Source organism: Mustelus asterias, chromosome 20, assembly GCF_964213995.1.
Source record: "Mustelus asterias chromosome 20, sMusAst1.hap1.1, whole genome shotgun sequence".
NCBI lineage: Eukaryota > Metazoa > Chordata > Chondrichthyes > Carcharhiniformes > Triakidae > Mustelus > Mustelus asterias.
The window spans coordinates 3,922,010-3,994,098 of record NC_135820.1 but is presented as its reverse complement, the minus strand read 5'-3'; the positions used below and the strand labels follow the sequence as shown (position 1 = coordinate 3,994,098).

At 46.0% G+C, this 72,089-nt stretch overlaps 1 protein-coding gene across 1 annotated transcript; it reads left to right on the top strand.

Annotated features, from left to right (window-relative positions):
- Window positions 1–15,605: 15,605 nt before the first annotated feature.
- On the top strand, window positions 15,606–47,149 carry LOC144508209 (nectin-3-like). Its single transcript, XM_078236025.1, has 8 exons — window positions 15,606–15,784; window positions 21,825–22,163; window positions 29,648–29,750; window positions 32,274–32,410; window positions 37,025–37,138; window positions 43,854–43,900; window positions 45,150–45,179; window positions 46,094–47,149. The coding sequence occupies exons 1-8, from the start codon at window positions 15,736–15,738 to the stop codon at window positions 46,100–46,102; spliced, it is 828 nt and encodes a 275-aa protein (XP_078092151.1). The 5' UTR covers window positions 15,606–15,735; the 3' UTR covers window positions 46,103–47,149.
- The last annotated feature ends 24,940 nt before the right edge of the window (window positions 47,150–72,089 follow it).

The following is a 72,089-nucleotide window of genomic DNA, read 5'->3' as shown; positions in this document are numbered from 1 at the left end:
AAAACTGTAGGCTGTTTAGTTGAGAGGATTCTTTTCATTTTCATTTTGGCTGCAGTGTTAGAGGCAGCCTTAGAAGCAAGCTGGAAAATAAATCTCTTTATCTCTCTGTTTGCTTTGAAGCTTTTACCAGTTCACTGAAAGAAAAGCTTGTTACAATGGTGCAGTAAAGAATCTGTGTTTTTTGTATTTTGGGGAGTTGATATGATTGCAGGCTGCTTTGAGTTTTCAAGATCATTTGAAATCAACATTCCATCCAGGAAACTGGTTCCCAGTATCATGTGAGCTTTAGCCTGTGCTGTGTTAAACCTGTGAAAACGGGTTTTGTTGTCTGCGGGGTTTTGGTTTCAATTGGAACGCATTACAGTTCTTCATTAAGAGTTACACAGTATAGCGGTTGTTTTGTTTTTTGTTTGTAATTGATAAAAGTTCTTGCTCATTTTCTTAGTATACATGTTGATTATATTCTTCAATAAACTTTGTTTGATAAAAGCTCCCTCGTGGGTCACTTGAATCATACCTGAAATGGAACAATCTCATGGGGTTATCCTGGTCAAATTCAAAATGCAATAATTATGATTCGAGCGGGCTTCATGAAACACATTGGAGTTTCCGACCTGAACCATAACAAGACCATGTTATTGTTTTCCCTTTAGTCCAGTGAGCTGCTGCAATTACATTTATTGGCACTGTTCCTGTACCTATTATTCTGCCTTTCCTTCATCTACCCCATATAATGAAATCTGGGATGTCTCAATGGGCGTTACCTCAGTACGATAATTCGGCATGTGAGTTCCAACACCTCAGAACTTTCTCGGAAAAGGCAGCTCACCTGCTTTCTGTTCTCGGCCTCTTGAATATAGTCTGGGACCTGTGACCCTACATTCTGCCCATGGCGTCATCTTGGATATTGAGTAGTGGGATGAGTAATGATAGACTCTTACCACAAATAAAGGGGTCGGGTGGAGAATCTTCCATAGAGCTTTCTGATTCTCTTGGTAAGGATCACAGCACACATCAACTTTAGATTTTATTTATTCATTCGAAGGACATGAACGTCAATGGCTGGCCGACATTTATTAATACGACAACATTTATTTACACGATAACACGACAGCGCAGAGTCGCTGAGCAGAAACTGATAGCCAAGTTCCGCACACACGCGGACGGCCTCAACCGGGATATTGGGTTCATGTCACACTATTTGTAACGCCCACAGTTGCGTGGACCTGCAGAGTTTCACTGGCTGTCTTGTCTGGAGACAATACACATCTTTTTAGCCTGTCTTGATCCTCTCTCCACTCCCATTGTTTTGTTTCTTAAATACTTGATTAGTTGTAAGTATTCGCATTCCAACCATTATTCATGTAAATTGAGTCTGTGTCTTTATAAACTCTGTTTGTGAACAGAATTCCCACTCACCTGAAGAAGGGGCTTAGAGCTTCGAAAGCTTGTGTGGCTTTTGCTACCAAATAAACCTGTTGGACTTTAACCTGGTGTTGTTAAACTTCTTACTGTGTTTACCCCAGTCCAACGCCGGCATCTCCACGTCACGACATTTATTGCCCATCCCTAGTTGCCTGAAGTTGATTGAGACTCACCACATTGCTGTGGCTCTGGAGTCACTTGGAGGCCAGACTAGATAAGGATGGCAGATTTCCTTCCCTAAAGGGACATTAGTGAAGCAGATGGGTTTTTCTGACAATCAAAAATGGCGTTCTGGTCACCAATAGACTTATAATTCCAGATATATATTGAATTTAAATTTCAGCATCTGCCATGGTGGGATTTGAACCCGGGTCCCCAAAGCATTGCCCTGGGTCTCTGGATTACTGTTCCAGTGATAATGCCATTGCACCACCTTTCATTGATATAAAATATAAATGAGCATTGTAAGTATTACATGTAATGACTGACGTAGTGAGACATCTCATGAAGGAAGCTGATTGGTGTTCATAGAATCATAGAATCTACAGCACGGAGACAGGCCCTCCGGCGCAAACTGGTCCATGCCGACCAAAATGCCCATCTAAGATCATCCCATTTGCCTGCATTTGGCCCATATCCCTCGAAACCTTTCCTGTCCATGTATCTGTCCAAATGCCTTTTAAATGTAGTCAATGTCCCTGCCTCAATCACTTCCTCTGGCAGCTCATTCCACACACATATCACCCTCTGTGTAAAAAAGTTGCTCCTCAGGTTCCCATTAATTCTTTCCCCTCCTAACTGAAACCTATGCCCTCTAGTTCTCAATTCCCCATCCCTGGGAAAAAGACAGTGCATTCACCCTATCCATGCCTCTCATGATCTTATACACCTCGATAAGATCACCCCTCAGTGTCCTACGCTCCAAAGAAAAAAGTCCTAGCCTCTCCAATCTCTCCCTGTAACTCAGTCCCTTGAGTCCTAGCAACATCCGTGTAAATTTCTTCTTCACTCTCTCCGGTTTAATAACATCTTTCCTATAGCAAGGTGACCAAATCTGAACACAGTACTCCAGGTGTGGCCTCACCAACATCCTGTACAACTGCAACATAACTTCCCAACTTCAATACTCAGTGTCCTGACTAATCAAGGCCAGCATGCCAAAAGCCTTCTTCATTACCCGACCTACCTATGATTCCACTTTTAGAGAACCGTGCACCTGAACTCTAAGGTCCCTCTGTTCCATAATACTCCCTAAGCTCCTACCATTCACCCTGAAAGTCCTAGCTTGATTTGACTTTCCAAAATGCAACAACTTACACTTATCTGTATTGAATTTCATTTGCCATTTCACGGCCCCTTTACCCAGCTGATCAAGATCCTGCAGCAATTTCTGATAATCTTCCTCATTGTCTACAATACCACCGATTCTAGTGTCATCTGTCATAGTGTCAGTATACATGCTGTACATCTACAAATGTTGTCAATCAAGTGCATTCAACGGGGAAGGGAACTAGGCCAGACCAGGTAAGGACATCAGATTTCCTTCCCGAAAGGACATTAGTGAACCAGATGGGTCTTCCAAGCAGCCGACAATAGCTTCAGGGTCATCAGTAGATTCGTAATTTGAGGTTTTTCTTATTGAATTCAAATTCCACCATCTGACGTGGTGGGATTCGAACGAGGGTCCCCCAAAACATTCACTGAGTTTCTGGATTAATAGTCTAGCGATAATAAGACCTGGCCATCACCTCCCCCTTTCGACAACTTAGCAGCACTGACGAGCTGTGGCTAACTGGGCTGCACACAGGCATCTGACTCACAAGTTTCTCAGTTCAAGTCCTACTTCAGGCCTTGGATACTAATCTGGAAGCTAATGTCCCAGTGCAGTAATGAGAGCGCCCTGCTCTGTTGGCAGTGCTATTAATAGCATGAGATGTCATATCAATTACCCATCTCCGCTTATTTGCGGCAATTAGCCTGACAAGTCTTCTACACATTAATTAGCATCAGGGAAACAGACAGCTGGGTTTCGTTGCATTGCTGTTCGTGGGAGTGTGTGTGGGAACATCGGTTGTGTAAGTTGGGCAGCATGATGGTTAGCACTGCCACCTCACAGCACCAGGAATCTGGGTTCAATTCCCAGCTTGGGTCACTGTCTGTGTTGGGTTTGCACGTTCTCCCAGTGTCTGCATATGCTCTCCGGCGCCCCAGTTTCTTCCTACAGTCTGAAAGACGTGTCGGTTAGGTGCATTGGCCATTCACAATTCTCCCTCAGTGTACCCGAACAGGCAACTGAATGCGGCGACTGAGGAATTTTCACAGTAACTTCATTGTAGTGTTAATGTAAGCCTAGGTGTGACAATAATAAATAAACTTTAAAGTTTAAATGAAGAATATGTTTCATCACAACAACTTATTCGGGCAGAGAGCAAATACTGTTTGAAAAGGGACCTTCAAAGGATTAAATGATTGCATCCAAAAAGACTCGGCAATTTGTGTAACTTATCAAAGGGACCTCCTGGTGGATTTGCAAACCGTCTTGTTGTGTTGGGAAAGTTTTGTAACATTCCACACTCTCCACCATTCCAACAGGGAAGCATAGACCAGAGGGAGGAAGGTGGCTCCACTTCCTTCTGACCTAAGGAAGAGATAGAAACACTTGAAGATGTATGAAGGTGCCTCCAGCAATGAACCAGTTGACTCAGGGCTTGGACAGGCAAAGTATGACTCAACTCTTCCAACTGGCCCAATCAGATGGTCTCAGCACTGCCAGATGGAAGCGCTGGCCACTGCCGGGACTGCAAACAGATCTCAAAGGAAATCATCGATATTATCTTTTAATTTATTAGTCATAAGATGGCTTATATTAACACCGCAATGAAGTTACTGCGAAAATCCGCGAGTCGCCACACTCCGGTGCCTGTTCGGGTACACTGAGGGAGAATTTAGTATGGCCTTAAGTGGTCCAACCGGGACAGCACAGTGGCACAGTGCTTGGCACTGCTGCCACACAGCGCCAGGGACCCGGGTTCAATTCTCAGCTTGAGTCACTTTCTGTGTGGAGTTTGCACGTTCTCCCCATGTCAGCGTGAGGTTCCACTCAGTGCTCCGGTTTCCTCCCACGGTCCAAAAGACATGCATTGGCCACACTAAATACTCTCTCAGTGAACTCAAACAAGTGCCTGAGTGTGGCGACAAGGGGATATTCACAGTAGCTTCATTGCAGTGTTAATGTAAGCTACTTGTGACATTAAGAAATAAACTTAAACTTTAAACTACACGTGACTCCGATGCCACAGCAATGTGGTTGACACTCAACTGCCCTCCGAACAAGGGCGACTAGGGATGGGCAATAAATGCTGGCCCAGCCAGCGACACCCATATCCCACGAATGAACAAAATAAAAAAAAGCCAATTCTCCTGCAGTTTCTTGGCTGAATTTGTATCTTTTTTGTGTTTTCTTATGAAAGGTAAGTGAGGTCGGAACTTGTATCTTTAAAATTATTGAGGAACTGATTGTTTGAGGCATATCTCTATATTTGATAAAAGAAGAATCTCACGATAGATATTTCCCCTGATAGCCACAACCCTGCTTGAATCACACCAACCTTTCAATCTATCTTCCAGCTGATTTGGTGAGAATCATAATCCTGTCTCGGGAAATGTGCAGCCTGGGTAAAGGTGTGTCTCTCTACCTGGTCTCCATGGCAACAGTGGATCGAGTGGTCATTTTCTTCAATGTCGTACTCACTACAATGTTTTATGATTATTTCCCAGCCTCATACCTGTTCTACACCGTGATGTGCAGCACTGTCAGGGTGCTGGGCTATGCTGCTATAGACTGTATTGTACCCAGAAAACAGATAACCACCATCTCCCTGGTGAACATTTTGAGGAATGTTCCTTTTCATTTCAGGTTCCAATCTTCCGGCATGTTCTACGGTGTGCCTTGGGGCTGTGCCACCAGACTAGAGTTCTTCACCTTGCCAGGGTGGGTGGCGTTTTTCTCGCTCCACCACTTTCTGACCCCATTGATCCCCTACCTGCTGATCCTGTTGTTCAACTCTCTGACTGTCAGACACATTGTGCTGGCCAATCGAGCCCGCAGGGATCTCCGGGCTCCCAGTAAGGGGAAGCAGAGAGAAGACACAGAGGTGGTCAACAGGCGGAGATCCATCATGCTGTTGTTTGTTGTGTCGGGCAGTTTTATATTGCTGTGGGTGGCCAAGATCGTTATTTTCTTACTGATGGAGATTTCCAACAGCATTCTTACCCAAATTATAACCATCCGGTAATGGTCACTGATATATCTGGGAATATGCTGTTCTACCTGAGCTGTTGCACTAACACAGCCATACATGCGCTGTCCCAGAGTAAGGTCAGAGAGAAACTGAAGAGTGTGGTGAAATATCTCTTCACCCTCATTGCTGAATTCTTTCCCTCATTAAAGTAGTTGAGAATGCAACATTCCAGGGGTTGCCGATCACTTCATGTTCTGTCCCGGTCTCCTAAATTCACAATCCCCTGTTTTACCTGGTTGAGATAATGAATGAATTAGGAGGGTGGATTTTCATTTTTATCATCAGATAGCCTTCTCCAGTGATGGGATTATTTGGAATCCATTTGTCCCCTTTCCGTTGGATATCTTACTAATGCTGTTCATTAGTTGCTGGCCAGAGTGAACATTTAACCCCATGCTCCTTGATAAACCAACTGGCAAACAGGCTCAGACTGAATTTTACTCCAAATATTAATGAGGTGCCAATTCAGGTGACATCATAGAATCAGAGAATCCCTCCAGTGCATGAGGAGCCCATTTAGCCCAACATGTCTGCGCCGATAACTGTCCACCCAGGGCCTATTCCCAGAACCCCACCTATTTACTCCACTAATCCATCTAACATACAAATCCCAAGACACTAAGGGGCCAATTAACCTAACCTGTTCATCTTTGGACTGTGGGAGGAAAACGGAGAACCCGGAGGAAACCCATGCAGACATGATGGAATGTGCAAACTCCACTCAGTGACCCAAGCCTGGAATTGAACCCGGGTCCCCGGCTCTGTGAGGCAACAGTGTGAACCACTGTGCCATCGTGCCACTCACACACTCACTCCTTCTCTGATGCTATGGACTGTTCCTTCAATCTGCGCCACTCTGTCGGAATGGGAAGCTAGTGGGGAACCTGCCCAATCTGCGCCCCTGCCCCATTTTAATCCTCAGACACCCCAATGTTTATTTAAGTTGATTTATTGTCCCAAGTAGGCTTACATTAACACAGCAATGAAGTTACTGTGAAGATCCCCTCATTGCCACACTCCGGTGCCTGTTCGGGTCCACTGAGGGAGAATGTAGCATGGCCAATGCACTTGTCTGTTGTTAGGGAGCAAATCGGAATGCCTAAGGTATATTTTGAAGTTAGACTAGACACCAATTGTGTTTTTTGTTATTTGAGGACATGCGCTGGCGTTGGACTGGGGAAGGCACTGTAAGATGGTACAGACTCGATGTGCCAAATAGGCTATTTTCACAATAGGAGGGATTCTATGGCTCATACCTGCTCTGGTCGAGAAGGTGACTCCAGACACACAGCAATGCGGTTGACTCTCAACTGCCCCTCTGAAATGGCCGTTCATTTCCGGGGTAATTAGGGATAGAAAATAAGCGTCGGCCGAGGGAGGGCCGCCCGCACTGAGTTAACAAACAAAACAAGTCAGCTAAATTGCAGAATGTTTTCGCTGGTTAAAGCTGCGGCTGAGCTTTGTCCTTCCTCATTCCTCTGTGGGGAGATTTGGATTTCTTCACCAACGCTCTTGCAACACCTGTTTCCTTTTTGACCACAAAACAAGTAACTGCGCTGACAAGTCTTCCCCGGGGGAGGGGAAAATGGACCCACTATTTCAGGAGCTCGTGGTTGGTGGCAGGGGTCACCCGAATCAATTCCGTCTTGTCCATTGTCCCTGTACTTTTCATTGCGTCCAATCTCCACAGTGTAGCAGACAGGGGGTCATTTTTATCAGTGAGGGTGGTGTTAGGGCACATCTGACCTGCAACTGTGACCAAACATTCAGAATATCGAATAGAATCATAGAATCCCTGCAGTGCAGAAGGAGGCCATTTGGCCCATCGAGTCTGCACTGACCACACTCCCACCCAGCCGCCCCCCCCATAACCCCATGCATTTACCCTAGCTTATCCCCCTGAAACTGAGGGCCAATTTAGCATGGCCAATCCATCGAACCCATACATGTTTGGACTGTGGGAGAAAACCCACGCAGACACGGGGAGAAGGTGCAAACTCCACACAGGCAGTCATCATAGAAATCATAGAAATCATAGAAACCCTACAATACAGAAAGAGGCCATTCGGCCCATCGAGACTGCACCGACCACAATCCCACCCAGGCCCTACCCCCTTACCCCTACATATTTTACCTGCCAATCCCTCTAATCTATGCATCCCAGGACACTAAGGGGCAATTTTAGCATGGCCAATCAACCTAACCCGCACATCTTTGGACTGTGGGAGGAAACCGGAGCACCCGGAGGAAATCCACGCAGACATGAGGAGAATGTGCAAACTCCACACAGACAGTCACCCAAGCTGGGAATTGAACCCTGGTCCCTGGCGCTATGTGTGGGCAGTGCTAACCACTGTGATACTGTGTTGTCCAGAGGGAGAGGTACATTCTTTCCTATGGAAGTTAACAATGTTTATTTATTATTGTCACGTTTAGGCTTACATTTTTACTGCAATGAAGTTTACTGAAAATTCCCTGGTCGCCTCACTCTGGCACCTGTTTGGGTACACTGAGGGAGAATTTAGCACGGCCAATGCACCTGACCAGCACGTTTTTCAGACTGTGGGAGAAAACCAAAGCACCCGGAGGAACACACACAGCCATGGGAAGAACGTGCATTGACCCAATCCGGGAATTGAACCCGCGTTCCTGGCACTGTGAGGCAACAGTGCTAACCACTGTACCGCTGGGCCGCCCCAGATTCTGGTGTTGAGAATGAACGTTGAAAGGAATGGCAATTTTTTTCATTGCTTCACTGAAAAATTTCTCTTTTGTTTTTCAATAGCAGCTGATAATATTTCCCTCTCCCCCTACCCAGAAAATACTTTAGCAATGTAGTTTCTGTAAATAAATTACGTAACAGTTCCATGGAGGATATCTATGGACTGGTCAGGTGGGCAGAATATTGGAAATAGGGTTGAAATTGGAGAATTGTGAGGTCACACATTTGGGGAGATTGCACAATGCAAGGGATTACACAATAAATGGGAGTTTTTAAAAAGTTTCTTTATTAGTGTCACGAGTAGCTTATATGAACACTGCAATGAAGTTCCTAAGGGAGGTGATGGTATTATCACTAGACTATTAATCCAGCATCTCAGCTAATGTTCTGGGGACCAGGGTGCAAATCCCACCACGGCAGGTGGTAGAATTTGAATTCAATTTAAAAAATCTGAAATTAAGAATCTACTGATGACCATGGTGGCACAGTGGTTAGCACTGCTGCTTCACAGCGCCAGGGACCTGGGTTCAATTCCGGGCTTGGTTCACTGTCTGTGTGGAGTTTGCACGTTCTCCCCATGTCTGCGTGGGTTTCCTCCGGGTACTCCGGTATCCTCCCACAGACCAAAGATGTGCAGATTCGGTGGATTGGCCCTGCTAAATTGCCCCTTAGTGTCAGCGGGACTAGCTGGGGTAAATGCATGGGGCTATGGGGCTAGGGCCTGGGTGGGATTGTGGTCGGTGCAGACTCGATGGGCCGAAAGGCCTCCTTCTGCACTCCAGGGATTCTAAACATTCTAAACACGAAATCATTGTTGATTGTCAGAAAAACACATCTGGTTCACTAATGTCCCTTTAGGGAAGGAAACCTGCTGTTCTTACCTGGTCTGGCCTACATCTGACTCCAGAGCCACAGCAATGTAGTGACTCTCAATTGCCCTTTGAACAAGGGCAAGTAGGGATGGGCAATAAATGCTGGCCAGCCAGCGATGCCCAGGTCCCACAGATGAATAAAAAACAAACTGTGAAAATCCCCTCGTGGCCACACTCTGGCACCTGTTCGGGTACACTGAGGGAGAATTTAACACGGCCAATGCACATAACCAGCACGTCTTTCAGACTGTGGGAGGAAACCGGAGCACCCAAAGGAAACCCACACAGACACAGGCAGAACGTGCAGACTCTGCACCGACAGTGACCCAAGGCCAGGAATCGAAATGGGGTCTCTGGCGCTGTGAGGCAGCAGTGCTCACCACTGTGTCGCTGGAATGACACAGAATGGGGTGGAGGGAGTGAGGGACTTGGACTGCATGCCCCCAGATCCCGGATTGCATCAGGACAGGTTGATGAGGTGTTTGGGGAACATGGTATCCTTTCATTTATTAGCAGTGATACAGAAGGCGGAGGCGATGGCCTAGGGGTATCATCGTGAGATTATTAATCCAGAAACGCAGCTAATGTATTGGGGGCCCAGGTTCAAATCCCGCCACGACAGATGGTAGAATTTGAATTCAATAAAATGTATCTGGAATTAAGAATTTACTGATGACCCTGAAATCATTGTCGATTGTCTGAAAAACCCATCTGGTTCACTCATGTCCTTTAGGGAAGGAAACCTGCCATCTTTACCCAGTCTGGCCTACATGTGACACCAGAGCCACAGCAATGTGGTTGACTCTCAACTACCCTCCAAGGGCAACTAGGGATGGGCAATAAATGCTGGCCAGCCAGCCATGCCCATGTCCCACAATGAATATTTTAAAAAATATATAAAAGCAGGAAGGCAATGCTGGAATTGCACGAAATGTTAGTTAGGCCACAACTTGAACTCTCTGTGCAGTTCTATCACCTCATTACAGAAAGGGTATAATTTCATTAGAGAGGGTACAGAGGAGATTCACAAGGATGTTGCCATTCAGGATTGGGAAATTGCAGCTGGATGGAAGATCAGATAGGCTGGGGGTCTTCTCCTTGGAGGGTGAGGGGATATTGGATTGAGGTGCCCAAAATTGTGAGGGGAGTCTGGGTAGAATGGATGGTAAGTGCTTACTTACTTCAGGCAAGAGGTCAGTGGCTGGGGGAGCAATGATTCAAAGTGATTGGTAGAAAGATTGGGGGGGAGATGAGGAAGTATTTTTCACCCAGGAGGATGTGAGAGTCTGGAACGCAACTACCTGAAAGAGACAGAAACCTCTAAACCTTATTGCAAATGTGTCCGGATTTGTATCTAACCTGCAGGGCTATGGACCAAATGTGGGAAAGTGGGGCTTGGCTGGGGAGCTCATATCTCAGTCAGTGCACAGACGGTGGGCTGAGCGGCTTTTCTGTGCTGTAAAAGGCAGCCAATGATTCAAAGTTGATGGAATTAAAGTGCAAAATGTATATATATATATTTTTTTTCAACTGCAGTGATGTGTCTACCAGCATTGCTAATAGCAGCTTGCAAAATGACAATGATTTGGCACTTTTTAAAGTTGGCATGATTAGCTTATCTCCGGCCCACTAACTGCTCTTCATCTACTTGGTCTCATACTTTAGATTGTGGGGAGCAGATTAGATTTGCAGTTTGAATGCACACTGTTCCTTCCGTCACAACTCTACACAGCCTTGGAAACAATACACTTGTTTCGTGCACTTTATTTCATCACCTCTCTCTTTGCCTCTTGTGTGACCAAATTTGGAAGTAAAGATAGTGGTCTTATCATTTCTCAAGTGGATGAAGGTTTGGGCAGATTTATATCCAGCCTACGCCCTCTTCCTGGATGCCCAATGCCCCTGATTGTCAGCACTTCAATGTGGTTGTTGTGGGAAATTCACCTCTTCGGAGTCAGACTTGGAGGTTCAACAAAACAGTTATATTTCGTACAACGCTTTGGGAGAAAGCACTGGTACTCCACAGTGCTGGCAGCTACCTTCTCAACTACACAATGGTAGTTGACCATCTTTATTCCTTTTAGACAATAGGCAGTACGGACGTTCGCCGTTAACACAAGTTGAGTGGACAGATACGGACATCGACAGTTAACACATCGTTACAAGCAAACAGGTACGGACATGGACAGTTAACATATCATTGTACATTGATGTATCCATTGATGTATCAATGGATACATTGATGCAGTTATGTCCTCTATCAATGATATATGCATTCAGTGGCTGATCTTGTTACATTTATGCATTCATGTCCCCATCAGTGGCTGACCTTATTATCAAACTCATTGTTCTATGTCTGCTCTTATCTAAAGTGCCTCAAGCTCTGACCAGTTTCCTGCAGAAATTCAGATACTGCAGGTTTTAACTTTTTGTGTAACTGTCTGTGCCCAAAGCCAGTGCCTTTTAATGTCCCTTCCCAGAGTCCATTTTGTGTGCCAGTTAACCATTTTGTGTCCATCACTTTAATTTCACCATAACACGGTGGCACAGTGGTGACACGGTGGCAGAGTGGTTAGCATTGCTACCACACAGCCCCAGGGACCTGGGTTCGATTCCCAATTTGGGTGACTGTCTGTGTGGAGTTTGCACATTCTCCCTGTGTCTGTGTGGGTTTCCTCCGGGTGCTCCGGTTTCCGCCCACAATCCAAAGATGTGCGGGTTAGGTTGATTGGCTATGCTATATTGCCCATTAGTGTCCCAGGATGTGTAGGCTAGGAGGGGGTAGCAGGGTAAATATGTGGAGTTATGGGGATAGGGTTCGTGGTTGGTGCAGACCTGATGGGCCGAATGGCCTCTTTCTGCACTGTAGGGTTTCTATGACTATGACTCCACGACACTGATTGCATGCTCCTGCCAGGAACTATTTCAGAGAGGTTGACTATTTAATCCCAGCTTAAAAGTTTTGGAAAAAGCTTTATTTACTAATGTCACAAGGAGGCTGACATTAACACTGCAATGAAGTTACTGTGAAAATCCCCGAGTCTCCACCTGTTCGTGTTGACTGAGGGAGAATTTAGCATGGCCAATGCACCGAACTGGCATGTCTTTCGGACTGTGGGGAGAAACCGGAGCACCCAGAGGAAACCCACGCAGACACAGGGAGAAGTTCAGACTCCGCACAGTCAGTGACCCAAGCCGGGAATCGAACCCAGGTCCTTGGTGCTATAAGTAGCAGTGCTAACCACTGTGCCACTGTGTCACCCAAGCTCTCAAAGGGGCGTTTGCGTGTGGGTGGTATTACTACTGGGGATGTGAGGCTGGGGCTGGTGATGGGGGCCGGGTCCCAATTCTTAGACTCCCCTTAACTGTTGCCTCCAGATGGTCTCCATAGAACCTCTCAAAATTACTCAGCACCCTTGTCAGAGAGGTTTTAGCGACATTGACAGCATTTTATAGCCCATTTCTCGGTCCTCCTCAATCCATGTGGCATCAGGTTTTACAGGTGGTTAGGACTTCATCCACTAAATTTAAAAGAAAATTCCTGTGTCCAATTTTTGGTTTGATTTATTATTGTCACATGTATTAGTATACACTGAAAAGTATTTTTTGTTGCGCGGTATACAGACAAAGCATAACATTCATCGAATACATAGGGGAGAAGGAAACGAGCGGGTGCAGAATGTGGTGTTACAGACATAGCAAGGGTGTAGAGAAAGATCAACTTAATATATGGCTGGTCCATTCAGAATTCTGACGGCAGCAGGGAAGAAACAGTTTTTGAGTCGGTTGGTACGTGATCTCAGGCTTTTGTATCTTTTTCCCGACAGAAGAAGGCGGAAGAGGGTATGTCCAGGGTGCGTGGGGTCCTTGATAATACTGACCCATTTTCCGAGGCAGTGTGATGTGTAGATGGAGTCAATAGATGGGAGGCTGGTTTGCGTGATGGACTGGGCTACTTTCATAACCCTTTGTAGTTATTTGCGGTCTTGGGCAGAGCAGGAGCCATACCAAGCTATGATACAACCGGAAAGCATGCTTTTTATGATGCATCTGTAAAAATGTGTGAGAGTCGTGGCGGACATGCAAAATTTTCTTTGTCTCCTGAGAATGTAGAGGCGTTGGTGGGTTTTCTTAACAAAGCGTTGACGTGGAGGGACAGGTTGTGGGTGATTTGGACACCAAGAAACTTGAAGCTCTTGACCATTTCCACTTCATCCCCATTGATGTAGACAGGGGCATGTTCTCCACTGCGCTTCCTGAAGTCAATGACTATCTCCTTCGTTTTAATTTCAGCTTCATTGGTGATTTGCAGACAGACCCTACTGAGGGGGAAGCTACTTGATCTCTGTATGAAGAGGCACAATTGAACGGTAAGCTTTCTGAAGGTTGATTTACCCCAAACTCCAATACATATGGCGTGAATACCAGTGAGTAACGTTATATGGAGAGACTGCAGAAGCTGGGTTGGCTCTCCCTACCATCAGGGAAATTAGAGATGCTGAAACTCTTTCTGGGTCCTCGTGGTGTTGTGGGTTGGATGGTGACACAATGGTATTGTCACTGGGGGGGCAACAATGTGGATTTTCTATGTAACTTTTCCATGGTTCTATGGTCAGAGCTCAAGTCAACTGGAAATATGATGAGTTTTTAACTGTTGTGGGGGAGTGGGGGAGGTGGAGCTGGAAAAGAGGGGCTGGGTAGAGGGCCAGTGATAAGTGGTGGCAAGGGAGCGACTGATGCCGTGGTAACTGGGGAGCTGGAGTGCTTGCAATGGATAATGGTGGACAGTCTATCATCAAGACAAAGGGCTGCAAATGGTCGCAGTCATGGCTTGGAAGGGTGCTGACAATCTCACAGTGCCAGGGTTGCAGGTTCAAGACCGGCCTCGGGTCACTGTCTGTGCGGAGTCTGCATGTTCTCCACGTGTCTGCGTGGGTTTCCTCTGGACACTCCAGTTTCCTCCCACACTCCAAAGATGTGTAGGTTAGGTGGATTGGCCATGCTAAATTGCCACTTTGCGTCCAAAAATGTCTAGTTTCGGTGGATTGGCCATGCTGAATTGCCCCTCAGTGTCCAAAGATGCGCAGATTAGGGGGATTAGCCATGTTAAATTATTCTGTAGTGTCCAGATATGTACAGGTTATGTGGTTTGGCCATGCTACATTGCCTCTTAGTATTCAAAGATGTGTAGGTTAGGGGGATTAACCATGTTAAATTGTTCCTTAGTTTCCAGAGATGTGCAGGTTAGGTGGATTGGCCATGCCAGCTTGCCCCTTAGTGTCCAAAGATGTGCAGGGTAGGTGGATTGGCCATGCTAAATTGTTCCTTAGTGTCCAAAGATGTGCAGGGTAGGTGGATTGGCCATGCTAAATTGCCCCTTAGTGTCCAAAGATGTGCAGGGTAGGTGGATTGGCCATGCTAAATTGCCCCTTAGTGTCCAAAGATGTGCAGGTTAGGTGGATTGGCCATGGTGAATGCTTAGGATTATGGTGATAGAGCGGGGTGTGGACCTGTATAAGATGCTCTTTCTGAGAGGCAGGGCCGAATGGCCTTCTGCACTGCAGGCATTCAATGGTTCTATGATACTTCCCTGAGCCAGGGAATCCAGGTCTGTCCCACTCTCTGGCAAAACCCTGGATCACGGAAACAAGGCGATTGACATAATTCACAACAGGGAGGGGAAGGGGTGGGGGCTGAAGTGTGGGAGATGGGTCGGACATAGTTGAGAGCCCTGTCAACCACAGTGGGTGGGAAGCCATTTTGGAAAGTGGCATCATTGGAACAGATGCGGCAGAGCTGAGGAACTGAGAGAATGGGATGGAGCCTTACAAGCATGGGGTGTGAAGAGCTGTAGTCATGGTAACTGGGGAGCTGGAGTGCTTGCAATGGATAATGGTGGACAGTCTATCATCAGAAATGGAGACAGAGAGGTCAAGGAAGGGAAAGGAAGCATCACAGATGGACCCTGTGGAGATGAGAGAGGGGTAGAAATTAATAATTTTTTCCGGGTCCAGACGAGAGCATGAAGCAGCACGGATACAGTGATCGATGTTCCAGCATTTTTTGTTTCTGTCACTCTGGTTAGTTTTATTGTCTAACATGTTGTAGTTGTGTACCAGTCACAACACATAGCAAGAGGAGAAAATTGCAAGCCTGTCTCTTACTGTCAGTGCCTCGGTGACAACTCTCCTGTGAAGTTGGGTTGTCAGCAGAAATTAAGCTGCAGGATGTGTGAATAAAGAGGAAACGCTTATCGTGGTGCATCAGTATTTGAACATTCTGACCAAACAGCAATGGGGAAGAAAGCAGTTGGCTGATGAGGTTTGTTGGAATAACTTTGTGAGGTCTCATTCTCCCCGAAAGGTCTCTTGTTTCCATTTCTTGCAGAAACACAGGCGGATGGTCCCATCGCAAAATGGCATCAATGGTTTGGAATTCAGTTACAATTCTCGCACTCCTCTGTGGTGAGTTTCCAGTATTTGGGGTGGTTTTTGTTTTTTGAAAGTCAGTATTTCTACTCATTAAATTCTGCTTGAAAACATCGGAAACTGTTCATTTTAGTTCCTTCATGTCACGTTGGCTGGCAACTTCAGCGTCTATTTCCCATCTCTAATTTTTCCTGAACCGCTGCAGTCCCTGAGGTGTAGGTACACCCACAGCGCTGTTAGGGAGGGAGTTCCCGGATTTTGAGCCAATCACAGTGAAGGAATGGCCAATAAAATTTGATAGAATTTTTTGAGGAGGTAACTAAGTTTGTTGATGAAGGTAGGGCAGTTGATGTCATATACATGGAATTTAGTAAGGCGTTTGATAAGGTCCCCCATGGTCGACTTATGATGAAAGTAAGGAGGTGTGGGATAGAGGGAAAGTTGGCCGATTGGATAGGTAAGTGGCTATCTGATCGAAGGCAGAGGGTGGTGGTGGATGGAAAATTTTTGGACTGGAGGCAGGTTGCTAGCGGAGTGCCACAGGGATCAGTGCTTGGTCCTCTGCTATTTGTGATTTTTGTTAGTGACTTAGAGGAGGGGGCTGAAGGGTGGATCAGTAAATTTGCTGATGACACCAAGATTGGTGGAGTAGTGGATGAGGTGGAGGGCTGTTGTAGACTGCAAAGAGACATAGATAGGATGCAAAGCTGGGCTGAAAAATGGCAGATGGAGTTTAACCCTGATAAATGTGAGGTGATTCATTTTGGGGGGACAAATTTAAATGTGGATTACAGGGTCAAAGGTAGGGTTCTGAAGACTGTGGAGGAACAGAGAGATCTTGGGGTCCATATCCACAGATCTCTAAAGGTTGCCACTCAAGTGGATAGAGCTGTGAAGAAGGCCTATAGTGTGTTAGCTTTTATTAACAGGGGGTTGGAGTTTAAGAGCTGTGGGGTTATGCTGCAACTGTACAGGACCTTGGTGAGACCACATTTGGAATATTGTGTGCAGTTCTGGTCACCTCACTACAAGAAGGATGTGGAAGCGCTGGAAAGAGTGCAGAGGAGATTTACCAGGATGCTGCCTGGTTTGGAGGGTAGGTCTTATGAGGAAAAGTTGAGGGAGCTAGGGCTGTTCTCTCTGGAGCGGAGGAGGTTGAGGGGAGGTTTAATAGAGGTTTATAAAATGATGAAGGGGATAGAGAGAGTGAACGTTCAAAAACTATTTGCTCGGGTGAATGGAGCTATTACAGGGGGGTATAACTATAAGGTTCATGGTGAGAGATATAGGAAGGATGTCCGAGGTAGGTTCTTTACTCAGAGAGTGGTTGGGGTGTGGAATGGACTGCCTGCAGTGATATTGGAGTCAGACACTTTGGGAACATTTAAGCGGTTATTGGATAGGCACATGGAGCACACCAGGATGATCGGGAATGGGAAGGCTTGATCTTGGTTTCAGATAAAGCTCGGCACAACATCGTGGGCCGAAGGGCCTGTTCTGTGCTGTACTGTTCTATGTTCTATGTTCTATATATTTCCAAGTTAGGATGGTGAGTGACTCGGAGGGGAGCCTCCAGGTGGTGGCGTTCACAAGAATCTGCTGCCCTTGTCCTTCTAGATGGTCGCAGTCGTAGGTTTGCAAGATGCTGCCTAAGGAGCATCGGTGAGTTGCTGCAGCGCATCTTGTAGATAGTACACACGGCTGCCACTGAGCATCGGTGGTGGAGAGAGTGAACGTTTGTGGATGGGATGCCTATCAAGCGAGCTGTTTTGTCCTGGCTGGTGTCGAGCTTTTAGTGTGTTGTTGGAGCCGCACTCATTCAGGCAAGTGGACAGAATTTCACTGGTGCTTTGTAGATAGAGGGCAGGTTCGGAAGAGTCAGGAGGTGAGTTTGTCCCCCAGAATTACCAGCCTTTAACCCCCTCTTGTCGCCCATGTATTTTAAAGACTGGTTAAGTTCAGTTTCTGGTCAACAACAACTCCCAGGATGTCAACAGTTCAGGATCCAGCAATACGGTTGGATTGAATTTCAAGGGGAAATAGTTAGAATCTCTCTTGGTGGGGATGTCCAGTGTCTGGATCTTGTGTGATGCCAATCTTACTTTTCTCTTGTCGGCCAAAATATGAATGTTGTTCAGGTCTTACTGCAGCCAGGTACAGAGTGTTTCAATCCCTGAGCAGTGACGAATGGTACTGAATATTGTGCAATTATCACTGAACATCACTATTGATAACATTTATGTATGCATAATTAAATATGTATATACATATATATTGTGTCTGTGAGTGTCCGTGAGTGTGTGTGTCTGTGTGTTTGTGTGCTTTATTATGTGGGTGTACATGAGAAAGAGTGGCCCGATTTTATCATCAAGTTGCGCCTGTTTTCGGGCACGGAAACCTTGTAAAGGCGGGCGTGAGGTGAATAGCGCAATCCACGCCCGCCTCCACGCCCGATCCCCCTTTACCAATGGCTGAAAATGGCCACCGTCGGGACTGCACCCGAGGTGGGTCAGAAGGCTCTCTGGTGGTCGGTGGGAGAGGGAGGTGGGCCAAATGGCTCTTTGGTGGGGGGGACAGAGGCGGGTCATAAGGCTCTCTGGTGGGGGTGAAGGAGGGGGGTCAGGTGGCTTTCTGGTCGGGGGAGGGAGGCGGGTCAGAAGGCTCTCTGGTCGGGGGAGGGAGGCGGGTCAAATGGCTTTCTGGTGGGGGGGTGGTGGCGGGTCAGAAGGCTCTCTGGTCGGGGGAGGGAGGCGGGTCAGAAGGCTCTCTGGTGAAGGGAGCAGTGGGAGGTGGGTGAGAGATGGCTCTCTGGTGGTGGACGGAGGGGGGGGGGGGCAGGGGCAGGGTGGGTCCACTGCCACTCAGTTGTGATCGGTGTGGGGGGAGAGGGGGCGGGGAAGGGGGGCAGGGGGCCACGATCGGCTTGGGTTGCAGGGGAGTGGGGGGATAAGGGGGACAGTTATGTTGTGGGGGCGGAACAATGTCTGTGGGGGTCAGGGGGAGGCATTATCCGGCCCGGGAGCGATTTGGCAGGAGAACGTTTTTCTATTTTTTACTGCGCATGTGCAGTTGAAGGCTCTGATCGGAGCTGCAGCATTTCGGGCGCGATAAGCCCCACCCACCGGCTTCTGCAGCACGATACAGAATCGCTGCTATTTTTGCAGGCAGGGTGCGTATGGGGACGCCTGAGAATGGGCCTAAACGATGGATCTGAAACATTCCCAGTTCCAAGTCCACCCAGCACTCAGGATCAACATGGTAAAATAGGGCCCAGTATGTCAGTGTGCATGAGTGTGCATGTGAGAGACAGCGTGCTTGAGTGTGTGTGAGTGTTTGTGTATCTGTGTGTGTGAGTGTCTGTGTGTGTGTGTGTCAGTGAGTGTGTGTGTGAGCCTGTATGTGATTGTGTGTGTGAGTGTGTGTGTGTGATTGTGTGTGAGCTTGTGTGTGAGTGTGTGTGTGTATATGAGTTTGTGTGTGTGGGTGTTTGTGTATGTGTGTGTGGGTGTGGATGTGTGTACGTGTGTGTGTGAGTGCGTGTGTGTGTACGTGTGTGAGTGTGGGTGTGTGTGTGAATGCGGGTGAGTGTGTGTGTGTAAGTTTGTGTGTGTAAATGTATGTGTGAGTGTGCGTGAGTGTGTGTTTGTAAGTATGTGTGAGCGTGTGAGTATGTGTGTGTGTGTGAGTGCTTGTGAGTGTGTGTCACTGTGTGTCAGTGTGTGAGTGCATGTGAGTGTGTGAGTATGTGAGCGCGTGTCTGTGTGATTGTGTGTGTGAGTGTGTATGAGTGTGTGTGAGTGTGAGTGTTTGTGTGTGTGCGCGTGTGTGAGTGTGTGTGTGAATGTGGGTGTGTGTGAGAATGTGAGTGTGCGTGAGTGTGTATGTGTGAGTATGTGAGCGTGGGTGTGTGTGTGTGTATGAGTGTGTGTGTATGTGAGTGTGTGTATGTGTGAGTGTGTGTGTGTGTGTGTGTTTGAGTGCGTGTGAGTGCGAGTGTGTGAGTGTGTGTGTGTGAGTGAATGTGTGTGAGTGAGTGTGTGTGAGCGTGTGCATGTGTGTGTGATTGTATGTGTGAGTGTGTGTGAGTGTGTGTGAGTGTGAGTGTGTGAGTGTGTGTGTATTTGAGTGTGCGAGTGTGTGTGTGTATGTATATGTATGTGTGAGTGTATGTGTAAGTTTGTGAGGGTGTGTGAGTGCATGTGTGTGTTTGCATGAGTTTGTGTGAGCGTGTGTGTGTGAGTATTTGTGAGCATGTGTGTGAGTGTGTGTGTGTGAGTATGTCTCTGAGTGTGTGTGTCAGAGAGTGTGGGTGTGTGAGAGTCTATATAAAATGAAGATTAACAAATATGACAGTAACAGTCCATTTGGTCCCTTGTGTTTGCTTGACGTTCATTTACCGATCTTTGAGCACAAAACTTAAACCCTTTAATGACATGAATCTTGGAGATTTCATTATTCACTGGGTCCACCACGTTCTAGATGGTAGTGGCTGTGGGTTTGGAAGGTGCTGCCTGAGGAGCCTTGGTGAGTTCCTGCAGTGCATCATGTAGATGGTACACATGGCTGCCACTGTGTGTCGGAGTGAATGTTTGTGGATGGGGTGCCAATCAAGCGGGGTTGCTTTGTCCTGGATGGTGTCTAGTCTTGAGTGTTGTGGAAAATTGTGCTATTGTGTGAAAATTCTGACCCGCAGTTGCAGTGGCAAAAATAAATTTGAAATGAAGTTCATATGCCCTTAATCGCAGAATTGTTACGGTGCAGAAGGAGGCCATTCGGCCCATCGTCCTGCAGCAGCTCACCAAATGAGCATTGTGACTTAGTGCCATCCCCCTGCCTTTCCCCATATCCCTGCACGTTGCTTCTATTCAAATAATCATCTAATACTCTCTCAAATGCCTCGACAGAACCTGCCTCCACCACACTTCGAGGCAGAACATTCCAGAACCCAGCCGCTTGCTGTGTGAAAAAAATAATGACTCACATCACATTTGCTTCTTTTGCCAATAGCTTTAGCATTGTGATGTGACTGTTCCTCGAGTTATCCTGGAAGAGTCAAGGAGGCAGCAGTTCACTGCAGAAATATTTGGCCCCTTTCACGTCCTCGGTCAGGGGAGAGTGTTTGAAGTCTCGTCACTTTGGCTAAATAGGAGTAGCAGAACTCCATTTTTTGGGCGTTTGCTGCTTTCCCACGTCCCGACAGTTTTCCCCCCGAAATTCCATTCTTTGCCCCATTGGGGTGGCAGGGTGGCACAGTGCTTAGCACTGCTGCCTCACAGTGCCAGGGACTTGGGTTCAATTCCGACCTCGGGTTACTATCTGTGCGGAGTTTTCCCCGTGTCTGGGTGGGTTTCCTTCGGGTGCTCCAGTTTCCTCCCACACTCCAAAGATGTGCAGGTTAGGTTGATTGGCCATGCTAAATTGATCCTAATGTCAGGGGGATTGGCGGGGTAAATATGTGGGGTTATGGGAATAGGGCCTGGGTGGGATTGTGGTCGGTGCAGACTTGATGGGCCGAATGGCCTCCTTCTGCACAGTGGGGATTCTAAGGTTCTACGTGTGCTGGATAATGAAGCGATGCCCCATCAGTTGTATATGTCGCGGCTGCTCTCTGCTGCAGGAGGAGGTATTGGAAATGTACCCCAGAGACTGAGAGAATATTGCCCACTTTACCAGCAGAGCCTTGTCTCAGTGTGGCTGCACTTGTGTTCGATTCAAAGAAACCTGTGCAGGAATCCCTGGGAGAAATTGTTCTCCAACGCCGATATCTGTGGCACTCTCATCACAGTATTCTCCGGCCTTGACTGCGGCTGAGATTCTCCAGACCCGCTGATGTGGACAGAGATTTGGCTGAGTGCCAAATTTTCCATTCTCGCTGCCAGCGGACCGGAGAATCCTGGTCAGTGATACCGCCACGGTTTAGAATGTCCCTTTTACGGATGCTCCTGGAGTAATTCCGTGCAGTTGCACTTTCTAAACTGTTTAGGATTTGCTGGTTTAGTGAGAGTTTGATCCGGATTGAGAGTAACCCGGCTCCAAGAATGTTTCCTAATGGCCTCAATGCTTGTTGTTCTTGCAGTTGCTGCCAGTGACCAGGTTACAGGTGTGACACTCACTGCTTTTGCTGGGGCGAGGGTGCTGCTCCCGTGCCGGGGAACAGGATACAACACAACATTGGTGTACGTTGCCTGGAAGAAGGAGACTGAAGAGAATGATATCGCTGTGTACAGCCCTCGGAACGGGACAAGCATCCCAAATCCACAATATTCCAGTCGCATGGTTTTCAGAAACAATTCCCCGTTGGATGGATCCATTCTATTAAATTCTTTGCAAATGCAGGATGAGGGAATGTATATTTGTGAGCTCTCTTTATTCGCTCAGAGAATACAAAGGAAAACCATGAATTTGACAGTTGTAGGTATGTATTTTCCCAGGAGCACTGTTGATGCGTGGGGGTAAGTGTGATAATGATGCAGAGGATGGTGGGGGGGGGGGGGGGGGGGAGTGGTGTATTGGATTGTGCATCCATGTGAAAACTTAATACCTCTGCAATCATCATCAGAATATTGCTGCATCATTCTGGTGTTTGAATCCAGCCACATTCTAGCTCATATTTGTATCAGAGAGTTTTTAATGAAATATCTGGTCAGTGGTTGCGAAGTGGTTGTGAGTGGAAGCTGGGAGGGCGGCACGGTGGCACAGTGGTTAGCACTGCTGCCTCAAAGCGCCAGGAACCCAGGTTCAATTGCTGGCTTGGGTCACTGTCTGTGCGGAGTCTGCACGTTCTCCTCCTGTCTGTGTGGGTTTACTCCGGGTGCTCCGGTTTCCTGGTTAGGTGCATTGGCCATGCTAAATTCTCCCTCAGTGTACCAAACAAGCGCCGGAGTGTGGCAACTAAGGGATTTTCACAGTAATTTCATTGCAATGTTAATGTAAGCCTATTTGTGACCAATAATTAACTCTCGGATTATATTAAAACGGATTGATTCGGCTTCTCCCATTACTGGGACTGACATTCTGCAACAGAAATATGCGAGTATGCTTTATTCCCTGTGGGAATACACAGGAAAATGGTGACTGTAAGGACTTTAGGTGTGTATTCCCCCTGGATCATTGAAGGTTTATCTGTGGTGACGCCTAATAATCCTGTATTGGTGTTGGGGATGTGGATGACACAAAAATAAGTGGGAAGGTAAATTGTGGCACAGTGGTTAGCACTGCTGCCTCACAGCTCCTGGGACCTGTGTTCGATTCCCGGCTTGGGTCACTGTCTACATGGGTTTCCTCCGGGTGCTCCGGTTTCTTTCCACAGTCCAAAGATGTGCGGGTTAGGTTGATTGGTCACGCCATATTGCCCACATTATCCTGGGATGTGTAGGTTAGAGGGATTAGCAGGGTAAATTTGTAGGGATAGGGGCTGGAGTGGGATTGTTGTCAATGCAGACTTAATGGGCTGAATGGCCTCCTTCTGCACTGCAGGGATTCTAATTCTATGTGGGATGAATGCTGGATCATTGACACTGAAGTGAATTCGTCCCCCCTGCAGTTATCAACAGCTATAGGTGTTGCACATTTCCAATTCTTCATTCCAAGTCAGTTTTAGCCCCCATGCTCAGTTTTAGCACAGGGTCATTAATGCGATACTTGACTATTCTCTGCTCAGCGATCATGTATGAAGCTTTCACTGAAAGGAAGGTTGTGAGTGTTACACCAAGACGATGAAAGTTCATTATATCCACCTTCTCCCACTATGGAGAGCCGCAGTCTGCAATGTAACTGGAGGAGTGTCACTGGGATCAATGCTGGGGCCACAGTCATTTCCGATAAATATTAATGACTTGCAAGAGGGAAGTGAACAGACTAATGCCAAGATTGCAGATGACACATAAATAGGTAGGAAGGCAATTGCTGAGGACGGCACAAAGGCCGAATTCTTCAGCAGGATTTTCCTGTCCCACCCTCGCTTGCGGGTTTCCCACCGGAGGGGGTGACATCAATGGGAATTCCCATTGCTGGGGGTGGGGGCAGAGTTTCCCGCCATTATCAAACAACGTGCCACCTCCCACCCACGGGAAACACGTGGCTGGGAGGCTAATGAATCTCAGCCATTTTGGCTACAGAGGGATATAACCAGGTTAAGTGAGTGGGCAAAATAAACTTGGCTGATGGATTATAATGTAGGAAAATGTGAAGTTGCGCACTTTGGTAGGAAGAATAAAGGAGCTTAATATTATTTAAATGGAGAAAGACTGCAGAAAGCTGCAGCGCAGAGGGATCTGGAAGTCCTAGTGCATAAATCACAAAAAGCTGGCATGCAAGTTGAGCAGGTAATAGAGATGCAAATGGAATGTGAGCCTTTATTTCAAAGGGAATAGAGTATAAAAATAGGGAAGTCTTGCTAAAACTGTACAAGGCATCAGTTAGACCACACGTGGAATACTGGAAACTGTTCTGGTCCCCTTATCTAAGGAAATATATACTGGCATTGGAGGCAATCCAGAGAAAGTTCACGAGGTTGATCCCGGGTATGGAGGGATTTTCATATGAGGAGAGGTTGAGTAGTTGGGCCTGTACTCATTGGAGTTTAGAAGATTGAGAGGTGACCTTATTGAGACATATACGGGGCGGTAGTCCCATTCCGACACGCTAATTGTTTGGCCGGTCGGGTCGGGAGATGCGCGCTTACGCCGATTCACGGGATTCGCGCATGCGTTCCCAACTCACACGCGTCTCCCACCGGCGGATATACGTGCCGTCGGGACCACACAGGAAACCGGCGGGAACACCAGATAAGTTATTTTAGTCTATTTTTAATGTGATTCAAATGTAATGATTGGGCCGAGGACTGAATTCTCCGGGCCCGATAGCATCTCCCACCCTGCCAGTACAAATTCGCTCTGGCAGTGTTTTGAGTAGCTCCCCATTTTCGGGGAACTAGCGGGAGACCCCGCTGGGGTGAAGAGGGGGCAATCAGGGTCTCCCAGGATGTCGGGTGGTGTGGAGTGGTGCCACCTGGGCATGGGCGCCCCGGCAGTGTCAGTCTGTGCTTGCTGGCAATGCCCTAGGGGAAAGGTGCCCATGTTGAACGGGCACCTTTGCACTGCCCACCTGGCATTGGGCAGTGCTAAGGGGGAGGGATCTAAGGGGAGGGGCCAATGGGGATGGGGCCTAGGGGCGGGCCAGCTGGGGGCTGGGCCGAGGGGGACGATCAGTAGGTGTGGGTAGGGGTTCCCGCTGCCATTCTGCACTGGGATCCGCTCAGGGCTGGGAGGAGACCAGCGATCGGACAGGCTGGGGGGTTGGTCAGCAGGGGGGGGACTTCCTCTGATGGGGAGGAGTCAGCCGGGGTGGGAAGGGCGGCTGCCTCCTGGGAGGGGGTGGGAGGATGTGCCGGTTGGGGGGCGGGGGGGGAGTGGGGGGGGGGGGTGGTGTGGTGGTTCATCATTGCTGGGAGGGGCGAGCTAGAGATTGGGGTGCTCTGGGACTGGGGGTGTCGGGGCTGGGCCCAGGAATGGTCGGGGGGTCACGATCGGGGGGGCGGCTGGAGGGACAGCACTGCCGGGGTCCCGGGCTGGCCAGCGATCGAGCTGGCCAGCAAACTACAGGCTGGCTGTTCGGGGCCACTGCACATGCGCAGAGTTCCGGAACTGTCAGACTCTGATGTTGAGGATCAGAGGGAGTAATCTCAGAGTAAGGAGGATGAGGAGGAATTTCTTCTACCGGAGGGTAGTGAATCTGGGGAATCTGTTTCCGCAGAGGGCTTTAGAGGCTGGGTCATTAATGTTCAAGGCTGAGATTGACAGATTTTTAGCTCGAAGGGTAAAGGACGTTTCTAAATTGAAAACAATCACGCTATTTATTATATTCCTGCTCATTCCTTATGAATTTCCAATGTCTTCTTCCCTCTTTTCTCACTTTCCCACTTTGTTTCTCACTTTTCCCATAACATATCCATCATACCATTGGGCTATTTGACACTTTGGGACATAGAAATATTCATCTGTTTCATGTTTCTGTTCTATATTAATTACAAGATATTGTCATGTTTGAAACTGACATTGAATCTATTTCTTGTTAATCTCCCCCAAGTAAATCCCATCAACTCAGCGACACCGATTCTCGCAACAGCTGGCCTTTCAGAAGTGCTTGTGGCAAAATGTGTTTCAGCCAAAGGGAACCCGCCAACTGAGATCAGGTGGATTTCCAATCTCCATGGAAACTATACAACAACCCAGAATAAAAGCGACAATGGAACAACAACTGTCACCAGCCTGTACAAGGTGGCACCCACTCATTCCACTGATGGTCAAGAAGTGACTTGTGTTTTCTCCCATGCCGCATCACAGAGCACCCTTGAGTTGAAAATGCAATTAATAATCTTCTGTAAATCCCTATATAAAGGCAAATAGTTCAATCCAATTATAGATGCACTATAGCAAACTCCTGCTCAATTGGAACAGGATTAAATTGATCTCATTGAGTTTCTGGGTAACTGCAATGACAGGGATTCTCGGAGGTTCAGAACATAAGAACTAGGAGCAGGAGTAGGCCATCTGGCCCTTCACGCCTGCTCCGCCATTCAATAAGACCATGGTTGATCTTTTTGTGGACTCAGCTCCACTTACCCTCCCGCTCCCCATAGCCCTTAATTCCTTTATTGTTCAAAAATTTATCTATCCTTGCCTCAAAAACACTCAAAGAGGTAGCCTCAACTGCTTCACTGGGCAAGGAATTCCACAGATTCACAACCCTTTGTGTGAAGAAGTTCCTCCTCAACTCAGTCCTAAATCTGCTTCCCCTTATTTTGAGGATGTGCCCCCTAGTTCTAGTTTTACTCGCCAGTGGAAACAACTTCCCTGCGTCTATCTTATCTATTCTCTTCACAATCTTATATGTTTCTGTAAGATCTCCCCTCATTCTTCTGAATTCCAATGAGTATAGCCCCAGAGTACTCAGTCTCTCCTCATAAGCCAACCCGCTCAACTCCGGAATCAACCTCATGAATCTCCTCTGCACCCCCTCCAGTGCCAGTATATCCTTTCTCAAGTAAGGGGACCAAAACTGTACACAGTACTCCAGGTGTGGCCTCACCAGCACCTTATACAGCTGCAACATAACATCGCTGTTTTTAAACTCCATCCCTCCAGCAATGAAGGACAAAATTCCATTTGCCTTCTTAATTACCTGCTGGACCTGCAAACAACTCCTTGAGATTCCTGCACAAGGACACCCAGGTACCTCTGCACCCTCTGGAACGAGCGGTTTTGTTTGATTTCACCACCTGTTCATTTGTAAACCCCAACTGAATATATTAAATAAGTCAAAGACCAACATATCGTTCCAGAGCACAGATTTAAGCAATTATCTGGTGGATGTACAGTTATTAAACTTACTTGTTTGCAGAAATTCGAGGTTATTTTAACTTTGGCCAATTTGGTTCCATGAATAGTGGCGAGTAACATTCACGCCACACAAATGCCAGGCAATGACCATCACCAATAAGAGACACTCTAACCACCGCCTCTTGACATTCAATGGTGTTACCATCATTGAATCCCCCACTGTCAACATCCTTCGGGTTACCATTGACCAGAAACTTAACTGGACTCACCACATAAACACATTGGCTGGAAGAGCAGGCCAGAGGTTCGGAATTCTGCAGCGGTTAACTCACCTCCTGCCTCCCCAAAGCTTATCCACTATCGACAAGGCATAAGTCAGGAGTGTGATAGAATACTCCCCACTTGCTTGGATGGGTGCAGCTCCAACAACACTCAAGAAACTTGACACCATCCAGGATAAAGCAGCCCCGCTTGATTGGCACCACATTGACAAACATTCAATCCCTCTATCACTGATGCTCAGTCGCAGCAGTATGTGCTATGTACAAGATGCACTGCAGCAATTCACCAAAGATCCTTAGACAGCACCTTCCAAACCCATGATCACTTCCTTCGAGAACGACAAGGGCAGCAGATACAAGGTAACACCACCACCTGCAAGTTCCCCTCCAAGCCACTCACCTTCCTGACTTGGAAATATATCACCGTTCCTTCACAGTCGCTCGGTCAAAATCCTGGAATTCCCTCCCTAATGGCATTGTGGGTCAAAGCACAGAACATGGACTGCAGCGATTCAAGAAGGCAGCTCACCACCACCTTCTCAAGGGCAACTAGGAATGGGTAATAAATGCTGGCCCAGCCAGCGATGCCCATATCCCATGAATGAATAAAAAAAAATGTTTTGCAATGTGAAAATTGCTACATCAATGCAGCAGGTTGTTGAAGTGCAGAATGGACTTTGTGACAAGAGACTGGTTATCTGAACACCTTTTTCAAAAATTCATTGATGGAATGTGGGTGGATCAGTATTTATTGCCCATCCCTTATTGTCCCCTCAGGAGGTGGTGGTAAGCTGCCTACATGAACTGTTGCAATTGCTGGTGTGTAGGTTCACCCACAGTGCTGTTAGGGAGGGAGTTCCAGGATTTTGACCCAGCGACTGTGAAGGAACGGCCGATGTATTTCCAAGTGAGGATGGTGAGTGACTGGGAGGGGAACCTCCACGTGGTGCTGTTCCCAAGTATCTGCTGCCCTTGTCCTTCTCGATGGTAGTGGGCGTGGGTTTGGAAGGTGCTGCCTCAGGAGCCTTGGTGAGTTGCTGCTGTGCATCTTGTAGGTGGTACACACGGCTGCCAATGTGCGTCGGTGGAGGAGGGAGTGAATGCTTGTGGAAGAACTGTTAAACTGTGCTGGTTTCCTTTGTTATTCAAACAGGCATGGTTCATGCAAGATTAAAAATGATCACTTTTTAATATTTTAGAACATAGAACATAGAAAAGCTACAAGCACAAACAGGCCCTTCGGCCCACAAGTTGCGCCAAACATGTCCCTACCGACTAGGCTTACCTATAACCCTCTGTCTTACTAACTTCCATGAACTTATCCAAAAGTCTCTTAAAAGACCCTATCGAATCCGTCTCCACCACCACTACCGGTAGCCGATTCCACACACCCACCACTCTCTGAGTGAAAATCTTACCCCTAACATCTCTGTACCTACTCCCCAGCACCCTAAACCTGTGACCTCTTGTGGCAACCATTTCAGCCCTGGGTAAAAGCCTCTGAGAATCTACTCTGTCCATATCTCTCAACATCTTATACACCTCTATCAGGTCACCTCTTATCCTTTTGCTTCTCCAAGGAGAAAAGACCTAGCTCTCTCAACCTATCCTCATAAGGCATACCACCTAATCCAGGCAACATCTTTGTAAATCTCCTCTGCACCCTTTCTATGGCTTCCACATCCTTTCTGTAATGAGGCGACCAGAACTGGGCACAGTACTCCAGCTGGGGTCTGACCAGGGTCCTATACAGCTGCAGCATTATCTCCCAATTTCTAAACTCAATTCCTCTATTGATGAAGGCCAGTATTCCATACGCCTTCTTAACCACAGCCTCTACCTGCGATGCTGCTTTGAGCGTCCTATGAACCCAGACCCCAAGATCCTTCTGATCTTCCACACTGCCAAGCATCTTACCCTTAATATTATATTCCTTCATCCTATTCGACCTGCCAAAATGAACCACCACACACTTATCTGGGTTGAAGTCCATCTGCCACTTCTCCACCCAGCCTTGCATCTTATCTATGTCTTGTTGCAACTGCTGACATCCCTCTACACTATCCACAACACCACCAACCTTTGTGTCATCAGCAAACTTGCCAACCCATCCTTTCACTTCCTCATCCAGGTCATTTATAAAACATGTGGTTTTATTTTAGTATTGTAGAGTTAATAACTGTTTTTTGTTGCTGCGGCCACTTCTACAAATGTACAAAGTTGGATTTTTTGCGACACTGGAGGCACTGACCACATGAACACAATGATTTCCCCCATAGATCCACCGGAAGTGACCATAACACGCTATGATGGCAAAGAGGGTGTCATCCTCAGGTGTGTCGCGGAAGCCAATCCTCCAGCAACAACCTATTCTTGGCGAGGGTAAACATGTGTTGAATCCATTGAGAATTTCATTGTGTATATTTCTAAACTTGTGGGGATAATGGATGGTTCAGAAGTGTGATGTGCCTATTAAATGTCAGACAAATACACAATGGCAAGGTAATGGTTAAAGACTCACATTCCAACCATTATCTTGCAATTGTATCTTTGTCTATACTTGCCGTGTTTGTGAAACCTACCTCTCCACTCACCTGATGAAGGAGCAGTGCTCTGAAAGCCCGTGATTCCAGATAAACCTATTGGACTTTAACCTAGTGTTGTGAGACTTCTTAATGTGCCCACCCCAATCCAACGCCGGAATCTCCACATCATCTTTTTTTCATTCAATCGTGGGACATGTGCGTCGTTGCCTGGCCAGCATTTATTGCCCATCCCTAGTTGCCCGAGGGCGGTTAAGAGTCAACCACATTGCTGTGGCTCTGGAGTCACATGTAGGCAGACCAGGTAAGGACGGCAGATTTCCTTCCCTAACAGACTTTAGTGAACAGATAGGTTTTTCCGGTAATCGACAATGGTTTCATGGTCATCAGTAGATTCTTAATTCCAGATTTTGTTATGGAATTAGGGTGGGATTTGAACCTGGGTCCACAGAAAATTTGCTGAGTTTTTGGATTAATGGTCTCGCAATAATATCACTGGGCCGTCACCTACCCGACTTTCTGTTGCTGTTTTCAGAAACCCTTTTGACCCCTCAACCCCTACTCTTGATCTGACCCACTCATTTGTTTTAATGTCCTTCCTGAGGCCAGCACGGTGGCACAGTGGTTAGCACTCCTGTCTCACAGCGCCATGGACCTGGCTTCGATTCCCGCCTTAGATCACTGTCTGTGTGGAGTTTGCACGTTCTCCCCGTGTTTGCGTGGGTTTCCTCTGGGTGCTCAGTAAAACAGCTCAACAGTTTTCTGTTAACATGCAATATATCCACAAACATGCTCTCTCATGTAATCTGAACTCAATTAAACTGTTCAGTAGTTTCAATTGACATGTCATCATTTCACACACCCCTGCTCTGACTAGCAGTCGCACACACTCACAGTTCTCATGTGCTGAAACTCTGCAATATTTTCATTTTGGTTTTAACTTGTTCACTTAGGTGGGTGATTGATGCACTGGGGAATTGAATCAATTGGAATTGCTCCAGTTGGTGTAAGGAGATCCGGAGCACTTGGTGATTTATTGATATGGAGAAATTAATGCTGGGCGTGATTATCCTAGGCTGCTTTGTGAGGGAAGGGAGGAGACTCCAGGAGCTCTGAGGCAATATTCAAATTCTCTCTGGCCACTACTTTTATAAACCATTCCCGCTGCAATAAACACCAGTCGAGGTTGTAGCAGTTGTAAATCACATGTCATCATCCTCATGCTGATGCTGTTGGACTTCCAGAGATTACTCAGTTTACTGAACTTGCCTCTTTCTGCAGCTAATCTCAATGCGATTGTATTTGTGGATATAAGCTTGATGTTTATCATTGAGACAACATACACGGATTGTTCCTCTATCTCAGTGCTTCCGATCTTGATTATTACATCACGATTTAACCCAGAACATTTGTCCTTAACTCATTAATATCATCGATATCATTTATGCCCCATTATACACCCCTCCTGAGCACAGTCATGGGCATTCGGCCTCTGATCTTCAGGTAAGCGTTCTCCAAGGCGGCCTTCACGACACACGACAATGCAGAGTCGCTGAGCAGAGACTGATAGCCAAGTTCCGCACACATGAGGACGGCCTCAACTGGGATCTTGGGTTCATGTCACACTATCTGTAACCCCCACGACTTGCCTGGGCTTGCAAAATATCACTGACTGTCCTGGCTGGAGACAACACACATCTCTTTAATCTGTGCTTAACCCTCTCTCCACTCACATTGACTGTAATTTTAAGACATGATTACCTGTAAAGATTTGCATTCCAACCATTATTTTGTAAATTGAGTTTGTGTCTTTATATGCCCTGTTTGTGAACAGTAATCCCACTCACCTGACGAAGGAGCAGCGCTCCGAAAGTCGAGTGGCTTTTGCTCCCAAATAAACCTGTTGGACTTTAACCTGGTGTTGTGAGACTTCTTAGTTTAGTCACCAGAGCATTTCTTAAATGTACATTTTTGGCTTTTCCAAGGTTAGAAGTTTAACAACACCAGGTTAAAGTCCAACAGGTTTATTTGGTAGCAAAAGCCACACAAGCTTTCGGAGCTCTAAGCCCCTTCTTCAGGTGAGTGGGAATTCTGTTCACAAACAGAGCTTATAAAGACACAGACTCAATTTACATGAATAATGGTTGGAATGCGAATACTTACAACTAATCAAGTCTTTAAGAAACAAAACAATGTGAGTGGAGAGAGCATCAAGACAGGCTAAAAAGATGTGTATTGTCTCCGAAAGCTTGTGTGGCTTTTGCTACCAAATAAACCTGTTGGACTTTAACCTGGTGTTGTTAAACTTCTTACTGTGTTCACCCCAGTCCAACGCCGGCATCTCCACATCATGTTTTCCAAGGTTACCAGGAGTGAAGACAAGCACAAGAACAGTATTCGTAGAGGATGGGAGCAACGGAAACGTGAGCTGTCTTGTGACCAACTCAATCGGGACTGGAAAAGACACAATTGAGATAATATTTAAAGACTCCATTGAAGGTATTTATTAATGAATTGTAATAGAAAGTGACTGATGCCTTTCATTTTGTTCATGGACGCACTGGTGACAGAGGTTATTCAACAACCAATACCCGATTAGGTCATTGGAATAATGAGCTCACTTTGAAACTGGTGGAGATTGTGAGAGGTGCTGTAAAAATGTAATTTATTGTTTCAATGATGAGTGATTCACAGACTCAAAGCATCGGGCATCTTTTCAGAGCTACCATTTCACCAACTTTACCCCCAATCTTCTCGAGGAGCTGTTGCTTTCCCTGCTCTAATGACCCCTGGCTGACCTGAACACTGTTTCTACTTTCAGGGATGTGGGTGTCGCTGGCTTGGACCAGCATTTATAGTCCATCTCTAATTGCCCCTTGAGAAGGTGGGTGGTGAGCTGTTTTCTTGAACTGCTGCAGTCCCTGAGGTGTATGTACATCCACAGTGCTGTTAGGGAGGGCGTTCCCAGATTTTGGCCCAGCCACAGTGAAGGAACGGCGGATATAATTCTAAGTCAGGATGGTGGGTGACTCGGAGGGAAACCTCCAGGTGGTGGTGGTACTCCCAGCTCTTGTCATTCCAGATGGTAGGGGTCATGGTTTTGGAAGGTGCTGCCTAAGGAGCCTTGGTGAGTTACTGTATTATATCTTGTAGATGGTACACATGACTGCTACTGTGCATCAGTGGTGGAGGGAGTGAATGTTTGTGGAAGGGGCAGCAAGCAGGGCTGCTTTGTCCTGGATGGTGTCGAGCTTCTTGAGTGTTGTTGGAGCTGCACCCATCTAGGCAAGTGGGGAGTATTCAATCACACTCCTGACGTGTGCCGTGTAGATGGTGGATATGCTTTGGGAAGTTAGGAGGTGAGTTTCTCACCACAGGATTCCTAAGATTGTGGCTGCAGCATTTATATGACTTGTCCAGTTCAGTTTCTGGTCAATGGCAACCCGCCAGGATATTGACAGCAATAATTGAACCACGTTAGTTCCTTAATCAATAAAGTAATAACATGTGAAAATGTCATTAACATGTCTGCGTGGGTTTTCTCCGAGTGCTCAGGTTTCCCCCCACAGTTCAAAGGCATGCAGGTTTGGTGAATTGACCCGAGTGTCAGGAGGATTAGCAGGGTAAATGTGTGGGTTTATGGGAATAGGGCCTAGGTGGGATGTGGTCGGTACAGTCTTGATGGACCAAATGGCCTCCTTCTGTACTATCGGGATTCTATGGTGATGTTCTGGCTGGTGGGGCTTGGGGATTTGAACCCACACCTGTCTTTGGTTCACCTGCAATATTCCATCAAAAAAACATCCTTCTCAATTCCAATATTTCCTTCTGGTAAGAATGAATAATTCCATTAATTAGGTGACAATTTGAGCACATTTTAAATCAGATAAGTTACTTTGTGGATACAATTTGAATTGTTAGATATTACAACATTTAATTATGAGACACAGTGTTGGGGCCGTCAACGTCCATTCAGTTTGTTTTCAATCATCCTGGTTATTGTATTCTCCACTGACAGTGGAATTGGTGATCGATCATAGCATCAATACCCAGTGTGACGATACTGTGCCTTTAAGGAATGTATTTGTGTCACATTTCTTGTGCAGGGATTTTTTAAGAAGTCAGTCCCAGTTACCCAGTGCCGCTCTGCCTATAACCACATGTTGATGCTAAAGAATCAATCCTAATTGCTGGAGTGTTTGTTTTAATCTGGGTTCATGCAGTTTGATTCCTTCAGGGTTTTCCCCTGGGGTTTTTCAGAGTGGGGTTTGATTTGGTTCATTGACAAGATGACTCAAGTGATTGGCGAGGACTAGACTCACAGAGGGAGTCAATCACAGTGGCTGCTTGGAGTCTTTGGAGAGGAGTAGCTCTATGCCTTTCTCTACCTCTCTTTGGAGATTGGAGTCTGGGACTTTCCAGAATATAGGTCTCTTCCTCTGAACTTCTGCTGTTTGAAGATAGATCTTTCCCTGGAGGCTGCTGTATGGGAGTCAGAAGACAGGTGACTTTCTGTATTTCTGTCCGGAGTTGTTCAAAGGCTGGAAGTCTCGCACCTATGTAAGCCTATGTGTGTTGCGCTGATTCTGACAAAAACAATACATGTCTGTGGGGGACATTGCTTAAATTGGAACTGTAGAAATAGCTAACAATTAAGATTTATACATTTCGTCATTTTTAAATATTTGAACTGGTAAAAACTATGTTAATTTTTTTTTTGTATTTTAACTGCGTTGGAAAGTGATTGGGAAGGAGGCCCTTGCTTACAGAAATGCCGCAATGATGTCCCGGTTTGAATTGGCAGGGGGGTGGGGGCGGCTGGAGGGGCATCCTCCATTGCTCTAAAAATAGTACAGCAATTATCATGGGGGATTTTCATCTACATATCAACTGGTCAAACCAGTTCAGTCAAGGCAGCCTTGAGGAGGAGTTCATAGAATGTATTCGCGATAGCTTCCTTGACCAGTATGTAATGGAACCTACGAGGGAACAAGTTATCCAAGATCTGGTCCTGTTTAATGAGACAGGAATAATTAATGATCTGGCAGTTAGGGATCCTCTCGGAAGAGGTGATCACAGTATGGTTGAAGTTAAAATACAGATGGAGAGTGAGAAGGTAAAATCCAATACCAGCGTCTTCTGCTCAGACAAAGGGGACTGCAAAGGGATGAGGGAGGCGTAGGCTAAGGTAGACTGGAAGCAAAAACTTTACGGTGGGGCAATTGAGGAACAGTGGAGGACTTTCAAAGCGATCTTTCACAGTGCTCAGCAAACGTATATAGCAGTGATAAGGAAGGACTGTAGAAAAAGAGATAATCAGCCATGGATATCTAAGGAAATAAAGGAGGGTATCAAATTAAAAGAACATGCATCCAAAGTGGCAAAGATTGGTGGGAAACGAGAGGATTGGAAAATCTTTTGAGGTCAGCAGAAAGCCACAAAAAAGCTATAAAGAAAAGTAAGATGGATTATGAGAGTAAACGAGCTCAGAATATAAAAACAGATCGCACAAGTTTCTACATATATATAAAACGAAAAAGAGTGGCTAAAGTAAATATTGGTCCTTTGGAGGACGAGAAGGGGGATGTAATAACTGGAAATGAGAAAATGGCTGAGGCATTGAACAGGTATTTTGTGTCGGTCTTCACAGTGGAAGACACAAATAACATGCCAAAAATTGATGACAGGAAGGCTATGGCAGGTGAGGAACTAGAAACTATCATTATCACGAAAGAGGTAGTTTGGGCAAGTTAATGGGGTTAAAGGTAGACATGTCTCCTGGTCCTGATGGAATGCATCCCAGGGTACTAAAAGAGATGGCGGGGGAATAGCAAATGCACTAGTGGTAATTTACCAAAATTCGCTGGACTCTGGGGTGGTTCCCGCAGATTGAAAAACAGCAAATGTGACGCCACTGTTTAAAAAAGGAGGGAGACAAAAGATGTGTAACTATAGGCCGGTTAGCTTAACTTCTGGGTGTCCTGGTGCAAGAGTCACAAGGAGTTGGTTTGCAGGTGCAGCAGGTAATAAGAAGGCAAATGGAATTTTGTCCTTCATTGCTCGAGGGATGGAGTTTAAAAACAGCGATGTTATGTTGCAGCTGTATAAGTTGCTGGTGAGGCCACACCTGGAGTACTGTGTACAGTTTTGGTCTCCTTACTTGAGAAAGGATATACTGGCACTGGAGGGGGTGCAGAGGATATTCACCAGGTTGATTCCGGAGTTGAGAGGATTTGCTTATGAGGAGAGACTGAGTAGTCTGGGGTTATACTCATTGGAATTCAGAAGAATGAGGGGAGATCTTACAGAAACATATAAAATTACGATGGGAATAGACAAGATAGAAGCAGGGAAGTTGTTTCCACTGGCAGGTAAAACCAGAACTAGGGCCTCAAAATAAGGGGAAGCAGATTTAGGACTGAGTTGAGGAGGAACTTCTTCACACAAAGGGTTGTGAATCTGTGGAATTCTCTGCCCAGTGAAGCAGTTGAGGCTACCTCATTGAATGTTTTTAAGGCAAGGATAGATAAATTTTTGAACAGTAAAGGAATTAAGGGTTATGATGAACGGGCGGGTGAGTGGAGCTGAGTCCACGAAAAGATCAGCCATGATCTTATTGAATGGCGGAGCAGGCTTGAAGGGCCAGATGGCCAACTCCTGCTTCTAGCTCTTATGTTCTTATGTCCTTATTGCCCTGCAGGTGACCGCTGACTCAATTAGCCCCCTCACTGCATCTGGGTTTCCTCCCAGTTCTCCGATTGCCTCCCACAGTCCAAAGATGTGCAGGTTAGATGGGTTGAACTCACTGAATTACCCCTCAGTGTCCAAAAGATATGTAGGTTAGGGATCGGCCCTGGTGAAAGCGTAGGGTTACGGGGATAGAGCTGAGTGTGAGCCTGGGTATGATGCTCTTCCGGAGAGGCGGCGCTGACTCAATGGGCTGAATGGCCTCCTTCTGCACTGTAGGTATGCAGGGAAACAAGCTTTGTCCCCGTCACTGGGCAAAAACCTGGATAATGGAAGCAAGGAGATTGACATGAATCACAGCAGGGATTTATTGGATATCTCCATTGTGTTAATTATTTCCATGTTCGCCTTGTGCTACATCCACAGGTCACGCCATTGGGAAAACCATCATCCTCAGCGTGGCAGTGGGAGTGTTGTTGCTGGTTGTTCTTGCCACGATTCTCATCGTCCTCCTCATCAGAAGAAAACGCAAAGCAGCAGGTAAGTTCTCAGAGAATGAAAGGTGAAGTTAGATACCTGCACAGTTACAGGTATCTCACCTGGGCACAGGTATTCAATACTTCCACCATATCATCTTCCAACCTTCTGAGGTGGGGAAGCATGGTGGCACAGTGTTTAGCACAACACCAGGGGCCCGGGTTCGATTCCTGGCTTGGGTCACCGTCTGTGCGGAGTCTGCATGTTCTCCCCATGTCTGTGTGGGTTTCCTCCAGGTGCTCCGGTTTCCTCCCACAATCCGAAAGACGTGCTGCTTAGGTGCATTGGCCGTGCTAATTTCTTCCTCAGTGTACCCGAACAGGCGCTGGAGTGTGGTGACGAGGGGATTTTCACAATAGCTTCCTTGCGGTGTTACTGTAAGGCTACTTGTGACACTCATATGTAAACTTTAAACTTTAAAGCTTTATTGTTTACTCTGATCTCAATTTTTTCCCTGCCACTTGCTTTCTCTCATTATTTCTATCCCTGAGGATTGTCTATTGGCCAAGAATTTACCATAGGGTTGCAAACTATGTTGTGTAAATTTCCTCCCAGCCCACTTACTAAAATGAATCTATTCCCTCCTCCGAGATTCCCTCTCTCTGTTGCTTCTATTGCTGTGATGCTGCCCTCCATTCGCTGCCTCTGGTATGTATGTCTTCCTTTTCCCGCAGCTGAGGACCCCCCACCATTCCCCATCAGGGTGACCAGGGCCCTTCCCTCCGCCTGCCTCTTCACTCTCCCTGTCCCCCCTTCCCTCCGTCCCCCCCAAAGCCTCTGATGTGGTCAGGCTTGCCCTCACCTTCTACCCCACAGGCCAATCAACAGATCACTGTCCGCCATTTCCACCACTGCCAGTGTGATGCCACCCGCCTGGCTCATCCCCCCCCCCCCCCTCCCTTCACGCATCCTGAGGGGGACCGATCCCTTCCCAGCTCATTAATCCATGGTGAGCAACTACCCCTCCCCTTCCACCCACACTTTCCAGCGCAGGAGAGATGCAACCCTCACCTTGTTACCTCTTCCCTTTCTCCATGCCTGGGAACGCTCCTTCAGGTGAAACATCGGCTGACTTGTACTCCTTCCAGTTTATCATATTACTTTCTGGTCTCCTTTAACTGGGCAATTGGAGGCCCATTGACGGTGACTTAGGAAATCACTTCCTTCTCAGTGCTCCAGAATTTCCGGTCACCTGTCATTTGAGTCCTACCCCGTGCCCCCACTGCCACTTTCACACTGATCTCTCTGCCCTCAATCTGCTACAAGTGTTGCTGTAAAGTCCGATGCAAGTCAGGTGCTAAGCAATGCAAATACCTTTCCGTTCAGCCCGCCACAACCTTCTGCACTCAATTTTGAAGTCAACAGTTCCAGATCATAACCGCAGCTTCAGTTGCTTGGACATGCCACTTCCTGCTGTTGCCATTCACACCTCCTCTATCCCCATCTTCTCCCACTTTTACCTTTTGCCACCAGTTTCTCAGTGTCCAGATCACCAACAGCCTGTCCTGGTCCCTCCACGCCAATGCTGAATTTAAGAAAGTCCACCAATGCCTCTAATTTCTCAGGAAGCTAAGGAAATTCAGCATGTCCGCTCTGACCAATTTTTACAGATGCACCATGGAAAGCATCCAATCTGCATGCATCACAGCTTGGTATGGATCCTTCTCTGACCAAGACTGCAGACACTACAAAGGGTCATGAACAAAGCCCAGCCCATCACTCCAGCCTCCCATCCATTGATTCCGTCTACACTTCCCGCTGTCTTGGAAAAGCAGCCAGTAAAATCAAGGACCCCAAGCACACCGGACATATTCTCTTCCAATTTCTTTCATCTGGAAAAAGAAACAAAAGTCTGAGGTCACGTACCAACCGAGCCAAGAACAGCTTCTTCCCTGCTGCCTTCAGACATTTAAATGGACCTATCTTGTTTCAAGCTGATCTTTCTCTACCTTCTGGCTACATTCTGCACTCTCTCCTTTCCTTCTCCCCTAATGCGCTGAGTGCTGCCAGACTGTGAGGACTGCTTTTGGAGTTGGGTGAACACAGGGAGTTCGGTGAAACAGGCAGCAGAGGCTACAAGGGAGGGTGCTGATTGGTCAGTAAGTGTTTCTTTTTGCTCTTGGCATTGTAGTTGTTGTTGTTGTACACTACAATCGTGTTTCTGTGTAATTTCTATGGTTTATAGTTTGAAAAGGTTATATTCGGTAGTAACAAGGAGCAGGAAAGAATTGGATATAACCTGAAACAAAACATCTTGCAAAAGTTTAAGTTAAAGGGGTAAGACATGACAGCAGAGCTCCAAGCCGTGGTTTTCTCCTCTTGCTCCATGTGGCAGGCTGGGGACAGTTCCAGTCCCCTGGGTCAGCATGTGTGCAGGAAGTGTCTCCAGCTCCTAGAAGCTCGAGTTTCAGAGCTGGAGCAGTGGCTGGAGACATTGTGGAGCATCTGCCAGTCAGAGAGTATCGTGGATAGCACGTATAGAGAGGTGGTCACACCGCAGGCTCAGACTCCGCAGGCAGGAAGGGAATGCATGACCACCAGACAGAGCAAGAGAGATAGGCAGGTAGTGCAGGAATCTCCTGTGGCCATTCCCCTGCAAAACAGATAAATGGCTTTGGATACTGTTGAGGGGAATGACCTCTCTCAGGAAAGCAGCAGCAGCCAAACTCGTTGCATCATGGTTGGTTCTTCTGCAGAGGAGGGGGGTAAAATGTGTGCCAGTGCAATAGTTATAGGGGATTCAATTGTAAGGGGAATAGACAGGCGCTTCTGTGGCCGCAAACAAGACTCCAGGATGGTATGTTGCCTCCCTGGTGCTCGGGTCAAGGATGTCTTGGAGCGGCTGTGGGACATTCTGAAGGGGGAGAGCGAACAGCCAGTGGTCGTAGTACACATTGGTACAAATGACATAGGTACAAAAAGGATGAAGTTCTAAAAGCAAAATACAGGGAGCGAGGGAGAAAGTTAAGAAATCGGACCTCAAAGATAGTGATCTCAGGATTACTACCGGTGGCACGTGCTAGTCAGAATAGAAATGACAGGATATATCGGATAAATACGTGGCTGAAGAGATGGTGTCGGGGAGAGTCTCAGATTCCTGGGGCATTGGGACTGGTTCTGGGGGAGGTGGGACCTGTACAAATTGGACGGGTTACACCTGGGCAGGACTGGAACTGATGTCCTGGGAGGGGTGTTTGCTCGAGCGGTTGGCACGGGTTTAAACTAATATGCCAGGGGAATGGGAACCTAAGTAAGGAGTCCGATAAGGAGGGAGCAAGGACAAAATGTGGCGAGAAGGTTCCAATTACATCAAAAATAAGAAAATAGTTAAAAGGAAGGAGAACTCAGGAGATATTATTAATGGAAGCGTTAGAATTCAAAAAGAAGGTACAAAAACTAGCAAAAGAGAACTTTATCTGAATGCTCGTAGCATTCAAAACAAGGTAAATGAGTTGACGGCACAAATCATTGCGAACGAGTATGATTTGGTGGCCATTACAGAGACATGGTTGCAGGATGGTCACGACTGGGAGTTAAATATCCAGGGGTATCAAACTGTTCGGAGAGACTGACAGGAAAGTAAGGGAGTTGGTGTGGCTCTGATATTTAAGGATGACATCAGGGTGGTAGGGAGAGATGATATAGATTCTATGGAAAATAAGGTTGAATCCATTTGGGTGGGAATTAGAAATAGTAAGGAGAAAAAGTCACTGACAGGCGTAGTCTATAGGCCACCAAATAATAACATAATGGTGGGGGCGAGAAATAAACAAAGAAATAACAGATGCATGTAAAAATGGGGGATTTTAATCTACATAACAATTGGTCAAACCAGGTCGGTCAAGGCAGCCTTGAGGAGGAGCCCACAGAATGTATCCACGATAGCTTCCTTGAACAGTATGTAATGGAACCTACGAGGGAGCAAGCTATCCGAGATCTGGTCCTGTAAAATGAGATAGGAATAATTAATGATCTTACATCTTAATGATCAGTTAGGAATCCTCTCAGAAGAAGCGATCACAGTATGGTTGAATTTAAAATACAGATGGAGCGTGAGAAGGTAAAATCCAATAGCAGTGTCTTGTGTTTAAACAAAGGAGACTAAAATGGGATGAGGGAGGAGTTGGCTAAGGTAGACTGGGAACAAAAACTTTATGGTGGGACAATTGAGGAACAATGGAGGACTTTCAAAGCGAATTTTCACAGCGCTCAGCAAAAGTATATAGAAATGATAAGGAAGGACTGTAGAAAAAGAGATAATCAGCCATGGATATCGAAGGAAATAATGGAGGATATCAAATTGAAAGAAAATGCATACCAAGTGGCAAAGATTAGTGGGAAACTAGAGGATTGGGAAAACTTTAAAGGTCAGCAGAAAGCCACAAAAAAACTATAAAGAAAAGTAAGATGGATTATCAGAGTAAACTAGCTCAGAATATAAAAACAGAAAGCAAACGTTTCGACAAATATATAAAATGAAAAAGAGTGGCTCAAGTAAACATTGGTCCTTTAGAGGATGAGAAGGGGGATGTAATAACTGGAAATGAGAAAATGGCTGAGGCATTGAACAGGTATTTTGTGTCGGTCTTCACAGTGGAAGACACAAATAACATGCCAAAAATCAATGACAGGAAGGCTATGGCAGGTGAGGACCGAGAAACTATCATTATCACGAAAGAGGTAGTGTTGGGCAAGCTAATGGGGCTAAAGGTAGACAAGTCTCCTGGTCCTGATGGAATGCATCCCAGGGTACTAAAAGAGATGGCGGGGGAAATAGCAAATGCATTAGAGGTAATTTACCAAAATTCGCTGGACTCGGGTGGTTCCCGCAGATTGGAAAACAGCAAATGTGACGCCACTGTTTAAAAAAGGAGATAGACAAAAGGTGGGTAACTATAGGGTGGTTAGCTTAACTTCTGTAGTCGGGAAAATGTTTGGATCTATCATCAAGGAAGAAGTAGCAAGACATCTGCAGATAAGTTGTCCCATTGGTAAGACGAAACATGGGTTCATGGAGGGCAGGTCATGTTTGACTAATTTGGTGGAATTCTTTGAGTAGATTACATGTGCAGTGGAACAATGGGGAACCTGTGGATGTGGTGTATCTGGATTTCCAGTAGGCATTTGACAAGGTGCTGCACCAACGACTGCTGCATAAGATAAAGGTGCACGGTGTTACTGGTAATGTATGAGCATGGATAGAGGATTGGTTAACTAACAGAAAGCAAAGAGTGGGGGTAAATGGGTGTTTTTCTGGCTGGTGATCAGTGACTAGTGGTGTGCCTCAGGGATCAGTGTTGGGACCGCAATTGTTTACGATTTACAGAGATGATTTGGAGTTGGGGACCAAGTATGGTGTGTCAAAGTTCACAGATGACACTAAGATGGGTGGCAGAGCAAAGTGTGCAGAGGACGCTGAAAGTCTGCAAAGGGATATAGATAGTCTAAGTGAGTGGCAGATGAAGTACAATGTTGGTAAATGTGAGGTCACTCATTTTGGTAGGAATAACAGTAAAATGGACCATTATTTAAATTGTAAAAAATTGCAGCATGCTGCTGTGTAGAAGGACCTGGGTGTCCTGGTGCAAGAATCACAAGGAGTTGGTTTGCAGGTGCAGCAGGTAATAAGAAGGCAAATGGAATTTTGTCCTTCATTGCTAGAGGGATGGAGTTTAAAAACAGCGATGTTATGTTGCAACTGTATAAGGTGCTGGTGAGGCCAAATACCTGGAGTACTGTGTAGAGTTTTGGTCTCCTTACTTGAGAAAGGATATAGTGGCATTGGAGGGGGTGCAGAGGAGATTCACTAGGTTGATTCCGAAGTTGAGTGGGTTGGCTTATGAGGAGAGACTGAGTAGACTGGGGCTATATTCACTGGAATTCAGAAGAATGAGGGGAGATCTTATTGAAACATATAAGATTATGAAGAGAATAGATAAGATAGAAGCAGGGAAGCTGTTTCCACTGGCGGGTGAAACTAGAACTGGGGGACATGGCCTCAAGATAAGGGGGAGCAGATTTCGGACTGAGTTGAGGAGGAACTTCTTCACACAAAGGGTTATGAATCTGTGGAATTCCCTGCCCAGTGAAGCAGTTGAGGCTACCTCATTGAATGATTTAAGGCAAGGATAGATACATTTTTGAACAGTAAAAGAATTATGGGTTATGGTGAGTGGGCGGGTAAGTGGAGCTGAATCCACGAGGAGATCAGCCATGATCTTATTGAATGGCGGAGCAGACTCGAGGGGCCAGATGGCCTGCTCCTGCTCTTAGTTCTTACATTGTAACGTTCGTCTGTACTCAATGAAGGGTATGCTTTGTCTTTCGAGTGCACAAGAAACAATACTTTTCTCTGTATCCCAATGCATGTGACAAGAATAAATCAAATCAAATCAAAACCATTGCCATAATCCTATAGTCTCTCAAATCGTTTTAAGGTTGTTGCATTCGCTCGCTACATGTCCCTCAGTTCTGGTGAAAGCAATATCACCTGAAACATTTACTCTGTTTCTCTCTCCATCTCAGCCGCCTGGTCTGTTGGGAATTCCTAGCATTTTCAGTTTATTAATTTCAGATTTCTCGTTTCTGCCGTATCTGGCTTTTGTACCCTCCGTTAGAATTGGTGAGCTGGTTTACACCAGTGTCTGCCTGACCTTCAGCAGGGAGAACAACAAACTCGAATGTGTAATGATACAAATCTCCCATTTCATTCATTCAGCAGAAACCTACGTCAACAGTTCATTTCAAAGGCACAGAATCGAGCAGGTAATTGACTGATTAGTTTCATCATTTCAGCTCCCGACCAAACATTTCGCCGCAGGATTGCGAGTATGAACCATGTTGCCCCCAATAGATAGAAATCGGTGTTAGGGTTTAACATCATCTAGTTCACGCCTTGGTGACAATGTTCATCAAGTTAGTGAAGTGGAAATCTGCAAAGATTCTCGGGAATATCTCTGGGATATCATTTCACCAAAAAATATTGATCCATCAGTCTTGAATCGGAGAAGGGCAAAGCGCTTCGCCGACTGTCACCAGGTTTGTACGAACTTAAGATTATTTGTAACAGATTCCGAGGGAATATATTTTGTGCGTCACATTGTTTAGAGCTGGGAGGGTGAGCTGGAAAGGTGGTGGAAGCAAATTCATGAGTAACTTTGAGAAGACGATTGGAGAAATAAGAAGCATTGAGATGAGCACTTGAGACGCCAAAGTATACAAGCCTACGAACCAAGTGCTGTCATGTGTCATGAGAATTGATGGATGCTTGATGGTTACAGACCAAAATGGGATGGGAAAAGATAGGTGCTTGATGGCTGGCACAGACACGATGGACCGTAAGGCCTCTTTCGCTGCTGTAAAGTACCATGACGGTGACCAATAATTCAGAAGGAAGAGTGAGCAAGATTATATAGAAATATCAAAGATCTCACACTCATGGGCTGTGGAAGATATTTCAGAACAGCATGACTTCAAGATTCTATGAATTATTCCCATTTACTATTTGCCACATGGAGAAGGGTTGAAGCTGTGATCTATCTGTTAATTGATTACATAGAATTCCCCTCTCTCCCCCGTTTACATCTGTGCCTTGTGCCTTTTTGTTTACTCATTCATTGGACATGGGTGTCGCTGGCTGGCCAGCATTTATTGCCCATCCCTAGCTGCCCGAGTGCAGTTGAGAGTCAACCGCATTGCTGTGGCTCTGGAGTCACATGTAGGCCAGACCAGGTAAGGACGGCAGATTTCCTTCCCTGAAGGACATCAGTGAACCAGATGCGTTTTTCCGGCAATGGTTTCATGGTCATCAGTAGATTCTTAATTCCTGATTTTTTAAATTGTATTCAAATTGCACCATCTACCGTGGCGGGATTTGAACCCTGGTCCCCAGAACATTAGCTGAGTTTCTGGAATAATAGTCCAGCGATAATAACACTAGGCCTTGCCTTTTCCTTTCTGTCCAAGACAACTTCTGAATGTTCCCACATTGAACCGTATCCAATTTCTATTCCAGGATTCACCTCAGCTGCCTGGATCATACATGGTAAGCAGAACACACACACATATCAAGTGAAACTTTATTTCATTGAATCATCATTATTGATTTACTAACAAATTTTACGCGTGGCGCCTCCCCACAGGGTCTGAATTTAGCAGACGAATCGCCATACAGTGAAATACACAGGTATACCTCATTCTGTATCAATTGTCAGTAGATCCACCGTCATCATGTATATATTTTTTTATTATCTTTCCTTCTCTGCGCCTATCTCTTTCTCCATTACCTGACTGTGAATCTGCAAGTCTGCCTGTCTGACCATCTGTCAGTTTATCAGTCTGTCGGTGAGTCAGTCTGTCAGTCAGCCAGTCAGTCTGTCTGTATGGCTGTCTGTCAGACTTTGTTCCACTGTCACTCTGTCTCTCTGTGAATGTATCAATCTGTCAGTCAGTCTGCCAGTCAATCTGTCTGTCCAGCTGTCTATCTGATTCCCTGACAGTCAAACTGCCTGTCATTATATCAGTCTGTCAGTCAGCCTGTCAGTCGATCTGTCCAGCGGTCTGACTGTCCAATTCTCTGTCAGGAAAACTGGGCTGTCAGTCTGGCTCTCTGTCAATTTGTCAGTCTGACTGTCTGTCTGCGATCAGCCTGTCTGACTATCTGTCAATTAGTCAGTCTGTAAGACTTACAACCTGACTGTCTGCCTGTCTTCTATAAGTTTGTCTGTCTCACTATCTGACGTTCAGGAAGTCTGTTAGTCAACCAGTTTATTAGTATTTCAGTCAGTCTGTCAATCTGTCAGTCAGTCAGACGTCTCCCTGTCTGTTAGCCTCTATGACTCTGTCTCACTAACATTCTCTTCCTCCAGAGTTTTCCATTATCAATCAATATTAAACTCTTCCTTTTACTTTATAAATATTGATCCCAGACATCTAACATTTATTTATTTATTTTTTCAGCTAAGGTGATCACAATACAAGAACAAACACCCCTCACCCAGACCCAGGACAGTGATCCATTCTCCTCTTGGTTCCAGCCCATCAATATTATTGTATAAAGTCCCCTGAAGGTGCAATGCTACAACACAAGTGTCAGGGACAATTGCCACACCTTGAGCTTTGCTGACTGAGTGCAGCAGTAAATCTCTGCGCTGATAATCCAGATTGCCATCTATCTAATGAGATCGCTCTAATACTTGCAACTTGATGTCGCTGTTTCTATTACCCGCATTTTCCAGTCAGAGTCCACTGAGATTTCATGTATAGTATTTAAAACTGGAAGTGCTGGATACACTCAGCAGATATGGTAGCACTGGGGGAGAGAGAAACAGTTCACCTTTCGAGTCCAGTATGGCTTCTTTCTCACTATTATAATATATTTGTCGATGACACATATTTGCTTTCCACTCACATATTTGCCTTTAATTCGTTTTCAATTTTTAAGGTAACATCTCCCATCCCAGCCACGTTACCCCAGCCCCATTCATCTCCTTGTCCATAATCTGGCAGCAATATTTGAGTTATGTGTTTCTGTGCAGGATGGATTGTAGCAGTTTGTTTTGCTATTATCGGAGCTGTTCTGTCTGTATACAGCAGCACTGTATTGTTACTGCAGCAGTATAACTGATCCTGATTGCTGCAATGTTTGGTTTAATCTTCACAATGACATTTTCTCCTGAGCTGATTTGGAGGAGGCAGAAATGGCCATGTCGCCTTGTATCCCCAACCCCCATTCATCTCCTGTCCATGATTTTGCAACGTTATTTTAGTCAGGTCATAATAGCTTCGGATTGGTGGACAATGCCTCGCATGTATCCAGTGGGAGTTTCCCAACGGGCACCTTGTTCTCCGAAGACCCATTGCCGTATTCACAAAGGTGCGCCACTCTTGTGTGACTGCAGGGAGTCCCTACATTGAAACCAATGATTTGCGATGAAATTGTTGCTTTATTTTATTGTTGCAATAACTGCAATGGTGTATCATCTCAATAAATAACTCACTCGTGATGATGGAAATTGATACCTTTTTTTGCAGCCAATGAAATATTTCTAACGTAGAAAACAGAATTAGGAGGAGCCCATTTGGGCCTTCATGGCTGATCATCCAGCTGATCCAGCCTTTCCCCACAGATCATTTGATCCCTTTCGCCCCAAGAGTTATTTCTGACGGCTTCCAGAAAACATACAGGGCCGAATTTTGCAGTCCCGCCCACCACGAGAATCGGAGCGGGTGAGGGGCAGACCATGGAAAGATCGTTGACCTTGGGCGAGATATTCTGGTTTCAGGATAAGCACAACCAGAAAATCCCATCCATAATGTTGCTTTCTGTTGGAGTGAATTCCACAGGCTCACCACTCTCTGGGTGAAGAAATATCTTCTTATCTCTGTCCTAAATGGTCCACCATGTCTCCTCAGACTGTGACCACTGGTTCTGGACTGTCCCACCATCGGGGACATCCTCCCTGCATATACCCTGTCCAGTCCTATTAGAATTTTACAAGTTTCTATGAGACTCCCCTTCATTCGTCTGAATTCCAGCAAAGACCTTCCTAACTGACTTAATCTCTCCTCATATGTCAGTCCCAGGAATCAGTCTGGTAGAACTGTGGACAGGAGAGCAACCAAATTGAGCACAGCAAGATCCCAGATAGAGCAAAGTGTTAATTAGCAGGGAATCTAATTTTTTTTTTTGTAATCAGTGCTATTTGGGAGATAAATGTTGGTTTGTACAGTGAAGGCAAGATTTCCTGCTGTACTTCAAGATTGTACAATGTTTCTTGGGAAAGCATCATATGGCTTTTTCAAAAAAAAGCTCCCAGCTGGATAACAGCATCTCCAACAATGCTGCATTCCTTCACTATTGCAGGAGGACTTGCACCGAGAGGTTACTCATTCAAAACCAATGGCATTACCAAATCCTGATGTGGAGATGCCGGCGTTGGACTGGGGTAAACACAGTAAGAGTTTTAACAACACCAGGTTAAAGTCCAACAGGTTTATTTGGTAGCAAATGCCATTAACGGCATTTGCTACCAAATAAACCTGTTGGACTTTAACCTGGTGTTGTTAAAACTCTTACTGCATTATCAAATCCACCATGGCTCAAACTTTGGCAATGAACACTTCTAGATTCAACCATTCCTGTGCTCCGAATGTGGGAAGCGTTCCTGTTGTGTGCTAGGAATTTGTTGTTGAACCATTAAAGCCATAGAGTCCCATAGAATCATCGAATCACGAGATTGCAGAAAGAGGCCATTCAACCCATCAAGACTACCAACTCAACAAAGGACTGTTCCACTCAGGCCCTCCCATGAGCCCTATCCCGTATCCAGCGCATTCACCATGGCTAATCCATATCTTTGGACACAAAGGGTGGAGTTTTACCGGCACGTCCGCCTGAGGTTCGTATGATCCCGACCGAAGCCAATGGAGAATACTGTTCTCTGAGCCTTGCTCGCTCCCAGCCCCCGGAATTGGGGAGGGCGTGCCGGTAAAATTCCTGTGTCAGAGTCAACTTAGCATGGCCAGTCCACCTAACCTGAACATCTTGGACACAGAGGGACAATTTAGCATGGCCAATCTCCCTAACCTACACATCGTTAGACACCAAGGGGCAACTTTGCATGGCCAATCCACCTGACCTACACACCTTTGGACAATAAAGGTCAATTTAGCATGGCCAATCCATCTAACCTAAACATCTTTGGACACAAAGGGACAATTTATCATGGCCAATCTCCCTAACCTACTCATCGTTAGACAGCAAGGGGCAATGTTGCATGGCCAATCCACCTAACCTACACATCTTTGGACAATAAAGGGCAATTTAGCATGGCCAATCCAACTAACCTACACATCTTTGGACAATAAAGGGCAATTTAGCATGGCCAATTCCCATAACCCACTCATCTTGAGACATGAAGACAGAATTTTGCATGGCTAATCCAAACCTGCACACCTTTGGACAATAAGTGGCAATTTAGCATGGCCAATTCCCCTAACCTACACATCTTTGGATTCAAAGGAGCAATTTAGCATGGCCAATTCCCCTAACCTACACATCTTTGGATTCTAAGGGACAATTTAGCATGGACAATCCATCTAACCTGCATATCTTTGGAGGGGAGGAAACTGGAGCACCCAGAGAAATTCCTCGTAGGCGCGGGGGAAACATGCAAACTCCACACAGTCACCTAAAACTGCAATTGAACCCAATGTGTTGGCTAGGTGGATTGGAAGTGTTAAATATGTTGGGTTACGGGCTGGGGAATTGGCTGTTCCTTCACTGTGGCTGGGTCAAAATCCTGGAACTCCCTCCCGAACAGCACTGTGGGTGTACCTGCACCACACAGGACTGCAGCGGTTCAAGAAGTCAGGCACCACCACCTTCTCAATAAATGCTGTCCTAGCCAGTAAAACCCACATCCCTTGAATGAAAATGCTTGGATGGTTTTCAAGAGAATATTGAGATGTCTCCTTATTAATGATCACCTGAAGCTTGCAACTGGAATAAGGTAAAATAAGAACAGAACCCCCTCATCGTGGATATTTATTCAGTGTTATCAAATATTCACATGCATTTGAATATACTTGAAACCATTTTCCCAGCATAGTTTTCAATCTGTCATTTCACTGAGACAAGAGGAGGTTATTCCAACTTTGAAGCCTTGTAATAAAACTGATGTTGATTGAATCAATGATGCGTATCAACATCACCCGAGTTTCTGGTCCCACAGCACCTGTTTATCAGCAGCTCTGAAAGGCAAGGTGGTCTCTCGAGCCATTGAATTCTGACAGAGATTTGGGGTGTCAAATTCAGACAGAGCAGGTCAGAGTAGACAGAAGAGCGAGAGACAGAGGAATTAATCTCTGGAGCAGTTTGAGACCTGATGGCTGGACAAGTCTAACAGGGATGGGGGATCATTCACCGTCACCAGTGGGCAGATGGCAGGCATTACCGAATTTACCAAGAGATGGGCCAGTGAGGTTAAATGATGTGAAGATACTGTGCCGTTAAGAGATGTATTTTAAATTTGTTTCTTTGCAGTTTTGTTTTAAGTAGGCCTGACCTTTTTATTATTGTTGCCATGATGTCTGAACTAGTATCCTTTATTGTCGCTGAAGCCATATAATGGGTCTTTTGTTTCTATTAACCTGGGCCTAATGCAGTGTCCTGGAGTTTTATGACCCTTTTGGAATTGTTGGGTGGAGCCTAATTGACAGGTCAGGTGGTACCTTGGGTCAGTTTTTCTTTTCACAGGAGGTTTTAGTTTCAGTTCGCTTGGAAGCTGTTTGGACCGCAGACTGAAAGCGGTTCTCTCTGTCTCTCTCCGGAGTGAAAATTCTGCTGTCGGTGAGGTGCAGCGAGAAGCTAGGGGCGAGCAGTTTCTCTGTGCCTCTGAAGGTGTGCTGGAAGTTCCAGGGCTAGGATCCAACATTTTAAAGGACCAGATCACAGCAGGTGCAAACTCCAGCTTCACGTGAGCACATTTGCTTGCTGTGCTAAGCCTCGAATGAGGTGTATATTTGTGGGGGTTGTTGTGATTTGGAATGGTATATTTAGCCATTGAGGTTTATACAATATCACAGTTGTTCTTATTTTTTTGTAATTGGTAAAAGTTATGCTAATTTTCTGACTGTGGACTTTGTTCGTAAATAAATTTTGTTTGATTAAAGCTCCCGAGTGGGTCGTTCGAATCATACCTGGAGTGAAACATCTTATGCTTACCCAAGCCAATTAAAAAGGGAGAAATATATAGTTTAGGGTATCTTCACAAAACACCTTGGGGTTTTTGACCTGGGTGATAAGAATGAGCCTCAGAATGGGAGAACGTTCCAGGCGATCAGACTGAAATTCATCTTCCCCAACTCGCTATTTTGGCTCAATCCCAGGATAATCAGGAGGATTAAGCCCCAGAAGAAGTAACAAACTGACACATGCATTGCCTGGTGTGTGTGTCGTCGACTTTGGGTACAAACAACACTTAAACTGCAGTCGACTCAAATCACCATGCTTTCATAACTGTGCACCAGTGAGAGCACGAGACACGCAAAGTATTGCCGGGTGTTCTGTTGATTCACACAGAGACTTCAGCAGTTTTAGTTCATTACAGCAAATGAGAAACAAGCATTTTTTTTCAAATCCTTAATTGGCATACATATCCACCAATCGTAGCACAGCATTTTGCCCTTTCTTATCCAATAGAAAACCAACCCTTCATTAGCATAATATGTCCCCATATCTCTTTATTTGAGAATTGTCATGGTAACTTGTTCTTTGTTTTCATCCTGTTATCCAAGCCTGGAATGCAGTGTTTATGGAACAAGGATTTAGATATAATTGCTTATCCTGAGTACATAAGCGTTGGTCTTACTCAAGGCCTGACTGAAGGCCTGGTTTGGCCAATAATCATTTACCATCACTTGACAGAGGTTTTTGACCATTACGGAACTTTAATTTTCATAATTTTTTGTGAACTAACTTCCACATGTGGCAATCTCAATTAGATTGTAGCTTTGAAAGCCAGGAAATCTCAACGATGAGAGTGAAAGGATATTTTATTGCCCTCTTCAGTTGCTCTCTGACCTTACTCTGGGTCAGCGCATAAATGGCTGTGTTAGTGCAGCAGCTCAGGTAGAACAGCATTGTCCCGGTGTAATCCGCGATAATAACCGGGTGGTTGTAACTCGGGTAAACGTGCCTGTTGGAAATCTCCATCAGTAAGAACATAACAATCTTCATCATCCACAGCAATATAAAACTGCCCGACACAACAAACAACAGCATGATGGACCTCCGCCTGTTGGCCACCTCTGTGTCTTCTCTCTGCTCCCCCTTACTGGGAGCCCGCAGACCCTTGCGGGCTCGATTGGCCAGCACAATGTGCCTGACAGTCAGAGCGTTGAACAACAGGATCAGCAGGTAGGGGATCAATGGGTTCAGCAGGTGGTGGAGCCAGAAGAATGTCACCCACCCTGGCAAGGTGAAGAACTCTAGTCTGTTGGCACAGCCAAAGGGTACACCGTCGGATGCGTTGAGAGGTTGGTGTTTAAAGTAAAAAGGAACATTCCTCAAAATGTTCACGAGGGAGACGGTGGTTATCACCGCCACCGCTGCCTTCTGGGTGCAATATCTAGCTTTCAGATTGTGGCAACAAATGGCCACATAACGGTCAATGGTGAAAGCGATGGTGAGCCAGACGGAGCAGTCTATCGCGGCGTAGCCCAGCACAATGATAGTGCTGCACACCGCCGTGTAGAACAGGAATGAGGCTGGGAAATATTTGGAAGCAAGTGATGTGAGTACCACACTGAATAAAATGACCAGGAGATCCGCTGTTGCCATGGAGACCAGGTAGATGGAAACACCTATACTGAGGCCACACTTGCCCCGAGACAGGATCACGATTGCCACCATATTCGCTGGAAAAGGGATTGAGAAGCTGTTTACTATTGAGTAGGGTGGTGAGACATTATAACCACAGGGTGGGGCAATGAGACAATGGAATAAACAGCTAAAACAGATAAGTTTTAAGTTTATTTGCATTTGTCACAAGAAAGCTTAACTTAACACTCCAGTGAAATTACAGTGAAAATCCCCTGGTCCCCACACTCTGACACCTGTTTCGGTACAGTGAGGGAGAATTTAGCATGGCCAATGCACCGAACCAGCACGTCTTTCGGACTGTGGGAGGAAACCGGAGCACCCGAAGGAAACCCATGCAGACACGACGAGATGGTGAGAAGGGAGAAGACTCCACACAGACAGTGACCCAAGATGGGAATCGAACATAGAATCCCTACAGGACAGAAGGAGGCCATTCAGCCCATCGAGTCTGCACCGACCACAATCCCACCCAGGCCCAATCCCTGTAACCCTCATTTACCCTGCTCATCCCCCTGACATTACGGTCAACCGAACTGACCCGCATATCTTTGGACTGTGGGAGGAAACTGGAGCACCCGCAGGAAACCCATGCAGACACAAGGAAAATGTGCAAACTCCACATGGACAGTGACCCAAGCGCAAAATCGAACACGGGTCCCTAGCGCTGTGAGGCAGCAGTGCTAACCACTGTGCCACCGTACCGCCAGTAACAACGTGGGACTTTCAATGAAGGTTAATTTGTCCTATTAAAAACTATTTCCTTTATTCCTTCTGACAAAATCACAACTTTCACAGTGTCTGGCATCCATCGAATCATAGAATCCCTACAGTGCACAAGGAGGTCATTCGGCCCATCGTGTCTGCACCAATCACAGTCCCACCCAGGCCCCATTCCTGTAACCCCTTACATTTACCCTGCTAATCCCCCTGACACAAGGGCTAATTTAGCATGGCCAATCAACCTAACCTGCACATCTTTGGACTGTGGGAGGAAACCGGGGCACCCGGAGGCAAACCACACAGACAAGGGCAGAATGTGCAAACTCCACACACACAGTGACCCGAGGTCGGAATCGAACCTGGGTCCATGGTGCTGTGAGGTAGCAGTGCTCACCACTGTGCCACCGTGCCGCCTCATTGTTGGAGTTTTATAGAGCCCATTTTAGAATCATGCAATGATATAGCACAGAAGGATCCCATTCAATAATGGTGGAAATCGATGTCTAATTATTGCCATCAGACCTGATCATTCATCACAGTGCTGTAAATGTTACATTTAAGCGTATTTATTTGATTCCCTTCTGGAAAGTACTCTACAATCTCCATTCAGCACCGTGCAGACAGTGACATTATATCAGAGCATCTCATTCCCCAGAGAGAAATCACACCCTCCCGCTGATCCTATCCAGAACTGTAAAAATCTCAGGTGGGATTTTATGGCCTCGCTCAAGTCAGACCGGAAAATCCCACCGAAGGTCAACAGACATTTCCATTGTCTGCCCCTCACCCGCTCCGATTCTGTGGCAGATAGGAGGGTAGAATTCTCATGCTCTTTCCTGCACTTGACAACATTTTGTGTCACTTATTTACGCGATCGTAATTTTGCACATCTCTGTTCAATGACCTAAAGTGCCCTTCAGTTCTAAGGGGAATGCACAACTTGTTCAATCTCCTGTCAAACAGCTGGAGAATCACAGCTTGGTCTGACTCCTGCTCTGACCAAGATCCCAAGGAACTACAAAGGGTCGTGAACGAAGCCCAGTCCATCGCGCTGCAGAGGGATTGAAACCCGCAATCCTTTAATTCAGGAATCAGACGGCCACCCTGCTGAGTGACAACTACTGAGTGGAGAGAGGCGGCTGGGGGTTCAAATGGACGTGAGTTGCAACATAATTGTGAGGTGATGCATCTTTGTGGGAGGAACATGGAAAGACAATATAAAATAAGGGGTAAAATTATTTAAGGAGCAGAGTGACCTGGGTGTATATCATTGAAGGTGGCAGGACAGGTGGAGAGAGCAGTTAACATAACATAGAGCACTCTGGGCTTCATTAATAGGGCATAGAGTATAAATGCAAGGAGATTATGCTGAACTTGTACAAGATGCTAGATCGACCTCAGCTGGAATATTATGTACATCTTATTTAACCTCTCCACACACAGTTTGAGAATTCCCATCCCTGACGTATTTCCCAGTCAATCTCCCTCTCAACCTTCGTCAACATCACTCTGTGATACATCAAATCGACAACCCAACTTACAAAGTCGTTAATTAACTTGTCTGACTCTCAAATACAGGCCGAACTCTGAACATCGCACTTTAACCTTATATTAAGCCGACCTTCATTTTGTTTATTATTGATTCATGGGACATGGGCGTCACTGGCTGGCCAGCATTTATTACCCATTCCTAGTTGCCTTTGAGAAGGTGGTGGTGAGCTGCCTTGTTGAGACGCTGCAGTCCACGGGCTGTGGGTTGACCTATAATGCCGTTCGGGAGGGAATTCCAGGATTTTGACTCAGCGATTGCGAAGAAACTACACCCGAGCTATGACTGTAACACTACATTCTGCACCCTCTCCTTTCCCTCTCCCCTATGTACTCTATGAACGGTATGCTTTGTGCACAAGAAACAATACTTTTCATTGTATCCAAATACATGTGACAATAATAAATCAAATCAAATCAAACACTTGATAACGTGGACAGCTCTTCTCACCTGGAATACAAACGATGGCAAGGAAATGGAAGAAAACAATTAAAATCTGTAGAATGATTGGTCCTTCCATTGTGGTACGAAGGGTGATCTCATTCACTGACTCTGACAGACACGACTGGAGTCTGGGCTCAGATCCTCAGTTGAAATCAGTACCTGATTTATACAGGATGGTAACCCCCGAGTGACACAGTCGCTGTTAATTCCAATGTATTGAACACACTCATTAAGAATAAGTCCTTACCTCATTGTACATTCCCTCAGCCCCAACATATTCCCCAGGGAAATGGAACAAGGCAGGAACGAAAGAAAGTTCACTAACAATTAAATATGTTTGCTTTTTTCCCCAATCAGTGTTGCATCATTGATGTTACATAGAAACATAGAAACAAGAAGCAGGAGTAGGCCATTCAACCCTTCGAGTCTGCTCCCCCATTCATTTTGATCATCTAATTATCTAATTCAACATTCTGATCCTCCCTTATCCCTTGATCCCTTCAGCCCAAGAGCTATATCTAATTTCTTCTTGAAATCACATTTGGTCTCAACTACATTCAGTGGTAGTGAATTCCACACATTCACCACCCTCTGGGTGGAGACATTTCTCCTGGCCTTAGTTCTAAAACGTTTACCCCTTATCCTCAAACTATAATACCCAATTCTGGACTCCCACAACATTGGGAACATTCTTTCCAAACTTATCCTGTCTAACTAATCCTGTTAGAATATTATAAGTTTCTATGAGATCCTCTCTCACTCTTCTGAACTCCAGTGAATATAATCCTAACCGACATCCTTCCTCAGATAAGGACACCAAAACTGCACATAATACTCCAGCTGTGGCCTCACCATTGCCCTAGACAACTGCAGCAAAACATCCCTATCCCTATACTCCAATCCTCTCGGTATGAAGGCCCACATTCTATTATCTTTTTTTACTGCCTGCTGTACTTCCATGCTTACTTTCAGCTACTGATGCACAAGGACGCAAAGGTCTTGTTGAGTATCTGCCTCTCTGAATTTACACCCATTCAAGTAATAATCTGTCTTCCTATTATTGCTACCTATTATTGGCGTTTCCTTTCAGATCAATGGCCTGGTTCTAATTTTTATTCTGATTTCAGTCACTCTCTGCATTATTGACAAGGAAAGGGTTCATGCACAGAATTGTATTTGCACTTTGGAAATATGCCCTTACCTCCCAGAGAGATAGGATTCCCAATCAAATCTTTGGTTTGAAGTCAAGTGAAACTTCTATTGTTGCTATCTGATTGTTCAAAGCTTCCATCTTAGGTATAAGTGGCTTAGGACATTCCATAAACAAAGCACCATCTCCACACTTTAATGGTGGCTCCTTGGGCAGCACAGTGGCAGAGTGGTTAATGCTGTTGCCTCACAGCCATGATGTGGAGATGCTGGCGTTGGACTGTGGTGGGCACAGTAAGAAGTCACACAACACCCGGTTAAAGTCTAACAGGTTTATTTGGAATCACGAGCTTTCGGAGCGCTGCTCCTTCATCAGGTGAGTGGAGAGGTAGGTTGTACAAACACGGAATATATAGACATGACACAATTGCAAGATAATTACAGATTGGATTGTGAAGGATGTTTGGGATGCGAATCTTTACAGGTAGTCAAGTCTTTACAGGTACAAACAGTATGACAGAGGGATAATCACAGGTTAAAGAGGTGTGAATTGTCTCAAGTCAGGACAATTAGTCGGATTTTACAAACCCAGGCAGTATGATGGGGGTTCACATGTAGAGTGATGTGAACCCAATATCCCGGCTGAGGCTGTCATCATGCGGACAGAAATTGGCGATCAGTTTCTGCTCGGCGATTCTGTGTTGTGTGTCTTGAAGACAGCCTTGGAAAACGCTTACCCGAAGATGGGAGGCTAAACGCTCTTGACTGCTGAAGTGTTTCCCGACTGGAAGGGAACACTCCTGTCTGTCGATTGTTGTGTGGTGTCCGTTCGTCGCCTCACAGTGCCAGGGACCCGGGTTCGATTCCCGGCTTGAGTCACTGTCTGTGCGGAGTCTGCATGTTCTCCCCTCGTCTGTGTGGGTTTCCTCCGGGTGCTCCGGTTTCCTCCCACAGTTTGGAAGACATGTTGTTTAGGTGCATTGGCCATGCTAAATTCTCCCTCAGTGTACCCAAACAGGCACCGGAGTGCGGCGACTAGGGGATTATCACAGTAACTTCATTGCAGTGTTCATGTAAGCCTACTTGTGACACTAATAAATAAACTTTAAAAACTATTTGCAGCAAATTAAATCCATGGCTCGTTCAGTTATCAAGTTGATATTTTGCACTGAATGATTGGTGTTTTGCACTCAAGGGGATTGGTATTGTCACTGGGCTAGTAATCCAGAGAGACAGGACAGGATCTGGGCACACGGATTCAAATCCCACCACGCAGACGGTGAAACTTGAATTCAATTCAATAAAAAGTCTCATGAAATTGATTGTCGGAAAAATCCATCTGGTTCACTAATATCCTTCAGGGAAGGAAATCTGCCATCCTGACCTGGTCTGGCCTACAAATGACTCCTGATCCAGGTGGTTGACACTGCGCTGCCCTCTGCATGGTTCTAAGCATGAAGGAATTATACAGTAAATTTAGAATCATTTGGAATATTGACAGGCAGATAGATCTGGGCGTACATATCCACCAATCACTGCAAGTGGCAACGGAGGTGGATAAGGTAGTCAAGAAGGCATACGATTGGCTTGCCTTCATTAGTCAGGGCATTGAGTGTAAAAATTGGTGGGTCTTGCTGTAGCTGTACAGAACCTCAGGCCTCATTTGGAATATTGTGCACAATTCTGGCGACCACATTATCAGAAGGATGTGGATGCTTTGGAGGTTTATCAGCCTGGTCTGGAGGGTATTGGCGACGGGGAGGGGTTGGTTGAACTTGGTTGTTTCTCACTGGAATGATGGAGGTTGAGGGGTGACCTGATGGAGGTTTGCAAGATTATGAGTGGCATGGACAGAGTGGATAGTCAGATGCTCTTTCCTTGGGTAGAAAAGTCAAGTACCAGGGAACCCAGGTTTAAAGTGTGTGGGGAAAAGTTTAAAGGAGATGTGCGAGGCAAGTTTTTTACACAAGGGGGTGGTGAATATCTGGAACGTGCTGCCTGGGGAAGTGGTGGGAGCAGGTATGATAGTGGCATTTAAGGGGCAACTAGACGAATACATGAATAAGATGGGCAGGCATCATGATCGGCGCAGGTTTGGAGGACCGAAGGGCCTATTCCTGTGCTGTACTGTTCTTTGTGTTTTTTTGAAATGGAGGGCAGTTAGGGGTGGACATTAATTGGACCCAGACAACAACGCCCACATCCTCTGAGCGAATAAAAAAAAAAAAAATCTCCCCATGAAGAAGCAGATTTATTATTATTATTATTCTGTCTTTTCCATTCATGGATCGATAAATATTTTCTGGGTTAGGTTGTCAAGTTGTGGAGCCAAGCAAGCTTGTGTCAAATCAGCCATACTTGATTGAACTGTGGAACAGTCTCAAGGGGCTGAATGGTCTCCTGAATCTTACATATTTCCTTGTGAGCATGAGGGAAAAATCTGAATTTCCTTAAAGAAAGCAATGATGATGTTTTATAAGTGTCATTAATTTAGATATTTGACAGGAGTGAGAAGATTTTCTTTTGCAATTAACATACACACATCCACAGATCTTAGTGCAAAAGGTAATGAAGAAAGTCAATGAAATGTTGGTCTTTGTCTCAAGGTGTTTGGAATACCTTGTGAATCAGTTAAGGGCTACCGCCAGTAATTTTACTCTGCAGTGACCACATTGAGTTCTGAGCATCACATATCAAGAAGGCCATTCAAGGATATGGGACAAGTGCAGGAAAGTAGCGTGACTTTATTGGCAGTTCTTGTCGGTGCAAACTCGAAGGGCCGAAATGCCTTTTCTGCACAGTACGATTCTATGACTCTCTGCACCAAAGAGATGCTGAAATTAGATCAAGCATTTTTATTATTAAAGACAAGGGGTAACGCCATTGTCCATCCTGCATAGAGTAACCACCTGTTTTCAGGTGAACTCCTCTGAGCCCAAGCAATTGGAGTCTCGCTCAACCTATCTCCGTCCAACCAAAACCCCTTCGACCTCAGATGAACCCACTCCATGGAAACACACAATCCTATCTCAACCTGTTCCACTTCAACTTGGAACCCAATCCAATTGCTGTCAACAGAGTTTTTAAAAATATTGTTTTGGAGGACATGGGCGTCACTGGCTAGCCAGCATAGGGCAATTGCGGGTCAACCGCATTGCTGTGGCTCTGGAGTCACATATTGGCCACACCTGGGAAAGACAACAGATTTCCTTCCCTAAAAAGACATGAGTGAGCCAGTTAGGTTTTTCCAACAATTGACAACGGTTGCATGGCATTCGGTAGATTCTAAATTCCAGATGTTTTGTATTGAATTCAATTTCCACCACCTGTCGCGGCAGGTCGATTGGCCATGTGAAATTACCACTTGGTGTCCACGGATGTTTAGGTTAGGTGGATTGGCCATGCTAAATTACCCTTACTGTCCAAAGATGTGCAGGTTAGGTGGATTGGCCATGCTAAATTACCCTTACTGTCCAAAGATGTGCAAGTTAGGTGGATTGGCCATGCTAAATTACCCTTACTGTCCAAAGATGTGCAGGTTAGGTGGATTGGCCATGCTAAATTACCCTTACTGTCCAAAGATGTGCAAGTTAGGTGGATTGGCCACGCTAAATTACCCTGACTGTCCAAAGATGTGCAGGTTAGACAGATTGGCCATGCTAAATTGCCGCTTGGTATCAAAATATGTGTAGGCTATGTGGATTGGTCATGCTAAATTGCCCTTAGTGTCAAATTATGTGTAGGTTCGGTGGATTGGCCATGATAAGTTGCCCTGAGATGCTCAGAGCTGTGCAGATAAAGTGGTTTAGCCATGCTAAATTGCCCCTTGGTGTCCAAAGATAAGTAGTTAGTTGGATTTGCCATGCTAAATTGCCCCTTAGTTTGATTTGATTGATTATTTGATTTGATTTGATTTATTATTGTGACATGTATTAACATACAGTGAAACATATTGTTTCTTATGCACTATACAGACAAAACATATCGTTCATAGGAAACGAGAGAGTGCAGAATGTTGAGTTACAGTCATAGCTAGGGTGTAGAGAAAGATCAACTTAATGCAAGGTAAGTCCATTCAAATGTCTGACAGCAGCAGAGAAGAAGCTGTTCTTGAGTCGGTTGGTACGTGACCTCAGACTTTTGTATCTTTTTTCCAAAGGAAGAAGGTGGAACAGAGAATGTCCAGAGTGCGTGGGGTCATTAATTATGCTGGCTGCTTTTCCGAGGCAGCGGGAAGAGTAGACAGAGTCAATGGATGGGAGGCTGGTTTGCGTGATGGATTGGGCTCCATTCACGATCTTTTGTAGTTCCTTGCGGTCTTGGGCAGAGCAGGAGCCATACCAAGCTGTGATACAACCAGAAAGAGTGTGTTCTATGGTGCATTCGATGGTGTGCAAAGATGTGTAGTTAGGTGGCGTGGTTATGATAACTTGCCCCTTTCGCATCGAACGATGTGTAGTTAGGTGAATTGGCCATGGTAAATGTGTGGGGTTACAGGGAGAGGGGGAGAGAGAGCTGAGGTAAGATACGCTGTCAGAAAGTTGGTGTAGACTCTTCTGCACATTAGGGATACAATGATTGGGGGAGGCACTCAAGAGTGTACGTGCTCTCTTCGGTGCATTTGTTCATTTGAAGAGATGAGAGGACAGCACAGGTACGAGTTTAAAATGGGTTTCTTTCACTGGTAAGAACTACATGACAGAAGCAAAAAATTGAACTTTCAGTCTGGCTTCTCAGCCGAGCCCATTAATGTAAGAACTGAACTGAACTGAACTCACACACTCCAAAGCCACAATATATTTCAACCCTGATCTCACCATCGGAAGTGTTTTTCGCATGTTGTCTCTGCCTAGAAAAACAATCCTTGCAGCTGCTGTTATGGGAAACTGTTGTTTGCCTGCATTGTGTACCCTTCAGGAATGCAGTCAATATTTAGCTAACCCATCATGCCTTCTGATTCTACATGTAATCACGTGAGCTACAATTATTCAGCTGTGCAGATTTAGTTAACACCTACAGTCTAGCAATTAAATGTAATTGTGCATCGGCTGAAATATCTTAAAATGAAGTCTTTGCATAGGCTGAAGCAAACAGGGCTATGTATGTACAGGATCCCTCATGCTCCCACGGTGTAAAGGAAAGGGTTTATACCAACCTGGCATATCTCCTCTGAGCAACCAGAGCGAACTGATGATGTGACAGTTCCAAACAGTTCACAGAGAATCGGCATATCAAATGTCCACATCATTTTATTATATTGACACAGTCTGAGGCAAAAGAAGGGAACACAGGCACAACACATTCCGATTGGAATAGGAATGCAACACTCGAACACAGCGATCATTATTCCATCAAAATAGATAACAATTAATTAATAATACCATCCAAATGTGTACCATCCAAACATTGCCCTCAACATTATCAACATTAATAAGCAAACATTGCCTATGTTACTTGGGATTAATTCCGAGGAACAACATTCAATATATAAATTGGGTATTGTACATTATAGCCTTCACACTTCATAACAGTGCATGACAATATTAATATCGACACTACCTTTCCCTGAGAGCAGAGGTCAATAACAACATGTGAAGCAGCCAAAGACTGATTCGAGGGGAGTCGAGGAGCAATGTTTGTACCCAAAGGGTGAAAACTCATTGCCTTTATAATATTGTGGCTAAACTAAAAAAAGAATCACATTTAAGGAAACGTGTTTGGATGTTATCTCGAAGTGTAGAAAACGACAAGGCAACGCACCAAGTGTTGGAAAGTGGGATGATGTTGGACAGCTGTTCCTCAGCCAGCACAGATTCAATGGGCCGAATGACTTCACTCCGTGCATTTATATTTATATGACAGCATTTTGACATTACAGGCAAACTGCTTCATTCCTGATGAATTGTACTTGCGTGGTTATGACACTGGGGCACGTTTGCAAGGTTGTGGGAGAGACATCGTGTCTGCTGCATTGGGGCAGCACAGTGGCACCGTGGTTGCCAGTGCAACCTCACAGCGCCAAGGAGAAAAGCTTGAATGCAGCCTTGGGTGACTGACTGTGTGCAGTTTGCACATTCTCCTAAGTCCGCGTGGATTTCGTTCGGGTGCACCAGTTTTCTCCCACACTCCAAAGATGTGCAGGTTAGGTGGATTGGCCATGCTAAATTGCCCCTAACCTTGCATTACCCAGTGTAACCTGCGAGAATAACCGGGTGGTTGTAACTCGGGTAAACATGCCTGTTGGAAATCTCCATCAAGAAGAAAATAACAATCTTGGTTATCCACAACAATATATAACTGCCCGACACAACAAACAACAGCATGATGGACCTCCGCCTGTTGGCCACCTCTGCGTCTTCTCTCTGATCCCCCTTATTGGAAGCCCAGAGACCCCTGCGGGCTCGATTGGCCAGCACAATGTGCCTGACCGTCAGAGCATTTAACAACAGGATCAGCAGGTAGGGGATCAATGGGTTCAGAAGGTGATGGAACCAGAAAAATGCCACCCATCCTGGCAAGGTGAAGAACTCTCGTCTGGTGGTACAGCCCCAGGGTACACCGCCCAATGTGCTGACGGATTGGTGTTTGAAGTAAAAAGGGACATTCTTCAAAATGTTCACCAGGGAGACGGTGGTTATCACCACCACCGCTGTCTTCTGGGTGCAATATCTAGCTTTCAGATTGTGGCAACAAATGGCCACATAACGGTCAATGGTGAAAGCGATGGTGAGCCAGACGGAGCAGTCTATCGCGGCGTAGCCCAGCACACTGACAGTGCTGCACACCGCCGTGTAGCGCAAGAACGAGACTGGGAAATACTTGGAATCAAGTGACAAGACTACCACGCTGAAGAAAACGACCAGGAGATCTGCTGTCGCTATAGAGACCAGGTAGATAGCAACACCTTTCCCCAGGCCGGACTTTCCCCGAGACAGAATCGCGATCGTCACCAAATTTGCTGGAAGGCAAGTTGAGAAATGTTGAATGTTGAGGAGGATGATGACCCATCTTTACCACAGTGTGACCCAGTGAAAATTGAGTCCTCGATAAATATTGTCACAGTGAGTTACAGTTAATATTGACCTCAGAGGCACAAATTTATAGACAACTTCTGCAATGATCTCATAGGAAAGGGTTAATTAACATTCGGGTGAAAAATACAAGAAAAATATAAGAATATAAGTGTTGAGCAACAGAGGTACCTCGGGAACAGTTGAAAGTGGCGTCACAGGTTGACAGAGTGGTGAAGAAGATGTTTCACTCACTGGCATTCATCACTCAAGGCATTGAGTTTAGGAGTTGGGACATTATGTTACAGTTGTATAAGTCGTTGGTGAGGCCGCACTGGGAGAATTGTGTACAGTTTTGGTCATTCTGTTGCAGGAAAGACTTTGACAAACTGGAAAGGGTGCACAGAAGATTTATAAGGATGTTGCCAGGACTAATGAGCCTGAGGGTTTGGCCAGGCTTGGGCTTCATTCCCCGTGAAGTGAAGTAAAGTAAGGTTCATTTATCACTGTCACAAGTAGGCTTACATTAACACTACAATGAAGTTACTGTGAAAATCCCCCAGTCGCCACAGTCTCGTGCCTGTTCGGGGACACTGAGGGACAATTTAGCATGGCCTTTTAAAAAATCTTGCAGTTTCTTGCCGAGTTCTTAACACTATTAGTCTTGTCAAGATTCCCGTAGGAACCTGCACAGACACGGAATTTCGGAGAATGAAAGGGTGGGCGTACTGAGGTGGACAAAATCATGAGGGGCAGAGATAGGATGAACGCACAGAGTCTTTTTTCCAGGGAAGGGGGATTGATAAACAGGAAAGATTTAAAAGAGACCTGAGGGGCAACTTTTTTGAAGAGAGGGTTGTGCATATGAGGAATGAGCTGCCAGAGAAACTGGTTGGGACAGGTACAACAGCAACACTCACAAAGCATTTGGATAAGTACATGGATAAAGTTTAACATTTAATGTTTTTTTATTAGTCACAAGTAAGGCTTATATTAACACTGCAATGTGAAGTTGCTGTGAAAATCCCCGAGTCACCACACTCTGACTCCTGTTTGGGTACACTGAGGGAGAATTTAGCATAGCCAATGAACTTAACCAGCACGTCTTTCAGGCTGTGGGAGGAAACCGGAGCATCCGGAGGAAACCCACGCAGACACGGGGAAAACGTACAAACTCCACACAGGCAGTGACCCAAACCGGGAATCAAACCTGTGTCCCTGGAGCTGTGAGGCAACAGTGCTGACCATTGAGCCACCGTGCCGCCGAGATGGGAAAAGATTAGAGGGATATCGGCCAAACGCGGGCAATTGGCACTAGCTGGGACAGCATCATGATTGGCACGGAGCGGTTGGGCCGAGGGACCTGTTTCCATGCTTTTTGCTCCACGACTCCATGAATTTAATGAAGCTGAGAATCTTGACAAGACTAATAGTGTTAAGAACTCGGCAAGAAACTGCAAGATTTTTTAAAGGCTTTATCAGGCCCTGGTGAGGCCATATCTAGAATACTGGGAGCAATCTTGGGCACCGTACCTAAGGAAGGATGCGCTGGCCTTAAAGAGAGTCCAGAGGAGGTTCACACAAATGATCCCGGGAATGAAAAACTTGGCGTTTGAGGAATGGTTGAAGACTCGGGGTCTGTACTCGATGGAGTTTAGAAGGATGAGGGGGGATCTCATAGAAACATACAGAATACTGAATGGCCTGGATAGAGTGGATGTGGGGAAGATGTTCCCCTTAGTTGGAGAGACTAGGATCCAAGGACACAGCCTCAGAGTAAATGACAACCCTCTAGAACTGAGATAAGGAAGAATTTCTTCAGCCAGAGGATGATGAATCTGTGGAATTCATTGCCACAGAACGCTGTGGAGGCCAGGTCCTTGGGTGTATTTGCGACACAGAGAGATAGGTTCTTGATTAGTGAGGGGTTCAAAGGTTATGAGGAAAAGGTGAGAGAATGAGGTTGATAAACTTATCAACCATGATCGAATGGCAGTGCAAACTCGATGGGCTGAATGGCCTAATTCTGCTCCTATATCACATGGTCTTATAAGGTTAGCCTGGACCCTAACTTTTACATTTGATCTTCAAGTGTCCCATTTGGGAGGTTTTATCCAATAAAGATTTTAAGAACACAGTGAGAATATAATTAAAATAATGAGCAAAACTTTTACTAATTTCAAGACTTAAACATGACACAAAATGATTCTTAACAGCTAGCTATCTCTGTTGTTCCAATGCGAAAACAATACCCCATCGACATATACTCTTCTTCAGCATTAGTTAGCATTCAAACAAATCTGCTCACTTGATACTAGATTTCCAGCTTTGTAACACCTATGGACAGAAATCCAAGCCAGCAGTTTTCAGAGAAGGCGATACCCTCAAAATACAAAACAGGGAAGTTAATCTAATCTCTCGCAGGCTCCAGTCTTCAGACTTCAGAGGCCGAAAAGGATAAATCTCTCTCTGCAGCTTCCAAAACAGCTACACCCAGACAACCGCATCTCCAACTCTCCAAAGCAAGAGAGACTGCTCTCTATCTCAACTCCAAACAGCATCTGAGAAACCAAGCTGGAATTCTCTGTGAAAACAGAGCTGTCCCCAGTCATATGACCTGACCTGACAATCATCCCAATCTGCGCCATTTTTCTACCGCCCCGCCCACCATGGGAATCGGAGTGGGGGAGGGGCGGATGATGGGTAGGTCCATTGATCTCGAGAGGGATTTTCCGATCTCGGGTCGAGTGAGGCTGTAAGCCCAGGAGAGCACTAAAATGGCAGAACACTGTATTTGTTCAGTTTCAAACAGCAATGATGTCAATTATGCTGTTTCAGTAACAATAGAGGACACCGGCTGCAGACAACACTGTGCCGACAAAATGCCAGGTACTGCTCAAAACATCCTGCAGAGAAACATGATTAAAATGCATTTCATAAAGTTATAGTGTCACCACAATATGTAAAAATCGCACTGTGTTATGGATACATTATAAATAAATAAAGATCCCACAAACAGCAATTTGATGATCATCAGAACCTGATAATCTGCTTGGGTGATATTGGTGAAGGGATGCATATTGGCCAACACACTGGGAATAACCTGCGCCATGGGATCTTACAGAGCCACGAAGGCAGGCATCTCTTCCTAAACCATGGAACTGCCAACACTGCAGCACACCATCAGTGCTGCATTGGTGTTGTGATGCTACCGTGCCTTTAAGAACTGTGTTTTTAATTATGTTGTCTGCATTTTGGAAGCAACCCTGTTTTATTTTCTTACGGGCCAGAGCTGTCTGAGTCAATGTTCTTTTATTGTTGCTGGAGTCATATAATAGGCCTTTTGTTAATTTTTAATTTGGGCCTTCTGCAATGTCCTGGAGTTTTCCAACCCTTCTGAATTGTTGGGGGAAGGTTGTTTGAACAGGTCAGGTGTTTTTCTTCACAGGGAAATCCAGAGCTCTTGACTTTCAGTTTTAGATAGAAGCTGGTGGACTCCATTCTGCAAGTGGTGTGTTTCTGGGTCACTCCCCGGTGTTGGAACTTTAGCTCATGTTGGCTGGCTGGCCACTTGCTAGAGAAAGGAGTGCTTTTGTCTCTTGAAGTGGTTTTCTGGCTAATAACTAGAGGTTAACAGTGACTCTATCCTGACCTCGTGGTGTGCTGGCAGCTCCAGGATGGGGAATTCCGAGTTTCAATTCTCCATCCAAAGGACTAAGTCACAGCAGGTGTTGCAAAGCTGCAAGATCCAGCATCACATGAGCAGACTTATCTTTTTTTTGCAAACCCTGAAACCGGGATGTATGTTTGTAAAAATGTTTTGTTAGAACAGTATTTTTTTAGCTGTTAAGGCTTATACAATATCATGGTCGTTTGTTTTTCTTCTTGCTTGTAATTGGTGAAATTCATTGCTAATTTTCTTTCTATATGTTAACTGTGTTCTTAAATAAACTTTGTTTGATAAAAGCTCCCTCTTGAGCCATTTGGATCATACCAGGAGTGAAACACCTCATGCTTACCCGAGCCAAATTCTAAGTAAAACAATTAGGTTATAGGCGGACTTCATAATACCCCTGGAGTTTCTGATCTGGATTAAACTGTGCATCCGCTTTGATGGTTGCACTCAGTTGGAATAGGACATGAGCCAGGAATCGTGCTTTGATTCAGAAGAGACTGTGCCAACCACACTCCAGCGCCTGTTCGGGTACACTGAGGGAGAATTTAGCGTGGCCAATGCACCTAACCAGCACATCTTTGGACTGTGGGTGCAAACTGGAGCACCCGGAAGAAACCCACGCGGAAAACGGGGACAATGTAGTTTTAATTGATTTATTAGTGTCACAAGTAGGTTAAAATTAACACTGCAATGAAGTTCTTTTGAAAATCCCCAAGTCGCCACACTCCGGTGCCTATTCGGGTACACTGAGGGAGAATTGAGCACGGCCAATCCACCTAACCAGCACGGCTTTTGGACTGTGGGAGGAAATCGGAGCACCCGGAGGAAACCCACGCAGACACAGGCAGAATGTGCAGGCTCTGCACAGACAGTGACCCAAGACCGGGAATGAAACCGGGTCCTTGACTCTGTGAGGCAGCAGTGCTAACCACTGTGCCACCGTGCCACCCTGCAGGGTGGCATATAGCATGGGATTAAGCTGGCATATGGAATGTTGCCATTTATTGGAAAGGGTTGGAATACAGAATGGGGGAAGTTTCACTGCAGCTGTACAGAGCCATGCTGGAACCACATATGGAGTATTGTGTACCGTTTTGGTGTCCTTATTGGAAAGCAAATAATCTCCTTCGAGGCAGTTTGACTCATTCCAGGTGTCAGGTGTTTATATTGTGAGGAAAGTTTGAAGAGATTAGCCCTGTCAACCTGGGAATTCTGAGGCCATTTTATTGAATTCTGTAAGGCCTTGAGCAGGCTGGATCGGGTGGATGTTTGAGCAATATTACATCTTCGGTGGAATTCTCATAATAATAATTCAGTGCCAACGAGACGTAAAAACTGAACTTAGTCCCGCTGGCTTTTCCAGGAGGATTTTCAAAATGAATCTCTCACATCTGTGCTCTGCAGAGTGTACTACCATGAATCAGGGCGGCACGTTGACACAATGTTCAACACTGCTGCCTCACAGCGCCAGGGACCCGGGTTCAATTCCCGGCTTGGGCCACACGTTTACACGTTCTCCCCGTGTCTGCGTGGACTTTCTCCGGGTGCTCCAGTTTCCTCCCACACTCCAAAGATGTGCCGGTTAGGTAGATTGGCCATGTTAAATTTCACCTGAATGTCAGGGAGGCGAGCTGGGTAAATGCATGGGGTTATGGAGATAGGGCCTGGGTGGGATTGTGGTTGGTACAGAGTGATGGGCCGAATGGCCTCCTCCTGCACTGTAGGATGCTATGTTTCGATGAATCCCATTAGAAATCAGTGTGTGGGGCCTATTCCCGCTGGAGAGGCCTGCAGCATAGCGCTGAGCGAACCAGTGCGCATGCGCCAATTTGTCAGCGCCGCCATCGGTGCATTGCCAGCTTCTTGATTGCCACAACCTGCATCGCTGGCCAGGAGACACCCCTCCCTGCACCACTTGCTCACTGGCCTCCCGGATGTGTCTGTGCCAGCCCCGACCACACCCGGCACTCCTGATCTCTGGATCCACCAACATCCGTAGCCCTGACCCCGAGGCAGGCCGATTGCCCTTGCCCCCTCCCCATCCCGATGGCCAGCCTCAATCACTGGCCTCCCTCCCTCTGTCAGCACCGAGTGCAGAGTGGCAATGGGACCCTCCACTCACACAGATCGCCCCTCAGAGGTCCCGCTCCCTTTACTCCCCCATTCGGCCCTGCCCCCTTGGCACTGCCCGATGGCACTTCCAAGGAGTCCCCTGCACATTGGCATTTTGCCCCTTGGGCAGTGCCAGGGAACAAAGTTGGCATCGCAAATGTGGCCATGCCGAGGGGGCACTCTCCAAACCCTCGGCAGCCAACCCTCTGAGGGTTCCTTGAATGCCCCCGCTTCTCTCTAACAGGGTCGGGCTGCCAGCTCCCCGCAGTTAAACCCCATTGGCGTGACGTACTCCTGTCAGGCAGGAAAGGCTAGCGGGAGGCTTCAGTCCCAGACATGCTAATGAGATTAAAATGAATATTAAACTAATTTATATAGCCTTGCAATGGATGGGTGGATGGACGGACGGACGGACGGACGGATGGACGGATGATTGGATAGATGAATAGATAGATTGATGGATGGATGGATGCATGGATGGATGGATGGATGGATGGATGGGTGGGTGGGTGGGTGAATGTGTGGATGTGTGGCTGAGCTGTTGAGCCAAAGGACAAATTGAGTTAAAATAAGGCCAAGGCCTGGCAGACACAACATTCCATCTGATGGCGAAAGTGGAAATTCATCCTTCTCAAATCAGTATTTTGGGTAAATCCATTCATGATCAGGTTCTGTAGGTCCTGGAGAGCGGGGAAAGGCCAGAGTGAATTATGTACCTCCTGGAGTTCTGCAATTCCAAACAACATTCTCACTTTAATGAGGGGAATAAACACAGATGAGAGTGAAGGGATATTTCACCGCCCTCTTCAGTTGCTCTCTGACCTTACTCTGGGTCAGTGCATAAACAGCGGTGTTGGTGCAGGAGCTCAGGTAGAACAGCATTGTCCCGGTGTAATCCGCGATCATAACCGGGTGGTTGTAACTCGGGTAATCATGCCTGTTCGATATCTTCATCAGTAAGAAAATAACAATCTTGGTCATCCACAGCAATATAAAACTGCCCGACACAACAAACAACACGATGATGGACCTCCGCCTGTTGGCCATCTCTGCGTCTTCTCTCTGCTCCCCCTTACTGGGAGCCCGGAGACCCCTGCGGGCTCGATTGGCCAGCACAATGTGTCTGACGGTCAGAGCGTTGAACAACAGGATCAGCAGGTAGGGGATCAATGGGTTCAGAAGGTGGTGAAGCCAGAAAAATGCCACCCATCCTGGCAAGGTGAAGGACTCTAGTCTGGTGGCACAGCCCCAGGGTACACCACCCAATGTGCCGAGGGATTGGTATCTGAAGTAAAAAGGGACATTCCTCAAAATGTTCACCAGGGAGACGGTGGTTATCACCACCACCGCTGTCTTCTGGGTGCAATATCGAGCTTTCAGATTGTGGCAACAAATGGCCACATAACGGTCAATGGTGAAAGCGATGGTGAGCCAGACGGAGCAGTCTATCGCGACGTAGCCCAGCACACTGACAGTGCTGCACACCGCCGTGTAGAGCAAGAAGGAGACTGGGAAATACATGGATCCAAGTGTCAAGACTACCACTTTGAAGAAAACGACCAGGAAATCTGCTGTCGCCATAGAGACCAGGTAGATAGCAACACCTTTACCCAGGCCGCACTTTCCCCGAGACAGAATCGCGATTGTCACCAAATTTGCTGGAAGGCAAGTTGAGAAATGTTGAATGTTGAGGAGGATGATGAACCATCTTTACCACAGTGTGACTCAATGAAAATTGAGTCCTCGATAAATATTGTCACAGTAAGTTGCAGTTAATACTGACCTCAGAGGCACAAATTTATAGACAACTTCTGCAATGATCTCACAGGAAAGGGTTAATTAACATAAGGGTGAAAAATACAAGAAAAATATAAGAATATAAGTGTTGAGCAAGAGAGGTACCTGGAGAACAGTTGAAAGTGGTGTCCCAGACAGACAGAGTGGTGAAGCAGGTATTTAGCACACTGGTACGCATCACTCAAGGCATTGCGTTTCAGAGTTGAGACATTATGTTACAATTGTATAAGCCGTTGGTGAGGCCACATTGGGAGAATTGTGCACAGTTTTGTTCACCCTGACGTAGGAAAGACTTTGATAAACTGGAAAGGGTGCGCAGAAGATTTATAAGGATGTTGCCAGGACTAATGAGCCTGAGGGGTTGGCCAAGCTCGGGCTTTCATTGCCTGTGAGGTGAAGTAAAGTTTATTTATCAGTGTCACAAGTCGGCTTACATTCACACTGCAATGAAGTTACTGTGAAAATCCCCTGGTGGCCATACCCGGCGCCAGTTCAGGTACACTGAGGGAGAATTTAGCATGGCCAATGCACTTAACCAGAATGTTTTTTGGACTGTGGGAGGAAACCGGAGCACCCGGAGGAAATCCACACAGACACGGAACATAGCAGAATGAAATGGTGGTTGTATTGAAGTGTATAAAATCATGAGGGGCATAGATAGGGTGAACGCACAGAGTCTTTATTCCAGGGAAGGGGAATTGAAAAATAGAGGGTGTAGGTTTAAGGTGAGAGGGGAAAGATTTAAAAGAGACCTGAGGAGCAACTTTTTCGAACAGAGGGTGGTGCCAGAGGAAGTGGTTGGGACAGGTTCAACAGCAACACTTATAAAGCATTTGGATATGTACATGGATAAAGTTTAACATTTAATGTTTATTTATTTATTAGTACCAAGTATGGCTTAAATTAACACTGCAATGTGAAGTTAGTGTGAAAATCCCCTCGTCGCCACACTCCGACACCTGTTTGGGTACACTGAGGGACAATTTAGCATGGCCAATGCACCAAACCAACACGTTTTCAGGCTGTGGGAGGAAGCCCACTCAGACACGGGGAGAATGTGCAAACTCCACACACGCAGTGACCCAAGCCGGGAATCAAACCTGGGTCCCTGG

Excerpts from the sequence above, each read along its gene's own strand:
- LOC144508209 (XM_078236025.1), top strand. The coding sequence starts at position 15,736 with ATGGCATCAATGGTTTGGAATTCAGTTACAATTCTCGCACTCCTCTGT. Across the intron at positions 32,411-37,024 it reads ATTTAAAGACTCCATTGAAG|GTCACGCCATTGGGAAAACC; the intron begins GTATTTATTAAT and ends CTACATCCACAG. Across the intron at positions 43,901-45,149 it reads AAAGGCACAGAATCGAGCAG|GATTCACCTCAGCTGCCTGG; the intron begins GTAATTGACTGA and ends TTTCTATTCCAG.